Genomic DNA, 72,089 nt, shown 5'->3' on the forward strand with positions numbered 1-72,089 from the left:
CTACAGTCAGGCTGATAGAATGTTGGAATGCAATGAGGGGACCTGTAGGTTATAAAACATGATAAATGTCGAAGGCGAGGCCCAGCCTGCCACTGCACAAATATCCTCAATGGGTATCCCACTCGACCACGCCCACGAGGAGGCCATACTCCTCGTAGAGTGAGCTCTGACGCCTAAGGGGCATTGAAGGCCCTTGGCTTCATAAGCCAGCGCTATAGCATCTACTATCCAGCGCGATATTCTTTGCTTTGAAACTGCGAGACCTTTAGTGCGGCCAGACCCGGCGCCAGACACAAATTCACGGACGGGCATTAAATTTTTTTCAGGGGGACACAAGTTAACTGAGATAAACCTAATTCCCTAATTGCATAAAAACATTAAATGATATGACCGATTATGAATTGAATATGTATGATACAATGATAATGATCGATAGTAGCCTGTTACATAATGTACTGACGCTATTCAAATTCATAACTGACGCTAAAGATTTGTGCTGTTTAGGCTCGTGCAGCCTCTCGATGAAACAAATAGGCCTAACTGCAGCTCACACAAAGAAACTCAGTTAGCATTCTGCGGTAAAAAATTCAAAATGTGTAAGTTAGTTTTTATATTTATAACGTGAAGCAACACCATACAACCATGAAGTGCTGAATACCATCATGATTGAAAATGTAACACTGATTTCGACAGTTCAATAAACAAGTAATTCATATTAAGTCACTTACATTTTAGATGCAATATTGACTTTTTGTTCTATTTTAAAACAAAGATCCCAGCAGAAGCAGAATGCATCTCACAGTCAACCGCCTGCCACCTGTGGCCGTGACGTCCCTTGCTTGAGGCTATGGCTTTGGCAAGTAACGTTAGACCAACTAGTATCGCTGGAATGGCTAGCTTCTGCAGTGTTGGGAGTTGGATCGACCTCTTGTGAACTGCTACACCCTGGGTCTTCTCCCCTTACCTCGCTGCTCTCTTCTGCCAACTTTGGTGGTATTTGATTAAGAAACACTGTATATCCATGGTAACTGTCACACGAAATAGCTCAGCATAGTTGTTTAAAAAAAAAATAACAGCTATCGTTATTAAGCGCTACTATGCTTAGTATAGAAACAAACATTCCCGCGCTCAACATCGACAAAAAAATCTAATCCATTTAAAAATATTATTTTTAAAATCAGACCAAACACATTTTTATTTTTATTCAGGAGTTTATTCATCATGTATATATACAAAACGACAACTTACCAACTTGTAACGAAAGTTACAGTAGCCTATTGATAAAAAAATATAAATAAAAGTGCAAACAAGCAAGGACTGGTGGTTGGTCGACTCCCGTAGACGGTGGGCCGAGGGCCCGTATCTGCTTTACTTTTCGAAATGGATGATCCCCATGGAGGGAGAACCTGAATTTGTAAAGTTGGGACGGTTGTTTTATTCTCAACGATATGAAAAAATACTACTGTTATTGTGTCACGAAATGTAGTTTTAATAGTTTTTCAGTCGACAGTATAGTTGTCTAAAGCTCAAATCTATGGTTTATTCATAAAGATAGAGCCTATTTGACGTTTTCGGAGTGAGAGATCCAGGCGCTCAGCACTCATGTACCCCACCTGGAACAGCCTTACCTCGGCTAGTGCTTCTGACGTTTGTCGCTGGCTCTGATGTCTAGTGGTTAAACATGAGATATAATTCGTCTTGTGTATATCTAACGGGCGATCTTTGGTCTCATTAATCTATAATTTGTTAATTGGCAAATCGTTTTGGCTGAGGGCAAAGTGAAGTTTCATAACTTTATATTTAGGCTATTTTAACGTTGTATCCTGCAGTAGATGTCTATGGTTTTTATGATGTTGTGTTTCCAAGCAATACCATGGATCAAATGTGTGAAATCAGAACGGTATATTTATTAAAGATTACAACGAAATGACAGGACATCGTATGACAAAAGATGGTTACATAAAATAAAAACAGTGAAAATGCATAACGTTACCTCTACATTCACATTTTGTGTCAAACTGAATATGTAGTATAAGTGGGCAAAATGAGTTAACAAGTTCAATCTTTCCTGGGCTAAAATCACTTCTCGAAAAGATGTGCACAGACAGCAACTTCATATCAGCGCGCCAGTGTGTTGACAAACGCGTCACCAACACCGACACTTTCCCACGCACGCTATTGGATGAAGGCAACAAATACGTCATGCATGTCGGACCCCACACGTAGCCGCCTGCTCTATTCGCCGGGAAAATAACCTGGAGAAAGTTACCGATATTATAGTAATGTGCAAAGTATGTGATTGGCAACCATTTTTATTTGCTTTGTTGAGAAGTGTAGTGGTTATATATAAAAAACTGGGTTATCCATCCCCACAGATCGTCTGAAAACACGAAATCTCCCCTCGGCCCACCATCTACCGCGGGACTACTAACATTTACGACTAGATTTGATGGTCGAGTGCGGGCGCGGGCGGTAATGGGTTTCGGGAGAATAAAACGATTCGTGGGACTCCCTATCTAAATAAAACATCCAAAAACAAATACATTGTTATTCATCTATTGCACAAAAGCAATAAGAACATCTAAACAAAATAACGATTTACAGTCGCAAGCATAAGTAGATGTTCTCATTATAACGTGTTTTTGTAGCGTTGTGCAATGTAGCCAATCACAGACATATGTGTTGATTTCTAAAACGCAATGGCCAATCAGATGCATTTCAGATAAAATCCACTCACCGCTCAAAACGTTGGCGTTTTTGTTCAGTGCTGAATTCTGCATGCTGCATAATAAAAGCGCTTTGTGAGATCGCGATTAAATGAGATGTGAGACGTGACGTAGAGTTGATGAAGGGAGACAGGATCGTCCAGGGCGGGCACTAGTGACTCACAGGGCGGGCCAGGCCCCCCAATGCCCACCCATGGCGCCGGGACTGAGTGCGGCCGCCAAAGCATACGAATAATTGTTCCGTCTGTCAGAACGAGGCAGAATGTTCCAAGTATACTCTGAGCGCCCTGACCGGGCAGAGTAAATTAGCGTCGCTTTCGTCTGCTGGAGACGATAGCGCTGCCAGAGATATCACCTGTACTCTGAAGGGTGTGGAGAGCACTTTAGGAATATACCCGTGCTTTGGCCTAAGGACAACTCTGCAGTCGTTAGGTCCAAATTCCAAGCAAGCAGCTTGATGACAGCGCTGCAGGTCGCCCACTCTCTTGACTGAGGCGAGTGCCAGCAAGAGCGCAGTTTTGAGCGAGAGCTGTTTAAGGTGCACGGTTCGGAGAGGTTCGAACGGGGCACTCTTGAGTGCGTCCAGGACTGTGGCCTGGTCCCAGATCGGTACCGAGGGGGGGGCGAGGAGGGTTCATCATCCAAGCGCCTCTTAGGAAATGAATGATTAGGTCGTTTTTCCCTAATGAGCGTTTTTATCAGGATTTTGTGACGCTGCTATGGCAGCCACATAGACTTTGAGCGTGGAGGGTGTGCGGCCCGCCTCCAGCAGCTCTTGCAAAAAGGCAAGTACACTTGGTATCTCGCACGATTTGGGGTTCAAGCTCTTGGTATCACACCAGTCACTGAACACTTTCCACTTTTGGGCATATAAGCGCCTCGTAGAGGGCGCTCGCGCCTCAGTAATGGTTCTCAACACTCCGCTGGGGAGGTTCTCTGGAACCCGTTGAGGGGCCATGCATGAAGGGCCCACAGATCGGGCGGGATGAAGAATCATCCCGTTGGCCTGCCTGAGGAGGTCCAGCCTCAACGGAATCGGCCATGGGGCAGATTGCATCATCTGCATTAGTTCTGGAAACCACGTCTGGTTCTTCCAGAGTGGGGCTACCAGGAGCACTGCACATTTCACCTCCCTGATCCGACTGATGACCTGAGGTAGCATCGCGATCGGGGGAAAAGCATACAAGGGGCGGCTCGGCCAGACTTGGGCGAGCGCGTCCGTGCTCTTTGAGAAGAAAAGAGGGCAGTGCGCATTTTCCCTGGAGGCGAAGAGGTCGACCTCTGCCTCGCCAAAGGTTTGCCATAACCACTGAACCGTCAGGGGGTGGAGAGACCATTCTTCTGGGAGAACATTGTCTCTGGACAGCATGTCCGCTCCCTGGTTCAGGACGCCTGGCACATGCGCTGCTCTCAGCGAGCGCAGGTTGTGCTGTGACCATAAGATGAGCTCCCTGGCCATAGAGTGCAGGGAGCTCGACCTGAGTCCACCCTGGAGATTTATACACGATACTACCGTCATGTTGTCCGTTCGGACCAGGACGTGTTCGTTTTTCAGGTACGGAAGCAGGGCTCTGAGAGCCAAGGCGACCGCTTTCATTTCCAGACAGTTTATATGTAGGCGCTTTTCCGGGTTTGACCAAAAACCGGAGACAGGCCTGCCCTCGTAAAGGGCCCCCCATCCTATTTTGGAGGCATCTGTCGTGATCATTTTTCTCCATGTGTTCACACCCAGACTCACGCCGGTTTGATACCAGTCGACGGCCTTCCAGGGCGTCAGGGCTTTTATACAGCCGTGATTCGCTCTGATTAAAAAGTGGCCCGAGCGCCACGCGTGAGTGGGGAAACGGCTCTTGAGCCAGCGTTGGAGAGGACGCATGTGCAACAATCCTAGCTGGAGTACAGCTGATGCCGAGGCCATGAGACCGAGCATCCTTTGAAATCGTTTGGCGGAGCGCATCCGCTCTGAATGATGTTGCAAGGCGCCGAATAGCGGCAGCGCTCTGATGAGACGCGCGCCGTCATCTGCACTGAGTCTAGCACTATTCCCAGAAAAGAGATATTCTGGCTGGGGGATAGCACGCTCTTTGCAAAATTGATTCTCAGACCCAGGCATTCTAGATGGCTGATAATCCAAGATCTGTGCATCGTTAACTGACTCTCTGATTGTGCTAGGATTAGCCAATCGTCAAGGTAATTCAGTATTCGCACTCCCCGCTGTCTCAGGGGGGAAAGTGCTGCGTCTATACATTTCGTGAATGTACGGGGGGCCAATGATAGGCCGAATGGTAGTACTGTGTACTGGTATGACTGTCCCTGAAGCGAATCTCAGAAATGGCCTGTGATGAGGCTATCGAATGTGAAAGTAAGCGTCTTTCAAATCCACTGATAGAAACCAATCCCGGGCGAACTTGCGCGAGGATATGTTTGGTCGTTAACATTCTGAACAGCGAATCATTAAAGCTTTGTTCAGATGTCTGAGATCTAGGATGGGGCAGAGGCCACCGTCCTTTTCGGGACGAGAAAGTAGTGGCTGTAAAAACCCGCCTCGCTCATAGAGGGAGGAACAGTTTCTATAGCGCCCTTCCCTATCAGTTTGAGCACCTCGGTGCGTAGAACATGTGAAACATCTTTCCTCACTTTCGTCTCGACCACTGCTGAAAAGCGGGGTGATCTGCGAGTGAATTGAAGCGAGTAACCGTGTTTTATTATGTTCAAAACCCATTTCGGCATGTCGGGGATCTTTTCCCAGGCTTTTGCTCGCACAGATATGGGCTGAATGCTGGCTGGAGGGGGTGTCGCAGTGACGTATGGGCCCTGCCGGTGAATTGCCTTGTGCTAACACTGAGCTTACAGCTCTCAGAGGCGCAGCTTTGTTGAGTGCCGAGTGCAGGGGTGCGTGTGAGATTACAGGCACGCGCGCTATCTCCGTAATGCTCGCAGCATGAGCTGGAGAAATGTTTGAAACTGTATGGGCAGCGCTTATGGGTGGGGGTGCATATACCGTAGTAGGCACGCGCGCCATTTTCATAAAGCCTCCCGCTCGCGGCGGGGGGTTTTTGGGCATGCATACAGTGTTTGTGTGTAGGGGTGCATGCATGACAGCAGGCACGTGCGCTACCTTTATAGTATTTCCCGCTTTTACTGGGGAAGTGTTTATAACTGTGGGAACAGTGCTTGTGTGTAGTGGTGCATACATGACAATAGGCACACGATCCACATTTATGGGGTGTCCAGCTTGAGCTGGGGAAGTATTCGGCACTGTTTGGACAGTATAGATATGTGGGAATGCGCACTTTAGTGTGGACACGTGACCCCTTAGTGACACAGGCAGAAAATGACTCTTTTTGTGATTTCTGTGTGTTGCCGTTAAAACGGCGTTTGATTGCAGGTGAGTGAGTTCTGTGACCGGCCCATTGACTGCTGTACAGACATTTCCAGCCGCCTGTAAGGGGACTGGGTAATGCCTTGCAGGAACCACTCGTCCAGCCGGCTGCGGGCGGGTTCTTCCGGAAAAGACCAGTCGAGCCCGAGGTCTTCCACGGCTTTGAACAGGATGCGGACGATCTCTGAGTCCATGCTGGTGCCCGTGCTCGTGTCCGATAATGTCGACGGCGCGGGGTCGAAGGCCGAGCCTGGCCAGTCGTCGGATGCAGCGTCAATGGAAAGGCTGTCATCCTTTTCACCGTCGTCCCCTGAAGCGCCGAACGAGGCGAGACCCACCGCTCGGAGGGGTGCTGGTCTGCCTGCGTGAATTGAACTGGCGGCAGGGATTCCTCAGGTGGTGGTGAAGCACGCGGGGACTGGCCCGGCGTGACGTCACTGAAGTCCGCGTGCTCTGGCGGCCTCCGTGAGCTGCGCTTTTTCTTGCGCGGCCGAACAGAGGGGATGGCAGCACGGTGGTAGCAGGCTCGTTCGCGGCGAAGGCGGCAAAGCGAGCGCGCAGCTCGGTGAGGCCCAGGGAGTCACATTCGGGGCATCCGCCTCGAGTGAGAGCAGCTTCTGCGTGGTCAGGTCCCAGGCAGCGAGCACAGAAAATGTGACGGTCCCCGTCAGGAAGAGGGTCTCTGCACGAAGCGCAGGTCGAAGGCATTTGAAACAACGCCTCGAATTTGCTCTTTTACTAAATGACAAAACAGCGTCGCAGAGGCGAACACTTGCAAAGTAGCTTAGTAAAAGGATATCAAGGTGACGCACGCCGGATGGCGTAGCAGAAGGCGGCTGAAGGCGCCGGCGTCCTCGTAGCAGTCCTGCTGTAGGCTTGTCGACGGCGGGCGAAAAGACTCCAATAATCCGGAGGATCCAGCGAAGAGAAGGTCTTTGCTGAAGGAGATTAAATCTAAAGAACTCTCATGACGGGGCGCCTAATATTTAGCCTTAGCCACGCCAATCTTGGCGGGCTCTGAGCACGCGGGCGTGAAGCGCGCTCATTGGTCGCGTGTTCAGAGTGGCCCCGTTATTGGTTCGAGCAAGTTGCCGCAGCGCAGCCAATGACCGAGCTGCCTCGCTCATTGCTGTTTGCTGTGCAGCTGCAATGCGTTTTACATAAAGACTTCAATATTTCTCGAGAAACTGAGTTTTCCCATAGCGTAAGCTACTTACGCAATAAGAGAGACCTCTCGAGAGGGAACTTCATCCTTATTAGAAAAAGAGCAGTTATTTAAACCAAGCTGCTAAAACGGCTCATTTGGAATTTGTGGAACTTGTGACGCCACAAGGACTAAATACATCTCCATGGCCCCTTGGCCCCCCACACTGGTGCTCAGTCAGTCACACAGTTGAAGTGGAGATAAATGGGGCCTGTCATGGGTGATTCATCCTAAGTAGACTTAGACAGGACACCTTCATGTGCCTGTCTGAATTTAAATATAATTTTTCTACATAAACATGCACAGACAAACGCCTTCGACCGCTTGATACATATCTCAGGCTGCTTTTAAAAGACGCGGTGTCAAGTTACAACTCATTCAGCTACTGCCTCGTGTTCTTTCGCTCATCTGCGCTATTTTTAGTAGTTGGTGTATGAACACATGATGGAATGATACTGAAAACAGGATATGGATGTGTCTTCAGTGTATTTTAGAGTGGATGGTATGTTTGGCACATAATATGATTCAAGCTTTGCAAAGGGACTGTTACTGAAGGACGGGGCAGTTAAAAACTGTAAACTGTTTGATTCATGAATATTTGTCATGACTGAGTGATATTTTATGGTGCTGACATGCTGTCTACACCGTGTCCATTGATATGACGCGACGCAAAGGCTTGAGGCTGTCTACACCAGGCGCATCGACACAAACTTTCTAAACTGTTTAATTGTGTTGTTGGCAGTAGTAGCGCCAGCACGTGCAGCGCAAAATGGAACGGGACAACTGTCGGTGCAACACGCCGCCCCGCATCAGACGCTTCCATGGTAGACAGCATCATTAAAATGTATAAGGTGTTTTTTGATTCCGTTAACAAAGATGAGATGGAAAAATATGTATAATTAAACTATTCTTCTTAAAAAATATGCTGTTGTTGGTGATGGGACGGGAAATATGATGGGAAATAAACAACACTGCAAGATATTATCAAGGCACTAACAATATTAAAAAAATATATCTTGTTTGAATAAAACCTTCAATTGATCCAGTTTTAGGATCGTCTGAGCTGCGGGAGCTGAACACTGGTAAAATAAAGCACTTAGTGTGTTAATCACCTATTTTTCAAACATATCCTATATGCAAGGCCGTAGCTAGTGGGGTGAAAGGTGGAAACAATTCTAGGGGCCCAAAAGTCCAGGGGGGCCACAACAAATTCGAAACAATTATTTTAATAGGTAAGGGGCCCAGTGCAATATATTGTCAGGGGGCCCAGAACTACTACCTTGCCTATTTGACATTAATCATCTGTACTAACAACATAAACATGTTACCAGATACATCTGTACAGACAAGAAGCAAATGCAGAGCTGAACCCGAGCATGTTGTACACTCTATGTGTATTTCGTGTTGTGAATAGACTGGGGAAATTGCTAAATTAATGTTATCCCTGATTGAGGGAATGAGACGTTGTGTCGATGAGTTGACATTAGGGGTCAACCTTGGGAGCCCAGACATCTCTGAACTTTGAGAAAAGGCCAATGGAATTTGCATGCCACTCCCCCGGACATACGGGTATAAAAGGAGAGCCGGTTTCGTAAAAAGAGGTTTCGTAATGAGGAGCCGAGCTGAAGACCTGGCCATTTCAGCGGTTGGATCAGTGTTGTGGCAAGAGGGACAAAATGTCTCGTTCCCTCCATCAGGGAATGGAGGTTACATCAGTAACCATGACATTCCCTATCTGTCACTCACTCGACGTCGTGTTGATGAGTTTACACTAGGGGTCCCAATGGAAAACACCACAAGAGCTGAACCGAGTTACGGAGACTGGCGGTGCGAGACGGGCAGAAATCTGTGTGCCTCTTAGCCGCCGTGTAACTAACCCCCAACACACTGGCTGTGCACACACAACATGTCCCGTGAGTGAGCTAGGATTAGCCAGTCGTCGATATAGTTGAAGATGCAGATGCCCACTTCCCTTAATGGGGCAAGGGCTGGCTCTGCGACTTTCGTGAAGGCACAAGGAGACAAGGACAGGCCGAAGGGGAGGACTTTGTACTGGTATGCCTGACCCTCGAAGGCAAACTGGAGAAAGGGTCTGTGCCGAGGAACAATTGAGACATGGAAGTACGCGTCCTTCAGGCCTACCACTGCAAACCAATCCTGATGCTGGATGCTCGCTAAAATATGTCTCTGTGTGAGCATCTTAAACGGGAGTCTGTGCAAGGCCCCGGTTCAGAACTCGCAGGTCCAAGATTGGCCGCATCCCACCACTTTTTTTGGGTACGATGAAGTTGGGCTGTAAAACCCCTCCCTCATCTCGGCTGGAGGGACAGGCTCTATCGTGGCCTTTCTGTAGAAGGGAGGCGATCTCCGCGCGAAAGGCAGCTGCGTTCTCGCCTCTCAACGCAGTGAAGTTGACGCTGTTGAACCTGGGCGGGCGCCTGGCAAACTGAATCACATAGTCAAGTCGGATGGTCCTGATCAACCAGCGTGTCGGGTTGGGGAGCACGAGCCACGCCACCAAGCTCTGTGCGAGAGGGACCAAAGGAACTACAGTGTCGGACGTACCAGCGGGCGGGGCCTCGCGATGGGGCGGAGCCTGAGGTGCTGAGTTTAGAGAACAGCCTGGGATGGGGGAGGACAATCTTCGTCCTCGTAGGCCATGATACCATCACCTCAGGGCGGGTTTGTGCCACGGCTGGGCACGCGGAAGTGGGAGGCCCGGTTCCAGGGCGCGTACCTGCCAAAGAGAACCGGTGGCTGGCTGTCGGGATAACGAAAGTCAAATGAAACCAAGGATTCTCCACACAAACCTCCAGTGGGGGGAGAGAGTGGTCTGTTTACCAGCTCCTGTAGTGCAGTTTCCTGTGCTTCGAGGCTTTCTTGGGGTTCTTGGCAGCTGGCCGTGAGGCGGATGGCATCGGGGGCCTGCGGGTAGCTCCCCGCCGAGGCCGGCCCTGAGTGGTGGGCTGTGGCGGAGCAGGTGTTGCCGCTGCAGGGGGATACCCAGGGCGACTAGCAGATAGAGTGCGGGGTCTGTGGCTCCGATGGGGAAGGATATGTTGTATGGCCTCCGTCTGCTTTCTTACCATTGAAAACTGTCAAGCGAAGTCTCCAATGGTGTCGCCAAAAAGCCCAACATGGGAGATGGGGGCTTCAAGGAAACGAACCTTGTCGGCCTCTTGCAACTCGACCAGGTTGAGCCAAAGGTGGCGTTCCTGGACCAGTATGGTGGACATCGCCTGCCCAAGAGTGCACACCATGACCTTCGTCGCTCGGAGGGTGAAGTTGTTCGCCGAGCACAGCTCCTGTATTAATCCCGGGTCAGGAATACCCTTGCGCATTTCTCTAAGTGCCTTGGCTTGGTGCACCCGCAGGAGCACCATGGCGTGCAAGGTGGAAGCGGCGTGTCGAGGCATGCGAGAGTGACGGGGAATGGGAGGTCCGTGGGGGAATACCCAGCTAAGAAGCTCCCATTGATGTCCCCATATCGCCCCCAGTGCTAACCAACGAAGACTGTAGAAGAACCCAGTCTTGGAGCCGTTGGGGTGGCTTGCACTCTTACGAAGGCCTCAATGTAGACATGGTCATGTCCTCGAAATGAGAGGGGAGAACCGCTGTAATGCGCCGTAGATCCAGCAGCTTTAGCAAGAGGGAGAGATGAATGGAAAAGCAGAAAGGATTCAGCTCAGTGAATGCATCTACTTGGCCCCGAAGAAGAAATCTGAGTGTGTGTTTGCAAGCGGCACTCCTTTTATACCTGTATGTCCGGGGGGAGTGGCAAGCAAATTCCACACGCCATATTTCATTGGCCTTTTCTCAAAGATCAGAGATGTCTGGATGTCTGAGTGAGTGATAGATAGGGAACTCTTGATTTTGTAGTCTTGTGTCATGGTTATTTTAATAGTATTGATTATAGCAGCGTGTTAAAAACCATATAGTGAATTAATTTTTAATGCATACGCTGTAAATAATTTCTGTCATTTTAACGGTAAAAGACTGTAAAAATGCTACAGAAATAAGACTTTAATTGATAAATTAGTATTAACTGTAAAATATACTGTAAAATATTGTAATATATTTAAAAAGACAATACAGTAGTTTTTACAATAAAATGTTGTAAAAATTACATTTTTAGTTGTAAAAAGTATGATGTTCCTGAATAATTATTGGCAAAAATGTACATTATGTTTAACAAGAGAGTACATATACTTTTTACAGTAAATGATTGTTAAAATTACAGTAAAAAACAATAATCGGGTGTTCCCAGTGGTTAAATTGGCTTTTGTAGGGAGGCGGAGCCCTTATTTACCGTGAATGGTCATCATTCAAAATCCCGCCGTAAAATGACTTAGGGTTTTTACACCAATGGGGCTCTTTTTCCAGTATTAATGTGTAAGGTAGGGTTGAGTAGTTATTCAAACAAAGACAAATACTTTACAATTCACTTATTTTATTATAATTTTTTATCTTGAATGTTAACAGCAGGCAACGGATTTCACCCTCGTAAAATGTATGAAAGGAACATGTTTGAAAATATTGCAAGCCAGAGACGAATATGTAAATGTATTTTTTATTTGTACAATTTAGAAACGTTGAAGCACCTTCGCACCTGTATGCAAATGTAACTCTTGCAGTAATTATTTATCATATTCATGCAGCCTGTGTTATTCTGTTGAGTGTTGAAAAACCATCGAGGAGAAACGCATCATGACACTTTTAGCATGTAAACGGGTAAAGAAGAAAAAAAAAAAGTAAACTCGCCCGCTTTGCAAAGAAACATTAAACGTTCTATAAAGTTTTTTTATTATTATTAGTAAAACTGAATAACAAATTAACAGGGAAGTAGAGTTGGAAAAAAAATTATAATCTCCGCCTTTATTGAGTTTTGTAATGCCTGATAGAAAAGTATCTATCTTTGAGAGCAATAAAATACTTTAGGCAATTGCAGAATAGTCCCATTAGTCACAGATACACTTCAGAAAATTGAGTACACAACTATTTCTGGGCTTAAAAGTTACAAAAACCAAATCAATGCAGAACATTGTATCTCAAAAGCATTACAATGCCCCCCCCCCATGCACTACTTAAAACCCGATGTGGCCCCTTTACCAAAATAGTTAAAAATATTAATAATTACACACATCACCTTTACAAATTTGTTTCAGGATTTTACAGTAAAAGGAACTGTTATATTTTGACAAAATATTTCAGTTTCAAATGAAATAATCTAAAGGTAACATTTATTAGACATCAACAGTGGCACTTTAAAGTTTCAAGATGTGTTTCAGCTAGTATTTATTTTTCATAAATACATTCATTTATTATTATTATTACTATTATTTAAGACTAGCACACTGACCTAACCATGGTAATGAGGAGCCTTTCCTTCTGTGTAATATGTGTATAAATATTAGGTAACAAATGGGATAATAATGGGCTCATATAAGTACAGACAGGAGCAGTCTGGCGTCACTGTCGTGCACCTACAGTATATGCAAACTGTTAAAAATCAATATTACTTTAAATGCTCACGCAGCTGATGTTATTCTTCATTTAGTAGTTCATTTAACATGTAAACTAACATGCTTTAGTTATATAACATGTTCTAGCTACATGCTATTTTTATATTCGATCGCTCTAGCCGTTAGCGGGATTCCATGGTAACGTCGCTGTCTTGTGACAGTTTTCCCTTGATGGTTGTGGGCGGGGTGCTGAACCAGCGATTAATGCATTTATGACGTCTGATAATTCCATGTAGCCTGGGTGTCTCTGTGTAGTCTTGCTAATTATTCAGTCTCATATGCCATGTATTTGCCAGGAGTCAGGAGATGAAAAATAATTTAAGTGGAATAACAATATTTGGTGCTGAAGGAGACGGAGCTGAGCTCCGGCAGGGTGTGTTGTGGACCTGAGGAGGCGGAGCTGCGCTCCGGTGCGCTCCGGCCCAATTTAACCTCTGGGTGTTCCCACAATTCCCTGCATGACCAATTATATTTAATTATATTTTATGGGAATAGTTATGTTTATTCTTATTTTTAATATCAGTAACGTACATTAAAGGGTGTTCTGTATTATAGGTAATGTTTTCTGCATTATTTAAATTTCACACGTGTTACACTGATGGTGTTTAGTGTTTGTGTGAGTGCAACTGAACACTTTCTCTACATGTTTATTGGTCATTGCTCCTGGACGAGCCACTATTAGTTAACTTCATGTCATCATGTTCCCTTCTGTAATTTTTATGGTGATTAATAATACATTATAAAGTAAGTAACAGATTTCTACACTTTCAAAGAAAGTACTGTAAATTGAACAGTTTTTTTTTTTTTTTTTTTTTTTTTACAGTGCCATTGCGGTCATGTAAATTACAACAGTTTTAAATTGTAAAATGTACAGGTTGTTCTGTAAAGTTGTTTACATTTTTACAGTATTTTTTAAATAATTATTCTGGCAACTACAGCTGCCAGTTTTATTATTATCATTATTTATTTATTTTTGGTATGTATGTATTTTATTTTGCATTGAAAGCCGACATGCCAAAGCGCGCTGCTTTTATCACCACTCTACAGTGTCTGGTGTATAAATCCAACTGTAAGATAATCAATTAATTATTAACATGCGCACTTTGTGTTGTGAGGACATCATTTCCCTGCACAAGTAGAGCAAGTTGACAGGGGATGATGCTTTTCATCATTAATACGCTGAGATGTGAGCAAAAAAGCGCAGGCGAAAGCATTTTAACAGATTGCGCATGCGCGAGATGTTGTCTAGAGATGTATTCCATCTAGACACGACCCGTCGCTCACCACGCCCACATCTAGTCGACTAGGCCGCTGTCGCTCATGTCGCTTAAAGTCGCCAGCTCTCATTGAAAATAAATAAGATTAGGTCGCTGAAGCTGCTGCATGCGTGCATTAATATACACAAATTCAAGGTTAAATAATAATAAAATGTGTGTACGGGGCTTATGCATTGATGTGATAATATTGTAGGTTAAAGTGATAGAAGGGCTTTGGCTTCGGGTCCGCCATGATTGTCATGACCTGCGTCACTTCCGTTCTAGTCTAGTGTGGCGCGAGTCGCGAGAATACACACAGACATATTTACGAACACACAATTGCTGTGTTGCATATCAGATAGCTGAAAACCAGCATAGCCGTTTGTGAAAGCGCGAGTTTAACTTTGTGTATAGGGCTGTGATTTTATGTATTTGAGGAACCATGCCGCGGAGAAAGGTGAGAGAATATGTGAGAATTCGGTCAGTGGCTCAACTGTCTCAGCGCGCGCTAGCTGCTAATCCAGTGGTATTCTCTATATTGTTAAAATAATTAGTGTGTCCTAACAAAAATAATACAACATATTGATCAACGGGGCTTTTCATTTAGTCTTTTAGCTAAACTGATCGAAAATAGTCGACCAGTCTCCGAACTGCAATGTTTAAGCTAGTTAGCGGTTTGTCTTTAGGTGGGAATGTTGAATAGAAATCAGCAGCGCGTGATATGAAAACACAAGGGCTGCATGACAGTGAAATGCATATTTTTTGCCTTCGCCATTTATTCTATTGTGCAAATGGACCTGATAGGACCCACAGATGTAAACAAACGTTGCTGCTGTGTTTCTGAATAGGGAATCTACAGTTCCAGCCATAGAAATGAGCATGTGTATATGTAGTATAGCGCACACTTTACGTATATACAGTGTATACAATGTGAAAGTATGCTTGTATATTTATAATGTTCATTAATGCTTTGGCAGTGTAAAGATTTTACCGTGTCAGTGAAGTTTTGTACATTCGAAATCTAAATTGTATATTTGCTGCTTAGTAACATGTGCATTGTAATATAATTGTGCTTATAACTTTATTTCTAGAGAACAGCAGGTAGTAGTTCAGATGGGACTGCTGATTCTGATGATTCTGGAGAACACGAGAAGACCGACAGTTCCCACAGTGAAGCCAACCAGCGCAATAACACCCGCATGACCCGAGCGTCACTGCGCCTGAGCCAGAGCTCTCAAGGTATAAACAAACACATCTGAGGCATTGATTTGGTTCTCAGACAGTATGTTAAGGGGTTAGCAGAGCAATATGTTAACTCTGATCACAAGTCAAACATTTCCACTATGTGTTATGTTTTTAATCATTTCTAATGTTCACAGAGCTAAAAAATTTTGCTGTATATGGAGTTTTGAGGGTTTTTTTCTCTGCATATGTCTATTATTATAATATCGTCTAATTGTAATTGATTCGCCCCTGAAAGGCACCTTAAAATAGCACAAACTACTGTCTATTCAATTAGTGGTGTCGACTACTAACATTAATGTTTTTCCTGGTGGTGATTTTAATGGGAGATGCATTTCTCAAATTAATTAAGGGACAACGGTGACATTAAAAAATTGCAGACAAAAATTTCCGTCGTCGAATAGTCATTTCATGTAAATTGATTTAAACTCTAACGATGATGCGCGAGAGCAGCACTGCAGTTCGCGCTTGACTGAGGAGAGGAAGAATTACACAGCTCACAGTTCAGATGCACTCTAAACTTTCCAAACAGCTTCAGGTGATGTAGAGTACAAAGTATGATGAGATCATAAAGCAAAAATACCAAATAAGTAAATGTAGAAGCATTCACATTGTGGAATAATCGGAGCAGGAGCTGCCTCTCCAATGTAGCAAAACTTGCGTGTCAAGCGTCTTTAAATGAAACACCTCAATTGTACATCTTTGCGTTATGGCTTTATTAAAGTTCAAATAATACGGAAGCAGGTCATGTAAATAACTACAGTCTCCGAAACTGGCATTTCTCTGTGTGGTCAGCACCTCTTTTATAAGTTGCACAAATGACCTGCTCTAACTGCATCCGGCTGATGCACTCTCTGTCACGGGGACGTTCATACCTCCAGCACGCATGCTTAATGCAGCTAGATTATAACGTGATGACTCGTGACTTGTTGAATCATAATAAATGTCACTGTTAATTTCTTCTCATGAAGAAAATTGGCAATGTGCATCTTTATTAATAAGAGAGAGGTTGTTTTTTTGAGATTTAAAGATGAATTGAAGTAAACATTAAAGAGAGAGAGGGTAGTCTTCACCCCATTATACATTGCAACAAAATATGTTTTTGTTTTGGCTTGTTTTACAATATAAATATCTAAAACTCCTTTAAAACAACGTTATTTTTCTTTAGCAGCTGTACTGCAGAAGAAAAAATTGTTATCTGAGAATATTGAATATAATATTACAAACACAAATATTTTTAAATATCTAAAAATTCTTAAAAAAAAGATTCATTCACCTGAGAAGCAGCATATAAGATATTTAGACTTGCTTTTAGTGAATAGATCTTGAATATAAGTATATTATGTCATTACTGCACTCGCAGAAGTATAACCTATTGACAAAATACACTTATATGCAAAATACTCTTCTATTTAAGATACAGTATCTCACAAATGTGAGTACACCCCTCACATTTTTGTAAATATTTGATTATAACTTTTCATATGACAACACTGAAGAAATGACACTTTGCTACAATGTAAAGTAGTGAGTGTACAGCTTGTATAACAGTGTAAATTTGCTGTCCTCTCAGAATAACTCACACAGCCATGAATGTCTAATCCGCTGGCAACAAAAGTGAGTACACCCTTAAGTGAAAATTACCAAATTGGGCCAAAAGTGTCAATATTTTGTTTGGCCACCATTATTTTCCAGCACCTCTTGGGCATGGAGTTCACCAGAGCTTCACAGGTTGCCACTGGAGTCCTCTTCCACTCCTCCACGATGACATCACGGAGCTGGTGGATGTTAGAGACCTTGTGCTCCTCCACCTTCTGTTTGAGGATGCTCAATAGGATTTAGGTCAGGAGACATGTTTGGCCAGTCCATGACCTTCACCCTCAGCTTCTTTAGCAAGGCAGTGGTCGTTTGGGGTCGTTATCATGCTGGAATACTGCCCTGCTCCCCAGTCTCCGAAGGGAGGGGATCATGCTCTGCTTCAGTATGTCACAGTACATGTTGGCATTCATGGTTCCCTCAGTGAACTGTAGCTCCCCAGTGCCGGCAGCACTCATGCAGCCCCAGACCAGGACACTCCCACCACCATGCTTGACTGTAGGCAAGACACACTTGTCTTTGTACTCCTCACCTTGTTTCCGCCACACCCTTGACACCATCTGAACCGAATAAGTTTATCTTGGTCTCATCAGACCACAGGACATGGTTCCATTAATCCATGTCCTTAGTCTGCTTGTCTTCAGCAAACTGTTTGCGGGCTTTCTTGTGCATCATCTTTAGAAGAGGCTTCCTTCTGGGATGACAGCCATGCAGACCAATTTGATGCAGTGTGCAGCATATGGTCTGAGCACTGACAGGCTGACCCCCCACCCCTTCAACCACTGCAAAAATGCTGGCAGCACTCATACGTCTATTTCCCAAAGATAACCTCTGGATATGACGCTGAGCACATGCACTCAACTTCTTTGGTCGACCATGGCGATGCCTGTTCTGAGTGGAACCTGCCCTGTTAAGCCGCTGTATGGTCTTGGCCACCGGGCTGCAGCTCAGTGTCAGGGTCTTGGCCATCTTCTTATAGCCTAGGCCATCTTTATGTAGAGCAACAATTCTTTTTTTTCAGATCCTCAGAGAGTACTTTGCCATGAGGTGCCATGTTGAACTTCCAGTGACCAGTATGAGGGAGTGTGAGCGATGACACCAAATTTAACACACCTGCTCCCCATTCACATCTGAGACCTTGTAACACTTATGAGTCACATAACACCGGGGAGGGAAAATGGCTAATTGGGCACAATTTGGACTTTTTCACATAGGGGTGTACTCACTTTTGTTGCCAGCGGTTTAGACATTAATGGCTGTGTGTTGAGTTATTTTGAGGGGACAGCAAATTTACAATGTTATACAAGCAGTACACTCACTACTTTACATTGTAGCAAAGTGTCATTTCTTCAGTGTTGTCACATGAAAAGATATAATCAAATATTTACAAAAATGTAAGGGGTGTACTCACTTTTGTGAGAAGTCTAAATATCTTATATGTTGCTTCTCAAGTAAATGTAACTTGTTTTAAGGATTTTTAGATATTTGTAAATGGAAAACAAGGCAAAACACTTGAAAAAAATAGGACTTTTTGCAGTTTTTACTGCATTAAACTTAATAAAACATATTTTTCTTGATTTCGTGAATATCATTTAGATGTATTTTTAAAAGATGATTTTTTTTCCTCTTAATTGTTAGTAAGCACGTTTAAGACAACCTTTTATGTCGGGGAACAAGCTGAATAATCTGTTTAGAGCTAATGATTAATCGTTGCAATAATCAGCAAATAGTTGAAAATCGTTCTAATAATCTGTAAATTAATTATCAAAATAATCGTTAGTTGCAGCCCTAGTGAATAATATTCAAAGGATTCATTGAGCGCCATAATGCCGATTCCATGTAAACGCCTTACCCAGTGTTCCTACCGGCTAATCCAATGTGCACACGTGTTTAGAGCATGCCTCTTGAAGGTTTAACGGCAAAAGTAGAGAATAATGCGATTATTTCAAATGTCATGTAAACACAGATTTCTTGCCTTATCATTTTTTTTAAATAAGCTGATTTTAGAGAGTACTCGGCATATTGGTGTGCATGTAAACTGGCTCATTGATTACTCTAAGCTTCTTTTCACAGTTAAGTTACTTCCATCTAGTGGTCATGAAATGAAGCGCACCAGTAAGCTGCTGTGGCTGACAACGTTTTGAAGCAATAAATGTAGTTGTCAATGCTATGATGTTGTTTTCGTGTTTTATTGACTAGTGTTTATAAATAAATAAGTGAACAATCAAGCCTCAAGGACTTCATATATGAGTTAAGCAATTACTGGTGTAATAAATTACGTGTGAGTAAATAAACATGTATGCGTTAATTAATAAAAAATAATGTAATTAAACATGTAGATTGGATAATACATTTTTGGCTGGGCTGTAGCATTTCATTAAAAGGGAGTAAAATGTGCTCATGTGACTGTATTTGTTGCAAACTTGTACTGAGATTTGAGCATTTATTGAAGCAGTCACATTGTTTTCAGCAAAATTAAGCTTTGGATGTCACTGATCACATGGTTTTTCCAATATGAATCAAGCTCGGAGTTTTACTTTTACTTACTTTTTGTCAAAAGTCTGGCTATGCCAAGACTAAGGGACTGTCAACCTTGATGTCTTTTTTTTTTTTTTTTTTTTTTTTAATGCCGGTTGTTTTCAATAAAAACAATGGGGTGTTGTGGTTCAGTTAAAGATCAGGGCTGATTAATAGACCCTTTTAATTTCTGAAGAGGTACAAAGGAGATCATAGTAGGGCTGCAACTAATGATTATTTTGAGTTTCGATTAATCTTCGATTATTTCTTTGATTAATTGGATGAATAACAAACTTTCCTGTATTTTATTAAAAAAAAAAATTTTTTTAAGAAACAAAAATGATAAAGGGTGTAAGGGTTTGGTTTAATGTACTGAATGATTCTATAGTCTCACGAACCTTTGAAGAAAAACTGAATAGTTATGTTTGATTTGTATTATTATTATTACTTTTAGGGTGCAAAACAGTTCCTTTCCTTGTAAAACTTAAAAAGTACTGCTTATTAAAGAGTAAAATGCTTCATCAGGGATGGAGTGGGCAAAAAATCAGCCCAGCAGAGGGCAATGGTGACAACAGAATAGAATAGAAATATTAATAGTTCTGCCCAGCTGAGAAATGCATAATTATTTTAGATACATATGCTTGTACACTGTCACTGATTACATTTGAAGTATTTTAAATTAATATTGTACATTTTAAAACCATATTGTCACTGATTACATGCTTCTAAAGTTTTCTTTTCATAAATACATTTTAAGGGTAGTGCATGCTTATCCAGTAAAATTATATTTGCCATTGAATACATTTACTGATGAAATTAGACATTACATTTGGCACTATCAGGACTATCAAATATCAGGAGCCTTAGCATTATTATACATTATATACAGTTTAACATTGTACAACCATTGCAAACGCAATGCAAATTCAATCATCTGTAAATATAGTGCAAATTCAGTCTGTTGCGCTAAAAAGTCTCATCCTGGTGCTTATTGTATTACATGCGGTTACATGATGAATAATGATCTAAAACACATTTAAAAAAACAACTCCATTGCGATTGGTTTGATGCGGATGCATGCAGCCGTAGTGCACCAGTAGGCCATGATTAAGAAGGGCCATTGGGGGCAATTTGGCCTGGACACAGGGGTACACCCCTACTCTTTACGAGAAGTGCCCTGGGATTTTTTATTTTTTTTTTTTAAAGTTTCAGCAGTAGTACGGTGCCTTTTTAACATTATATTGTTCCCGTCTCTATACTGGGGCATTAGGACCCACACAGACCTCAGGATGAGCACCCCCTGCTGGCCTCCCTAATACCTCTTCCAGCAGCAACCTTAGTTTTCCCAGGAGGTCTCCCATCCAGGTACTGACCAGGCTCAATTCTGCTTAGCTTCAGTGGGCAACCAGTCTTGAGCTACAGATAGATATGGCTGCTGACAAATACATTATAAATCAAAGAAAATAGCAGTGAAATGTAAGTTTTGCACAGTAGAGAAACAACTCTTTAACACATTAAGCAGCACACACCTCTTTCAACACACCTGGCACAGCAACCGCTCAACATTAATCTGTATGCTTATGATCTTATTTCAAGCGTTTGTAAAGTCTTCTTGTTGCTCTCTGCTGGGTTGTTTTTTTCGCTTCAATTTGACTCTTTAATTTTTCAAACGAGTTTCTTCATGCAACACATTTTCACTGGGCTGTAAAGTGACATCACTGGCGGAGGACTGATCCAACTAATCGATAATTAAATTAGTTGATAATTATCGAGTTGATCAGTTAGTTGTTTCAGCCCTAGATCATAGCAAATATAATTTTGAGCTCTCATTTTCCCAGAAAAATTTGGCTATTTCCACATTTTTCCAAAAGAGGAAAAAACAGAGAGATAGACCGTCAGAAGAAAGTGTTACGATTCTTCTCAAAGATCGCAACAAAGATCGCAAACGCCACACAATCACTGCATAAACCATAAGATTTATTTACGTAAAGTAATTAACATGTAGTGTCAAAGAATCAGTATAAATGTTAGTTAGTGTGTCAGCATGTATTTGTACGTGGCAAGCTCAAATGATGTCAGTTCAACCAAACATAACCAAAACATAATCAAAAAGTCTAAATCAAAAGATCGTCATCCGGGGAAGTACATCACATCAACTCTCCGAAGCGATTGTGCTCTTCCGTGTCCCATATGACCTGTGAGCTCTCTGGAAGTTCCCAGAGCTACAGCAACACCCGCGGGCCATCGACCTCTCCTCTCTGTTTGACCCAGTGTCTTTTAAAACACCATAATCTGGTTCAGGTGTAAAGCCACGCCCCCCAGCAATCAGCCTATAACTCAGGGACAAAACACACGAGCACTCACTGCACAAACACTCATTGAACCGTCACAAAAGGAAGATGCCAAAGTTTATGTCACTCCCGCAACAGCTGTATTTAAACCCTATCACAGCAGTAATGTTGCAACGGTATGAGATTTTCATGGTATGATAACCGTCTCAGAAAATATCATGGTTTCACGGTATCACAATATTACACAATTACTATTATCAGTGAAAACAGAAGGGTTATTTTATTTATCTATTTATTTTTGAGTAAATACTTTATTATAATTGAAACTTGAAATCATTTATTTTATTGAAGTATGTGTAAAAAAAAAAGTCTCCCTTTTGAAAATAAAATAAATAGAAAAAAATAAGAAAGCTAACCGAATTACACGCGCCAGAGAGAAGAGCAGATCATTAGCGCGAGCTCGTTACACTCGCAAAAGTGCAGATGAGAAGTCTTTAGCTGTTTGCGAGATTATCATTACATCTGCCACGGCAGTCCTAAATAGTCGATCACTAGGGCGCCCGCCGAAATATCTTCAATGGGAGAACCATGGCATTGTTCTTTTCCTGCTGTCCACGACCCAGTCTGAATAGACCAGTTGAGAAACACTGCTTTAACTCGCACACACACTCATGTCAGACCCCCTCGCCTCGCTTCTCTCTGACATCTGCTTCATGTGTGTGTGTGGTGCAAGTTGACGAGTCTGACAGGCAGACAAGGAGGAAAGGAGATGCGCTCGCGCGATGTGAGATTCTCCGTCCGGTTGTATTTTTTCTCAATACCGTAGATAAGCAAATGTACATGGGATGATAACCGTCGATTTTCAAACCGTGGTATACCGTGAAACCAGTATACTGCTGCAGCCCTACACAGCACTATTGAATAATTTTTTTTTTTATTTTGAGTTTATTTTATTATTTTGAGTGTGTAATATTCATATTAATTCCAGGGTAATATAACACAAATATAGTGCTATGTGTGCACTTAAAAACAATTCACAAATTGACAATAACGATTTTTAGAAGAATTTCTCAGCTCTTTAGGTTCATTCAATGCAAGATAATGGTGGCCAAACTTTGAAGGTCCAAAAACCATGTATATGCAGCATAAAAGTAACCCATGCGACTCCAGTGGTTAAATCAATATCTTCAGAAGCGATGTAAGTGTGGACGAGAAACAGATCAATATTTAAATCTCCACTTTCACTTCCACATTCTTTTGTTTTTGGAACACATTGTTTTTGTTTTGAATTCTTCATGCATATGGCAACTTCCAAAGATTTTTGGAAAAACATTTAATCTCTGTAGTTCCATAAAATGCAAGTTAATGGGTGCCAAATTTTGGAAACTCCTAAAAGCACATAAAGTCATCTTAACTTTATAACATTATCTCCAATTTCATAACATTAACTCCAGTTAATGAATGAATGATCTTCTGAAGCGAAAAGCTTGGTGTAAGAAATAGATCAATATTTAAAACTTTTTTAATAAAAATTCACAGGGGTAGCGGTCTGGCAGCCTTTGCGTGAAGTAAGCATGTTGGCAAGTTCACGCGAGAACTGAGGTGTGAAATATGAGAAAATAGCACCATTGCACCTAGCTGTTTCTTTTTATTGATTGTTTTTCTCTTTGACCCCTTAAATGGTGATTCATTTATTCTGTTCCTCATCTAGATGCCCCACCAGATGTGAAACAAGCAACAGAAAGAGATGAGTCTCCCCCCAGGACACCCACGGGAAATGCCCCCTCATCTGAATCGGACATTGACGTATCCAGCCCCAATGCATCACATGATGAGAGTGTGACTAAGGACCAGAAAGACTCTGGCAGTGATCCCTCTATTCGGCCAAAACGACGTCGTTTCCATGAGAGCTACAACTTCAATATGAAGTGCCCCACACCTGGGTGCAATTCTCTTGGTAATTGCTCTTCAAATTAATTTAATTTGCAGCTGATTAATAATATAATTTGGTGATAATGGTTTCAAACAATATTTCCCAACCTTATTTGCCTTAAGTAACCCACAACCACATTAGTCAAGAACCCCTTGATCGACATAAAACCAAAGATGTGTACCAAAGACTAAATATTATTTAACATTGTCATTAATATTGATTATTATTAATCAATTAGTATTAGTTTAATCAACTGACATCCCTTTATCAATACCAGTGTTTCCCATTAATTACCTAGACAGTTTCATAATGAACTGAAAATATCTTTAAACTCTAAACATTGTGTTTTGCACCGTGAGCATCTCTCACTCCCAGTAAAAAAATCATCGACAAAACATTTTATTGTCAAATAGTCGTTTGAGAGCTAATGATTAATCATTGCAATAATCGCCAAATAAGCGTTCTAGTAATCTAGTATCAAAATAATTGTTATTTGCAGCCCTATCTTCGAAACAGAACTGGTGTAACTGAGTCAGGTTTGTAGGCCTCATTGCTCGTACATGCTTTTTCAGTTTTCCCTCAAATTTAGGTCAGGACATTGTGATGGTCACTTTAATACCTTGACTTGAGGCACTGAGTTTGAAGGTATTCCTTAAAATACATCCACAGGTACACCTCCAACTGACACCTATCAGTAGCTAATTACCTAAAGGATTGACATCATTTTCTGGAATTTTCCAAGTTTCTTAAAGGCACAGTTAGCTTTAGTGTATGTTCACTTCTGACCCACTGGTATATGCGATAGTCAATTAAAAGTGAAACAATCTTTCTGTAAACAATTATTGGAAAAATTACTTGTCACGAACAAAGTTGATGTCCTAAACAACTTGCCAAATCTATAGTTTGCTAAAATTAAATCTGTGGAGTGGTTAAACAATTTGTTTTAATTCATCCTAAGTGTATGTAAACTTCTGACTTCAACTGTATGTTACAGGGGTGAACTTCATGACCAGATTGTTTTAAATTCCGGACAGTAATGTTGCTCATATCACACAAATTAAAGATTGTCTTGTCGAGCATGTTTATGTCCTTTTAAACATACAATGATCAAGAGTGCCAGAAGAGCTTGTTTTGATATACAGCAAAGAGAAAAAGAAAGATTGCCTATTACAATTATAATTTTCAACAACATAGTTCTCACACATCACTCTTCTCACAGTTCAGAACCACTGACCACCAGAGACAATATTCACCTGAAAGGCAAATGTAACGTAGTCAGGCAGTCTACATCCCTTATTTTTTAAACAGACACTGCACCCTAACCTTTGAACTATAAAACAGACAGAGCAGAACACAACAAGGACATGATTGCCAGATCACCACTTCATAGCCTCAGACTAGCCAGAAATATATTACCTAGTATCTATACCATAGATTTTTAATAAATAAATTAACTTACATTTACTTGAGCACTATATTCATTTTTGAGCTTAATAACGCATTACTTACATGAACTTGAAAGAGTAGCATCAGATAGTGTAACTGAAGAAAGGAGCTTCTGATTGGCTTACCAGTACTCATTTTGGTAAGCATGCTTATTTGTCCATTTGTAGTAGTGTGCGTGATTCAATTTGAATGACTGTACATTGTTGAATGAACAGTGGAATCAGAGAAAACATAACATAAAGTGCTTATACCTCAGGGTGGCGCCAAAGCGAATAAATGAATAACTATCTGTGCTGCTCAACTGAGATGAAGGATGATGAATTAGAACAAAAAGAGTAGTTTATAATAACAAGTATATAAAAATTTCTACTGTTAGGTAAGCACTGCTTATTATTACGCTGCTATAATAATACTAACAGATACAACAGGGCCGGGGTGACCAATTCCGGTCCTGAAGAGCCACTGTCCTGCAGAGTTTAGCTCCAACCCTAATCAAACAAACCTTCCCTTAATTTTTTTAAGTTATCCTAGAGAGATACATTAGTTTGTTCAGGCATGTTAGATTAGGTTTGGAGTTAAAATCTTCAGGTCAGTGGCTCTCCAGGACTGGAGGTGGCCACCCCTGCAAATAGGTGCTAGCTTAGGGATGTACCGATATGGAATTTTTTGGCCGATATCGATAATTCACAGATCATTGTGAAGCTTCTCATTTGAAAAATATGTGTCATTTAAAAGCTTGGAATTTGGACTCGCTGCTATTTAAGGTTTGGCAGATGTAACATGAACCAGAAAAGTGCCTATATTACAGATGTTTGCAGATTTAAATGAGAAATAAATGAAAATACACTTGCGTAAATTGTATGGTGACAATTTGTATAAGTGTTTAGATTAATCCTGATGTGATTTTTTTTTTATTTTTTTTTCCCGTTTTTTATTTTTAATACATTTGCAAAGATTTCAAACAAACTTCTTTCACGTTGTCATTATGGGGTATTGTTTGTAGAATTTTGAGGAAAATAATTAATTTAATCCATAAAAGAATAAGGCTGTAACATAACAAAATGTGGAAAAAGTGAAGGCTGTGAATACTTTCCGGATGCACTGTATGTGTGCTTAATGCACGTCTCATTCACAAACGCTTGTTACTGTGCTCATCTGTGACCGTTCCACTGTATAATTCATGAAATGTGAACTGAACGATCGTAATGGGAATAGGTAACTTCCTACAGATCGAATAGTCATGAGTCATAACATTAGAAAATTCTCAACTCGTAAAATAAAACAAGCACATTGGTTTTCACTCACAAACTAGTGTTTTTAGCCATCTCTGTGAATTTTCTCAAGATCTATGAACCGTGTAAAGTTGTTTTGGGGCTTGTTTTAATCGCAATACTGTGCTGCAAGTAATTATGTGAAATTTTCCACATTCTGTTTGTTTAATTAAGTAATAAGCAAAAATGATTGCCCCCAAAGTAACATACATGTTTTTGCTTTGTTTTAATTTATTACCTCATGAAACATAAATGCAATATTATGGTTCATGTCATTACTTACAACAGATGATCCCGAATTAAAACCAGACCCAAAACAATGTAACAAGATTCAGAGATTTTGATCAAATCCACACAGAGCATAATAAGCTTGGCTCTCACTCACACAGACATCGCTTGTGGCTGCCCGAGTCCCTGCCTGAAGGAAATAAGCCGCAGGCAGTTCGAGATTCTCAGCCGCAGTGAAAAGATCTTGTAGCCAAACTTTGCATACAGTAAAATGAGTGAATAACTCATACTTTACCACTTTCAACAGGACATTTAACTGGGAAGCATGAGCGTCATTTCTCAATATCTGGCTGTCCTCTCTACCATAACCTCTCAGCAGATGAGTGCAAGGTGTGTTAATCTTATTTATTTTTCACTGTTATCCTAAGAGCTATTCACGTAAGGATTGAAATAATCATCCAGCATAGGCATGCTAGGTTTATCTTTCTGCATTTTTCTGCACAGCTTATTCTCTGTTGTTTATCTTTAACTGCTTGTCATTTAAATAAGGTGAAAGCCATTGAGCGAGAAAAACAAGAGGAAGAGCGCAGTCAAGGGCAGAATGAGGAGAACAGACACGCTACTCGACATCAGGTGCTCATTTCACTAAACAAACATAACTGTTAATGTCTCTAAGCACATTCATGCTTTGTTTTTTTTGTTTTTTTACAAGAAAAACAGGCTTGTGATCAATGCCTTTTTCAGGCATCGATAATCTGAAGATGATCCCGATGATTATTGGTTTATCTGGATTTTTTTTAGATTTAAATAAAGCTGCTTGTTGCACAATATTCTTTGTCTCTTCAGACATATTTCTTAACATAACTTAAAGTGTGAGCGGCAGGATAAATTAAAGGGGGTTGCACACCGGACACGTCTGGCAGATGGACATGACACATTATACAATTCGAAATAATTCTTTATTTTGTACAAATGTGTACACACACCACCAACGCTCTGTGTCAACATTCTGCAGCACCACAGAGCACAACTCGCATAGTTTTCCATTAAATTTGACCCAAATCATTATCAAAGGACAAAGATTATTTACTCTAGCCATCACTGGGTGATCTATTGTGAACATGAATCTTTCATAGAGTCTACACAGTGTTTTTTCAGTTCTAAGTACGTTGTTTTGTGGTTCGACAGCTTGAATGAATAACCTATTCAAGGCTAAATACAGAGGGTGTGTTCCATTCCGAAGGGCTCATCCCTATGCCCTAATCCCTTGAGAGAGTTTGCCCTCCAGAGTGAGAGCTTCATGTTTAAATTTTGTCTTTTTTTTTTTTTAATTAACCAAAACAATTTTCCAGTGTACAAGTGTTTTGTGATCAATTAATAAATAAATAAAAATCCACTTTGTGTATTTATTTTATTTCAACTCCTTTATTGGAATAAATAGATCAAGTGAATTTACAGTAAAGTAACACAAGCAAAAGCCAGTTTCAAACAGAAAGCCATTGGGGTTAAATGTTTAAAAAAAAGTTAATTTTAATAATGAAAAGACTTTATAAATCACAGATTTTGTTTACAAAATCAGAATTAAAACATTTTAATTCTTGTGGAATATTCTTTATCTCCTGCTCCGCTTCAGCTCATCTTATGTGTGCGTGTGTACTTCAGTAAATGGTATATCGCTCTCTTGTGGTCTTCCAGCACCATTACATTAGATTTTTTTTTTCTCCCCAATTTGGCATGCCCAATTCCCAATACGCTAATCCTCATTGTGGTGTAGATAAACTCAATCCGGGTGGCTGAGGACGAATCTCAGTTGCCTCTGCTTCAGAGACCGTCAATCCACGCATCTTATCACGTGGCTTGTAACTGTGGAGACCTAGCACATGCTATTTCACGCTATTCTCCGCGGAATCCACGCACAGCTCACCACGCACCCCACCAAGAGCAAGAACCACATCATAGCGACCACGAGAGGGTTAACCCAACATGACTCTACCCACCCTAGCAACTGGGCCAATTGGTTGCTTAGGAAACCTGACTGGAGTCACTCAGCACTCCCTGGAGTCAAATTTGTGACTCCAGGTGTATTACATTAGACTCTTAAACAGAGGCCAACTGAGTGTGTTGGAAAGCATTCAAATTGGGCTTCTAATTTAAATGTCGTCTAATTTTGAATATATCAATGCCTCAAAATATATATTGATATAACAACATGCCGATCAATAATTGATATATTTATATTTTATGACATCCCTAGTAAAGACCCTATGTCAGCAACATGATGCCTTTACAGTAATAGGTGTTTGTTTGCCAGCCATTCAATTCTGTGGCAGCTACAGTAGAGCTTGTTTTATGACTGACTGGTAATGCATGAAGAACTTTATCTGGAAGAGACTCACCATCCCAGTATACCTATTAGTTCAAGTGGAACCTAGTACTAATTTGCATTGCTTCTCCATAGGCTCCTACGCCAAGACAGGTTCGATATAAGGAGAAGGTCATAGAGATGAGGAAGAGAAGGGATTCTGGCCTGACGAAAGACCAAAAAGAAAAGTACATGGTGAGTGTATCCTCAAAATCTTTTTTTTGTGTTTTGATACATTAACTATATATTAAATAGACACTGTATTTAAACAATGAAATGAAAACAATGGTTTGATGAACAGTCTATTGCCATTTAATGTGTTATTCAATGTTGATTTTTTTAGTCCTTCAGGAATTTGTGTCATCCACAATATGATCAACAGCCAGATATACTTTTCCTTTGTCAGCATTTATTTTTCTTTGTTGTATCAGGAGCACAGACAGATGCATGGAACCACTCGAGAACCCCTCCTGGAGAACATCACCAGTGAATATGATCTAGAGCTCTTCAGAAAAGCACAGGCCCGTGCATCAGAGGATCTGGTATGAACAGACTTGCCTCTTTCTTCTCTCTTCTGACATTGCAGAGCACATGCTGATGGACATATTTTACTTAAGCAAACATTTGTCAAACAAGAGTCACACACTTATTCAATATTCTTATTTTATTTATTTTTTATTCTTATTTTTATTTTCATGGGTTTATACAGATTTGAACCATGCTTAATTTTAACTGTTAGCTTTAATGGTCAGAAATATTCTTGAATTTTGAATATGTCCATTGAAAATGCTCTACAATCCCCTGTAAAAAGAACAAAAATGATTTCACAATTGAATTTAAAACAGTCCATTCGTTACGTTCATTGATTCCCTTGAGTATTGTTAGCCCAAATGTATCTGATCTGCTTTGATGTCAAGCACTGGCCATTGATGATTTAGGTACCTTTAAAGTGTTGGAAAAATGTATTGAATTAGTTAAATTCATTTTTTTAGTCCTTGTTTTTTTTTACAGCTTCTATGTTGTGTTATCTAACTTGTTTAGTCATGTAAATTTGATGTCTAAAATTGTATTTTGTTGTTTGTAGGAGAAACTTCGGCTACAGGGTCAGATCACAGAGGGCAGTAATATGATAAAGACCATTTTGTTTGGTCGCTATGAGCTGGACACTTGGTACCACTCTCCCTACCCTGAAGAGTATGCCCGGCTGGGACGTCTGTACGTCTGTGAGTTTTGCCTCAAGTACATGAAGAGCCAGACCATCCTACGCAGACACATGGTATGAAATCAAACTTCATGTTAGAGGTGTAACGATAGCGTAATCACATCTTAAAATATAATACTTATAAAGTATAACAATATCAAGTAGTATCACAATACCACTTCTGTGGTTTCTTATTTTCAATTTGACAATATTACAATACAACTGTTGCAATGGCAGTATTTTGGGGCTGTGGTATCAGATACTACTGTGTTAATGGTATGGTGTGCTGTGTTAATCTGGTCAACAAAATCACTGATGATAAACGTTCCTTGATGAAGTTTTGTTTTAATTTCGTTAACAATAACGAATACAAGTTGAAAAACATGCATCATGAAAATAATGAAACTATTTTATTAAAGATTGACAAATATGATGACAAAAAATAATACTGCAAGATATTAACAGTGCAAGATATAAACAGAAGGAACATCTAGAGAAACATCTGTTTATAGAAGAAAATATTAGATATGTATTCATCTAATCCAATTCATTAAATTGAGGATTTCCCCTCTTGAGCTGTGTGAGTCAAACACAGTTGAAACTGGTTAATTTCTTCACTCAAATAAATCCTATTTAAACATTAAATTAATCACTATATCCACAACATATATGTAATGTACAACTTGCATCTGCACAGACAATGAAGTGTGTGAACATGAACTAAGTTACACGCTAATCACAATATGCATAACTTGTTTTAACATGTAAAAAACATGCTACATGCAATGCAATTGTTTATGGAAACAAATACGATATATTCTCATTGTGTGTGTGGTCTGTGCAGGCCAAATGTGTGTGGAAACACCCCCCTGGTGATGAGGTCTACAGAAAATGTGCCATATCTGTGTTTGAGGTTGATGGGAAAAAGAACAAGGTTGGTTATGGTTGTCCCTGTTTACATGAACACCAGTTTCTGGTAGTATTTGTTGCTTTGTGAAAAGGAAATCTTCCTCTCTTATATGAAATATGTTCCTTTTATCCCTTCCCTCAAAGATCTATTGCCAGAACCTGTGTTTGCTGGCCAAGCTGTTCCTGGACCATAAAACACTGTACTATGATGTGGAGCCTTTCCTGTTTTATGTCATGACTGAAGCTGATAACACAGGCTGCCACCTAGTGGGCTATTTCTCAAAGGTAATGTGATCCTGGAGGCTGTTGGTCAGTGTACAGTAAGTACCTGAAATGTGCATTACCTTACTTTTATTTATTTTCTTGTGTACTAGACAGTTAGGTTGGAATTGGCTGATTTCTGTCCTGAATGCAGTAATAATGGTGGTCAGCCAATTCAAATTGCTGATCAATGGGAATGTTTGGAATGACGACACCTTTAACTTATACATGTATACACTGGGGGCCAAAAGTTTGGAATAATGTACAGATTGTGCTGTTTCGGAAGGAAATTGGTACTTTAATTCACCAAAGTGGCATTCAACTGATCATAAAGTGTAGTCAGGACATTTACTGATGTAAAAACAAAGCTATTTGGTTCGTTAGATGAAACTTAACATTGTCTTTGTGTTTGTTTTTGAGTTGGCACTGTATGCAATAGACTGGCATGTCTTACGGTCAATATTAGGTCAAAAATAGCAAAAAAGAAACATCTTTCTGTAGAAACTCATTAGTCCATCGTTGTTTTGAGGAATGAAGGTTATACAATGCTTGACATTGCCAGAAAACTGGAGATTTCAGACAAAGGTGGACACTACAGTCTTCAAAGACAAAGGACAACTGGCTCTTACAAGGACAGAAAGAGATGTGGAAGGCCAGATGTACAACTAAACAAGAGGATAAGAACATCAGAGTCTCTAGTTTGAGAAATAGATGCCTCACATGTCCTCCGCTTACAGCTTCATTGAATTCTACCTGCTCAACACCAGTTTCATTTAAAACAGTAAAGAGATGACTCAGGGGTGCAGGCCTTATGGGAAGAATGGCAAAGAAAAAGCCACTTTTTAAACAGAAGAACAAAAAGAAAAGGTTAGAGTGGGCAAAGAAACATAGACATTAAAGAACAGATAATTGGAAAAGAGTGTTATGGATCTTAAACTCATTGAGCTTTTGTGGGATCAGCTAGATTGTAAGGTGTGTGAGAAATGCCCGACTAGACAGTGTGGGGTGAAATGTCATCTGAGTATCTGGACAAACTGACAGCTAGAATGCCAAAGATCTGCAAAGCTGTCATTGCTGCACGTGGAGGATTTAATTTTTATGAAACAATTTGAAGTAGTTTAAGAAGTTCTTTAAAAAAGTTCAAATTGTAATAGTAAATGTTTACGTTACTAATGTCCTGACTATACATTGTGATCAGTTGAATGCCACTTTGGTGAATAAAAGTACCAATTTCTTCCATAAGAACAAAATCTACATTATTCCAAACTTCAGAGGGATGATATGATTTATCATGTTATGGCTAAGCACACTGGCTGAACTGCTTTTGACTTTCATTTGTACAGGAAAAGAACTCCTTCCTGAATTACAATGTGTCTTGCATCCTGACTATGCCACAGTACATGAGGCAGGGCTACGGCAAGATGCTAATTGATTTCAGTGAGTAAATACCTTTTTCTTATGTTATTAGATTAGGTTGTCATTTGTCGGTGTGTTCAAACTTAAAGATGGTAGCAAACATTTCTGTTGTCTTCAAAAAGTAATGTTAGAAGAGTTAAGGTAAAATGTAAAGAATTAAAAAGTTTTATCTAACATGTTTCTGTCTCCTCTCATGCTCTCTAATTAGCAAGACATTGAAGCATTTCAAAATGGAAATGTAATGGCTCTACAAGCAGGTGTTGTTTTTGTCTTAACATCCATAATGTCTTTTAATTTTGTTTGGTTTCAGGTTACCTGCTGTCTAAGGTTGAAGAGAAGGTGGGCTCTCCTGAGCGTCCCCTCTCAGATTTGGGCCTCATCAGTTATCGCAGCTACTGGAAGGAAGTTCTGTTGCGCTACATGTACAATTTCAATGGCAAAGAAATCTCCATCAAAGGTAAGAGCAGCAGAATTTTGCAGATCAGCCCAGCCCCAGAAGGGAACATTGTGGATGTACACTTACATTCCTGTTTTTCTCTTTAAAAGTGGATTTAATGTGCTTCCTGTGTGTTTATTTTCTATTCAGAGATCAGTCAAGAGACAGCAGTGAACCCAATGGATATTGTCAGTACTCTACAGTCACTTCAGATGCTTAAGTACTGGAAGGGGAAGCATCTGGTCTTAAAGAGACAGGTACCAGACAAATCACCTTGGTGCTATTTTTTACCTTTTAAAAAAAGGTACTTTTTCAGGACTTTTATAGAATTGCTACTAACAACTATAATTTATTAATCTATTATTTCTTCAATTTAATCAGTATTTCCTGTACATAAGTTGAAACTACAGTTGTGTACCATATTTTCTGGAAATAAAGTCGCACCTGGTCGAAATGCGAGAAAAAACCCACATATAGGAGTTACAAAGTTTTGTTTATGGTTATTTAGTTTGGTTATTTATTATTAATAGATTTACCAAAGCTTGCAAAGATTACAGCATTTAATGTACTGTTTTAAGCAGATTATGTGAAGCGACTATTTATAATGAGCTACCACTTTGTTGCATGCTATACCACAGGTCTGTTGAATGCTTGATTATGAACGGTTGACATGTTCTAAGGTGTGCAATTATTTTCCAGTAAACACAGATTTGAAGTCTTGACCACATAAAAGTTCCATGTCACTTCTCAAAATTATTTCAAAGAGCCATACATGCTACCTCAGCAAAATAAAACAAAGACACTGGTTTTAGAACACCAGATAAGAATGACAATATCTATGATATCCTGATCAATACAACAGTTTATGTATTATCCAAGATAACATTGTTGATAAGATAACATTTATTATGTGCAAGTGGTTCATTGTATTTCGCCCAAATCAGCCTCTCATAGTGGAAAGCACACTCACGCTTGCCCTCCTCCCCTCTTTCGCTCTCACGTAAACTCTTACATATGGACACATACTTAAAAGCTAAGTCAGCGCAGGGTTGTAAACAGTTGGTAACAGCTGAAAAGTATACATCAATTTGTATACGCAATTTGAAGCAATGTTATTGCTGACGAGAGACACATCAAACAGGTAATTCCACAAGCAATATCTCTGTTTCTCTTTTTCTCACACATAAACTCACACGCACACACCACGTCACCTTGTTACTCCAATGCTGAAAAGTAGTGCATCCTCCGTTGCTAGGAAACGCCGCCATAGCTTGCATGAAATGTAGGACTATAAATAATTTATATTAAACTTACAGTGCATTCGGAAAATATTCACAGCGCTTCACTTTTTCCGCATTTTGTTATGTTACAGCCTTATTCCAAAATGGATTAAATTCATTATTTTCCTCAAAATTCTACAAACAATACCCCATAATGACAACGTGAAAGAAGTTTGTTTGAAATCTTAATAAAAAATGAAAAAAATCACATGTACATAAGTATTCACAACCTTTGCCATGACACTCAAAATTGAGCTCAGGTGCATCCTGTTTCCACTGATCATCCTTGAGATGTTACTACAACTTTATTGAAGTCCACCTGTGGTAAATTCAGTTGATTGGACATGATTTGGAAAGGCACGCACCTGTCTATATAAGGTCGAGGGTTGCAACGGTATGAGATTTTCACGGTATGATAACACAGTCTCAGAAAATATCACGGTATACGGTATTACACAATTACTGTTATCAGTGAAAACAGAAGGGATCTTTTATTTATTTATTTATTTATTTATTTTTGAGCAAACACTTTATTATAGTTGAAACTTGAAACCATTTATTTTATTGAAGTATGTGTAAAAAAAGTCTCCCTTTTGAAAATAAAATAAATACAAAAAAATAAGAAAGCTAACAGAATTATAAACATGATAAAAAATATCATGTAACTATAACATGTTATATAACTAAAGCATGTTAGTTTACATGTTGAGTTAACTACTAAATGAAAAATAACATCAGCTGTGTGAGCTTTTGAAGTAATGTCCTATGATTATTAACAGTACATATACTGTAGGTGCATGAGAGTTCAGCCAGACTGCTCCTGTCTGCACCTTTAACTCAGAGGTTCTCAACTGGTTTTGCTTCAGGACAGATTTTACATTGGAAATCAAGTGTCGACTTGCCATAGATTAAACATAACCTGTATTTAATGTATCCTGGGTCGCATTTCCTTTTATGTTGTATAGTTTTGTTCATGGTTTTCCAGTGCAAGGACATGCATCAAGTGACATTATTTTTGTTGTTGATGTCAACAACAAAATTTACAGGAAGTTTCTCTCCCCTTTTTAAAAATTGTAGAGCATATTTACTTCTCTGAGCCCATTATTATCCCATTTGTTACCTAATGTTAAATATTTATACACATATTACACAGAAAGAAAGGCTCCTCATTACCATGGTCAGTGTGCTAGGCACGTGAGATTCTCCGTCCGGTTGCATTTATTTATTTATTTTCGTTTTGCATTTTGCAAATGTACATGGTATGATAACCGTCAATTTTCAAACCGTGGTATACCGTGAAACCGGTATAACGCTGCAACCCTAATAAGGTCCCACAGTTAACAGTAAATGTCAGAGCACAAACCAAGCCATGAAGTCCAAGGAATTGTCTGTAGACCTCCGAGACAGGATTGTATCGAGGCACAGATTTGGGGAAGGGTACAGAAAAATGTCTGCAGCATTGAAGTTCCCAATGAGCACAGTGTCCTCCATCCGTAAATGGAAGAAGTTTGGAACCACCAGGACTCTTCCTAGGGCTGGCCGCCCGGCCAAACTGAGCGATCGGAGGAGAAGGGCTTTAGTCAGCGACGTTACCAAGAACCCGATGGTCGCTCTAACAGAGCTCCAGCATTTCTCTGTGGAGAGAGGAGAACCTTCCAGAAGAACAACCATCTCTTCAGCACTCCACCAATCAGGCCTGTATGGTAGAGTGGCCAGACGGAAGCCACTCCTCAGTAAAAGGCACATGACAGCCTGTCTGGAGTTTGCCAAAAGGCACCTGAAGTATTCTCAGACTATGAGAAACTAAATTTTCTGGTCTGATGAAACAAATATTGAACTCTTTGGCCTGAATAGCAAGCATCATGTCTGGATGAAACCAGGCACCGCTCATCACCTGGCCAATACCTCCCCTACAGTGAAGCATGGTGGTGGCAGCATCATGCTGTGGGGATGTTTTTCAGAGGCAGGAACTGGGAGACTAGGCAGGATCGAGGGAAAGATGAATGCGGAAATGTACAGATACATCCTTGATGAAAACCTGCTCAAGAGCGCTCTGGACCTCAGACTGGTGCGAAGGTTCATCTTCCAACAGTTAACGACCCCAAGCACACAGCCAAGATAACAAATGAGTGGCTACAGGACAGCTCTGTGAATGTCCTTGAGTGGCCCAGCCAGAACCCAGACTTGAACTCGATTGAACATCTCTGGAGAGATCTGAAAATGGCTGATGCTCCCCATCCAACCTGATGAAGCTTGAGAGGTCCTGTAAAGAAGAATGGGAGAAACTGCCCAAAAATAGGTGTGCCAAGCTTGTAGCATCATACTCAAAAAGACTTGAGGCTGTAATTGGTGCCAAAGGTGCTTCAACAAAATATTGTGCAAAGGCTTTTTTTTTTTAGTTTTTTAAAATTTGCAAAGATTTCAAACAAACTTCTTTCACATTGTTATTATGGGGTATTGTTTGTAGAATTTAAGAAAATAATGAATTGAATCAATTTTGGAATAAGGCTGTAACATAACAAAATGTGGAAAAAGTGAAGCACTGTGAATAATTTCCGGATGCACTGTAGGTCAATGTATTTACCAAAATTTAAATGCTTTCATGACTTTCAATTTATAATATTTACTAGTGCTGACCGATTTGGACAAAATATCCAATTGCGAATATTTCGAAAAATATTGCAATTAAAAACTGTGATTTATAATTCTTAACATAAAATAAAAAGTGATTTATTTTGACCAAAATTAAGTCATGGGCAATCATGCTGTACTGCCAATAGAAATACAGTCCAAGAAAGGGTGTTCACACTTCAGTTCCCTTAAAAAGAACCAGATTAAATAAAATATTATGTGAAACATACATCACCTTTTACTTTGTAAGTTGCTGAATTTGCAAACTGGTTTTAAATATGACTGATGTCTTGTGTTCAACAATCCTGAAACAGGATAATTGTTATTGTGGTCTTTTTATTATTTTTTATTTTCACTGTTATAAAGCCACAAAGCACCCAATCTCCAAAAAGTTTAGAAGTTTTAATATTTATTTAACTCTTTCCCCGCCAAACACGGAATTTTCCGGGTATCCGTGTTTTAGGTGGTATACGGTAAGGAAGACCCACGCGCATGTTTTGAAAGAGTACGCAACTCTTTGATCAAAGAAACAGACAGCGATCGTCTCAAACGTGAAGTGGAACACCATACTAATACTAAAGCACTTGTTTGATAAAAATGCCTTTTTCTCAGCTTTTTGTCCGAAATGTTGTTTTTGACAAAACCTACCTCTGTTCAAGTGGCAATAAAAAAAGAACAAATGAAGATAAAATAAAATCGTTTTTTTTTTGCCTAAAAGCAGAGGCTCATATCTTTATTTTGATATATAGCATCTTCATATATTCATGGAAGAAAATATTCTGCGGGCCATTAAAGTTTAGCGAAAATCGTCAAAAACCCTGGCGGTGGCTGGCAACTTTTTTTTAAAACGTTGGCGGGGAAAGAGTTAATTATAAGAATTATAAGCTTTTGGATACACTTTATCAAACCCACATGATAAAAGCTAATAAATAACTAAAGTTCAACTTTGACAATTATTGACCAAGGGAGTCCTAGATGTAGTAGATGATAATAGGTAACATTGGATAATATACAATAATTTACACACCATTTATACAGCCATTTTGCTGAAATATGACAGGCTGCTGGCGGCCATGTTTGATATATTGTAGAATATGTATGCATTTGGCCCCTACAAGAAGCATACAGATTTTGAGCATTTTTTTTAGTTGTAGCGCTCCCTTTAGGCAAATGTTTTAACAATTTTGTATTCAGTCTCAAAATGTGCTGTTGTACATGTTACAATTTTCGTAAAATTTTGCATTTTTCGTTTGGTAGATATTGGTCAATACGCACAAAATGGATGACGCCTGACTAATTTGTTGGCTTATGTCTTTGCAAGGCTTGGACGAATCAAAATTAATTTGATTCTCTTTTGTCAGTAGGGTTCATAGTAGACACACATTTCTTTTGAGAATCAGATATACGGCCTAGGAGGATTTTGAAAAAGTAGCTTTTTTAGAAACCTAGAATAGTGAAATATTTTATAAAATGCCATAAAATGAATATATATTTAGTAGGTTTTGGTGCAAGGAATTAGAGGAAAAAATTATTTTGAGATTATTCAACTCGGTTGCGGAGTTATTGGTGAAAACATAAATGTCCTTGTTATAATGCCACCTTGTGGCCGATTTTCATAAAACTTGGTACACAACCTCATTCTAACACGGTCTACAAATATCCCAAGATTTGTAATGATCAGCCATTCAGATTTGATGTTATTAGCTGATGAAATTTGATTGGCTGCTGGTGGCCATGTTTTTTTATTTGCCCGACTAACATTGTAGGATATGTTAGCCTGTCGCCCCTACAAAATGCATACCAATTTTCAACTTCATTGATCATACGGTTGCAGATATTTTTTTTTAAGTTGTAGCGCCCCTATTGGCAAAAATTTTTTAAACTTTGCATGCATCCTCAGAATGTCCTGTTGTCTATGTTTATCAAGTTTCGTAACGTTTGGCCTTTTCGTTTGTAGATATTGGTCAATACGTACATAATGGACGACGCCTGAACAATTCGTTGGCTTATATTTTTGCAACGCTTCAAGTTTTTGTCAGGAGGTTTCATAGTAGATACACGCCAATTTTAGTGTGAATCGGCGATATGCTGTAGTACTCTCGGGGACTACCTTCCTTTGGTTTGGTTTGGTTTGCACTGTCAGTTTTTGGGCAGAATAATAAAAATCCTTACAATTACAATAGGGTTTCAGCCCTTCGGGCTTGAACCCCTAATTAAAACGTTATTTCAGGAAGTTAACCGCAGGGTAAAAAATACATTGAACACCACAAGCGCTCTGTCAAAGGACTTGGCACTGCAACCTGGCCAAATTAAATTACATGCTTATTACAGTCTTTGAAGTGCTTAATATACATTTATATATTGTTTTATATAGAAATATGTTTTTCACTACTTTAAAGTGATGTTCTCCATGCCACAGCACACTCATCCAACTAATCAATGAAATTCATTGTCTACTTTTTTTTTTTTTTTAAGATTTTGACAATTTAGTTGTTCTAACCCTAGTTCATTTAGCTGTAGTTTAATTACATTGCCACTTTTTTTTAATGTCTGTGATTTTAATTGTTCTTGTTTCTGAATGGTGCAGGACCTAATTGACGAGTGGAAGGCCAAAGAGACCAAAAGGGGCAACAACAACAAGACAATAGACCCCAGCTCTTTGAAATGGACCCCTCCCAAAGGAACCTAATGGATTGTTTTTTTGTTGTTGTTTTTTTTTTTTTTTTTAAGTATTTTTATGACGTTAACTTCATCAACGTCTTATTCAGTTACCTTGGCTGGTAGTGTCATTTTTGTCTATGTTTTGCCCTTTGTAACAGATCTCCCACTTTTGTTTTATATAGTGCTATTTATTTTTGAATTCTTTGTATTTCTTAATGTTTCACTGGCCAAAGTATTTCTTTGCCCCAGCGTATATTATTTTTATCAGTAGAATGTATTCGAAAATATTGGGGGCCTTACAGAAAAAAAACTTTTAGATTTACATTGTTAAAGACACATGCTTTTTCTCTTCAATGATTGTACCTTTTTTTTTTTTTGGTTGAAAGGTTTGTGAAATCAGTGTGTCCGTTTAAACCAGAAGTAGGCAAGCACCTGTTCGTTTTGATAAATACTTTTTATTAAGTCACGTTTAATATCTGAGGCAAGACTTTTACTTGCATAAAAATGCTCCAAAACAATCTTCTCATAAGTATAACTTTATGCGGGCCTATAATGATTCTGTATTGATACACAGGAGTGATCTCTGTCTCCATAAAGTCTGTAACGCAGCATTGGAAACTTCGGTCTGTTAACCGTCACCAGTAGTACTGCAGTTTGTCCCATTCCTCTTGCAAATCTGCTGTGTGAAAAAGAACATATGGTTTCAGACTTGTAAACTGGTGTTTCATTTCATCAATTTGCATAAATACAGTTTTGAACTTTCAATGTTGCACCTGATTGTTTGTTCAAATCTATGGGTTTGTCCATTGCTATACTTGTCTCAGGAGTTGTTCTTATGACAGGACCTGTGGTTATAAAAATCAAAAGTACAAAAAAAAAAAAAAAAAAAGAGTACAAAACCATACTTTGTACAGTACAGGTAAAAACACTTAAGTTGCTTTAAAAAAAAAAATGTACTAAATGAATTACAGCACTTAAGACTTCAAACAGACCGCAACACATTGTATTGCATGTGTATGCTGAGCAAAGGTTATGTGCATCTGATTAAATGTAGCATAAAGCCTCACCTCCTAAAGATCTCTTCCCCATGAGTCCCACAAACATATCCCCTTTATGCCCTGTGAGAAAACGTTGTACCGTGGAAAAGGTGTGAAACGAATGAGACATTTGAGATTTTTTTTCATTATTATTATTATTATTATTATTATTTAAATATTACACAATTCAATGTGATAGAAACTTGTAATGAAACTGAAATGCATTAATCATAAAACAAGGCCACAATTAGTGTAACCCCTTATTACCACAACTCCGTGGGATTTGGCATGTTAGAAGCACATTTTTATACTAATTTAAATGTACTGTACACTTTCAGTGCGTGTTACTTCGATTCATTCTCGAAGGCTGGAGGATCTCTAGTACAAAAAGAAAATAAGTCACATTTTATTTAGTTTTTAATTATATGTGGGTCATAACATTAAAACCATTGGTGAAAATGGTTTTGTTTTTAAAATGTGGGCATTTTTTCTAAATGATTAATAATTTGAAAAAATCATTATGAATATGTCTTGTACAAAGGGGTTAATATCAACTAATCTTGCATTTGATTGGGAATAAAAATAATATTTCGTTTTATTAAAATTCCTAGTTTAAAATATTTTATTTATTTTTATATTTGACATTTTTCAAAATTAAACTTTAAATTTTTTTACATCAAATAATGTAACAAATATAACAATGACTTGCCATGGGAAGAAATGTGTACATACATGCACATAGTGTATTTCAAATTGCTTTATACTAAAATTTCACATTAGCTAAAAGTTCACCGTGTGTGTGTGTGAGCAATCTATGATTTAGTCTTACCGAAAGATTTCATCTTATCCGAGCGTTTTCCCATTAGCCCATAGAACTGATGAGATTTAGATCTCTTGAGTAGACCGGCCACTTGGCTGGCTAGTCTCTCCACTGGTTCATCCTGTTATAATAACAAACCATTCTGATAGTGGATGTGAAAAGGTTATTCAATATCATTTTGGTCTTAGAAGGTGAAACAAATGCCAACATTTCTCTTCTTTCTGTAACGGCATTAGAATAAAGATATAAAGAAATGCAGTTTAATTTATTGATCATAAAGGTGAATGTAAAGTGGAAAGAAGACTTACTCCCACAAGAACATTACTCACCCCCAAGTGATCTGAAATCCAGTGTTCTCGATTTGCAGTGAAAGACAGTCCCTGAACACTGTTAATAAGTGCAGAAATGGTGACCATCAGTGTTGTGAATTTCCAAATCTCCATATGGAACAAATATGTGTTGTTAAAATTAAAATCTTAAAATGAGTTCAGGAATAATACTACAAATGAAAAAATTATTTAAAAAAAAGGATTCTTGACCAGTAGTCGCTTCAGGTAGCAGGAGATTTCTTTTTCTGATATCGAGATCTTTGTGTGTTGTACCTCAAAGTGGTGGCTACATTTATAGACATACAGCTGCCAACCCCCTCCCAGCTCTGAGATACCAAAATGACACTCGTCACCACCATTCATTTCTAATAACATTATCACGAAAACTAGCACTTGTCTTAAGTGATCTTTGACTTTGTTGTAGATCTCCACAGATTTTTGATTAATCGACCCATCGCACAACAAAAAGGCTAAATCATTTGTGAAAGAACTTATTTTTGTATTTATTTGGCCACAGCGCATTGGTCTTTCATGGAAGATCACAGAAGCATTTTACTTTACAGCACAGATTCAATTAGGAGTAATTACTGGAGAGCACAAGGTAGACTAAACAAAGAGAGTGCTGAAACATATCTATAATTATGTATATGTCCATATGTTTGAAATTACAATGGCAAATATTTTACCTCTTTCCTTCCTTTGCCAAGCGTATAAATTGTGGAGTGGATATTACATGTTTGTAATTTCATTTCTGACATTTTAATCCTTTGTTTTCAGAGCTAAATAGGTTGACTATGGTGCCTGTGATTCTGTAACCGGGCATGGCAAACTTCTGTAGGGCAAGTTGACTACATCACAGAATATTTAAGTAATTCTCCTGGAAATTATTTTTAATTTTAGGGCTGCTCTTCCTGCAAGCAAAAAAGCCTATTTCATCCAAATCAGTCTGGATTCACAAAATTATTAACCTCTTTTGAGGTTTGAGTCATATTTACCTATAAGCATCAGTTTAACTTGTTATACCACTTCGCTGTAGATGATCTGTTCAAAAGTGTTTCAGATTGCTCAAAGTGATAATGCTATGTATCATCCTTTGGTTCTTGTGTGTAAAGCTGAAGTTTGTAATTTTTTCGTTGTTCAGATACTTTCTCCAATCCCAGCTCAATATGGACAAACAACTGTAAATACACCATTTTACTGGCCAAACATACCAACAGTGGCTCAACCAATGGCATGAGTTTGGCGCAGGACTAACTGTTTGACATCCAATGGAAGATGGGGGTAGTGTTCGGGAAAACTGTTTGACAACTAGCCTTATTTTGGACAATTGGTGATGCTAGTGGTGCATAAATGATTCAATTCAGCTTTACAGGTTTTATGTTCATGTGTATGTGAAATATAACTGATATTTTTTGGTCAGTGTTGGTGATGTAAGTCTATTTTTTTTTGCTAACCACTATAGGGAAATAACCCCTTTAAGATCACAGACTTGTGCTAAGTGAAGGGTTCAAATGTCAGGGTTTCCTCTCTATGGACTGTGAAAGACTTTTAGCATTGCTGCTTTTTATGATGCTATAGTGGGTGTAGTAGAGGATGGTAGCAAAATATACTTTTTTTTTTGTCTGTTTAATGTAAGCCAATGAAAACTAAGCAATAAATAGTAGTGAATGTGAAATTATGAAATGGTCCACATATTAACTGGTCCATTCTATGGCATATTTCAATAGATTCATATTAAATATGTGGAAATACATTAATAACTCTATCCTGCTTGAGTACAGACTGATATATTAGCATAAAATATGGGTGTTAAATCGCTTGCATAGATGTCTTAGGATCCAGCCGGAAAGCATTTATTGTGTTTTCTTTAAAGCAGTTAAAAATCACTTAAGTACTTCAAAAGCTCAATGCATTGTTTACGTTCATCTGACAATTATATCTGATAAAAAGTTTTCTGTTTCCAAATGACTAATGTATCAGTCAGTGCAAAAACACCTCTCACTGAAACCAGATGACATGCACAGGATTTGTGCTCTTTGATCTCACCACAGGTGCTTAACTGAGCAAGAAACCAATTTTCGATAATTTCACCTGAATGCCACTCACGCGCTTCCAAGCCCACAGAGGTCTAATGTTGAGTGCTGAATCAAAAAGAATCATTTGCATATGACAACTGCTTCATTCAATGGGGTCCTACAATGCTGACACATATTACCATGTTATACTCAACTGTTTGGCCATATTAGGAATAGATTGGTGAGATAGGATAAATTATTGGTACTACATACAGTATGTTGTTTTTGAACATTTGGATAATGATCAGTTTGACTTCTTTTTAGAAGTACAATCTAAGTACACTAAGCGTGCACTTTTCTGAAAGGTTATTGTTATCCAACAAAAGCTATTTTAAATAATTAATGGAGAACTTTTAAAATGTTTTATTACCAGTGTTGGGTTTAATCTGATTACAAAGTACTTTATTACTGTAATCTAATTAAATTTTTAGTCAAAAAGATGTGTATCATACAACATTTTAAATGAATGTAATCAGATGACTGCTACAGACTTCCAATTAAGTTACTTGGGTCATGGGTCTGGCATACCGGGCATTTTCTCATTGGGCCGACACACCTTTGGGCCGATCAGGGGCGGAATGTCCATCAGGAGAACCGAGCGGGCCAGTGGTTCGGCCACGAAACATGCTGAATTTGCTGCGATAAGCAACAATGAGCCGCCACGTTATGTAGAACGGACCACAAAATGGCGCTGCGATATGCAGAAAAGGACAGCGAACCCCTAGTTCTGCCAGTTGTCATGTAAAATCCTGGGCCGATTTCTCTTCCCAGTCCAGCCCTGGTTACACATATTTAAAAAATACTATTATGTATGTAGAATACATTTAAGACATGAATTACGTTCATATATATGTCCGTAAAGGAGAAATGCAATTAGTTTAGCAGAAAAACTAAATGTTTTCTGTGAAAAGTGCTTTAGAATGTGACAGAAGTAAAGCAATAAGTAATTTGGTTTCTTTTTATGAAGCATGTGTAATCTGATTACAATTTGAGTGAAGTAATTTGTAGTGGGTTACCTTTTGAGTAATTTACCCATCACTGGTTATTACATTGTGATTTTGTACAGAAACTTGATAAATGGCATTATATGCAAAACCCATATATGGAATGTATGTTCATATGGTTTTCTCTGACATAAAAAAGGTCACACTAGTGCAAAATGCAAGATATATTTCATAATACTATAAGAATGAATATATATACCATACTTGTATATCTACCCTAATACTAGTGGAATTTGAATATGTAAAATATGCTCATATTAATGAACAAAATTTTATTCATGGCCATATATCAGATTTCTAAATGTGATACTTCTCGTAAAATTCATAAAAGTCAAAAAGTATCATTCTATGTTTTTTGAGATGGCAAAAAGGGTTCTCAAAGATCCCAAAGAGAGCATTTGGTTTAATCAGTTACATGATAGTCAAGGTGAAGTTATTACGTTTAACATACAAGAGATACAGAGAAATATGCTTTGTCTTAAAATAATCCTTGCAATACATACATGATTAGAAGACTCTGTGAGATTCAGCTTTTCCTGCTTTTCAGGAGAGCTGTGCTTCTGAGGAATCGTGACTGAGAATCGTCTGTTCTGTATGTGTCTTGATTCCATCCACATTGACCCAATGACATTCCCTGTAGGTATTTGGACATCCTTTGTGCATCATCCGATTGTTGCTTTTAATAGATATCACACCACTTCCCTTGCCTTTGTTGCTGTAGTTCAACTTGTCCTGTAATTTCTGAGACATCTAATTGAATCTTAAGTCTGTAAAAATCGAACTGGAGATATTTTTCTGCTGGTACAGTTTGTCCAGGCTTGCTCTAGAAGAGCGGAACAGCATTTGCTGGAATGGGTTTTGAAATCTTAAAATGTTCCATGTTCAATTCCTATGTGAGACTGAAAGCAAAAAAGAAACGTATCAGCACAGTTTGATCTTAATATCTCCCATGAAGATATATTCTTTGCAGAAGTATATCAAAGTTCTCTGAAATATCTTTTGTTTATGAGCCATTTGTAGGGTTTTCAGGCAAACAATCATAGATAAGAACAATCACAGATACTGAATCTGCACTACTTAGAATTACCAATGACCTCTTTCTATCTGGCTGTTTTATCACATACTCCTTTCTTAACTAATAGAGTTATTTGACAGAGGTCCGGGATTCTCCTGACATGACAATCATTCCTTCATTGGCCCCTCCCATCCAAAACAGAGCCATGCGACATCCTACTATTTCGCTGGAAGCATTCGACCTCCTCATCAGATTAGCCATTTTATCACAATCAATATGTTATTCAACGGAAGCTGCCAGAGCAGCTCACTATTTTCATACATCGTAAAATGCCAGCTGCCACTTTAACGCAGTAGGAGGTTTTTCTACCCTGCCTTTCTTACTTTCTAACTATTACTCGCCGAAGAAGATGAAATTGCTTCGAGGCTGAATCTGCAAGACCGGCCACTGCTTCACCGTATACCAGTACTACCATTTCATAAGGCCATAACTGTCCCCATTCATTCCCACATGCCTGATTGTTTTATTTCCGTTCTAGTGCACATGTGGTTCCTCTTTATTTTATTGTGGTGCCCCAGCTGTTTCCCCTCTCACTCTCTCGCAACTCCTGAGAACTTCTCATGCACCGGAACTCGAGGAGCCCCGTGTGAAAGCTGGAGGAGCTGAACACGCGGCGCCAGCCGGAGCCTGGGCTCTGATTCTCCAGGGATCCTCCAGAGTACTTCCTCCTCACAAACTATCCCCACGTGATGCATTATATCGTACGGCAGGTGGCAGTCATACTCCTAAGGAGTGAAAGGCCACAAATGAATCCTTCAATATTGATAGCAAGTCTGTTTCTCCTGCATTTCAGTATGCAATGCAGAGCCAAAGCTCTTTTATTTCTTAGATCATTTTATGAAGTTTTTTTTTTTTTCACATTGTTTATTAAGATGTATTTCCCAGCACATTTCTGCTGCATTTCCATATGCAGTGTAGAGCTGCAACTCTCTTTATTCCGAAATAATTTCTGCTGTTGGTTACATTATTGTTTCTTAGTAATATTTATTTTCTCTTCTCTCTAGACTCATGTCCCCAAAACGTTGACTGCATGCTTTCCCCTCTAATAAGCATTAGCATTCTGAGGTTACCCCCTCTACCAGTGCAAGTGCAAGTGCCACCCACACTCCAGTGGCCATGGATCTAACTTTTCACAGATTTCATAGGGTTATGAAATGTATATAAGTTTCACCTAAATATGAATATTTTGTTGTTTCTACAGAAATGCCTGAAATTGCACCATCCGCAAGGGTTTCACCAATATTACTTCCAGCATGTCTCTACGAGAGCCCATCTAAAATTCCTTTCACAGGATTGTTCACAGGTTTTCCTCTCGCTTTCGCTATCTAGGTATCATTCCAAGACTTCACCGTTACCTTCCAAGATGCCGAAGACGGCAAAAAATTAAGTTGCTAGAAAGCACAACTGTGGTGCTCTTACCATTGGCTCATCGTCTTTCGGGCCATACGGCACAAATGCACTGTCCAAGCACCGCATTCATGGACCTGTTTTCCTCTAATCAAAAGTCTATGGGTGTAGCTCATAAATATATATATATTGCAAATCACAATTCGGCAAGGTTATCTACACAGCGCCACCTGCCATTCGAATGCAGTGTGTACCTATGCAAATTGGGCCACAGGTTCTCCCTTTCGAATGCAGTATGAGCTCTCCCATTTGAGTACAGTTGTGGTGCAGTAATCTTAAGAGCATTTTAACATTTCCCGTTAACCTTTGAACTGGCATGTCCTTCACTCATGAATAAAACGAGCCCAACACATAATAAATAGATCTTGATATAACCTTCAAAATAACTTTTGTTTTCTTACAGGCATGCATAAATGTAATGAAACCATGTGTGCCTCATTTGATACTGCCACTGCAGTGCCCCACCAGATAATGTGCCCACTCTCAATACTGATGCAGCATCAACCGCATACTCTCGATAATGCCACAGCAGTACCCCTTCCACATTTTGATACTGCCGCAGTAGTGCCCCACCATGACAAAATAAATAAAGTTGTATTCTTAACTAACCTTTTGTTTTCCTTAAATCTGCATATAAACGTAACTGACATGTTTTCCATATCTAAACTTTTGCTTCACTTCCAGATGTGTATAAAGGTAATAAATGTACGTATTCCTAAATAACCATTTGCTCCCACTACAGGTAATTACAAACTAACCTTTGCTTCCCTTACAGGTGTTGATAAATGTAATAAAGTCATTTGTGCCCTACTTGATACAGCAGCAACAGTTCCTTGCCCATGCCAAATGTAATTAAAATATGCATTCCTATCTAACCATTTGCTTCCCCTTCAGGCATGTACAAACACAATTGTCATGTTAAACTTAACTAACCTTTGGCAGGTGTGCATTTCTATTTTCTCCACAGGCACTTTCAATTCCTAAGGTCCATATATTTATAGATGTGCATCTACAGCAATGGAAACACAGCAGCGCTCCAACAGGAGCCCCTTTCTCATGCCCCCAAATACTCAGTCCACTGCGGTAACTGTACTATAAACTCCAATCCCACAGGAGGCCCACTTACTCTACAGGCGCAGCAGCGTTTTACCATGCTTCCACTGAAGATCTTTCTCTTCGCTTCTCAGCAGCTGCAATGAGCATTACAGAAGATGGTGGTCACCACCTCCTCTGCTTTTTAAGCACCATAGTTCCCTAGTAGACAATTGAGTGAGGCTACCTCCGCAAGCCAGCCGATCTGACAGTATTGTATGGCTTAATAATGGTTCTACTACAGCATATTATACATTTCCATTCATTTAATTTCTAAACCAATCAAAGGCATTTAACCAGATACCACCAAAGCAGGGGCGGAGCCAGAAGTTTTTCAAAAGGGTGGCCAGGTAGGGATCAGTTGGACTGTGGGGGCGGTGTTTGGGGGGGTTGGATACAATGACACCCGGGACGGAGAGGTTTGGCGACCTTGAGATGATTTCACATCTAAAGAACTAAATTGTGCCAAAAAATGACCAAAAAAATTACTAAAACAGCAATTGCGAGTAGGGTGGCGAATGGGGTGGCCAGGCTTCACCCCCTAGCTCTACCACTGCACCAAAGGCTATCTGAGTGGCGTCCTTTTTTCCATAAATCAATATTCGGTAAGTCCACCCCAGCAATCAATAACCCCCAAATTTCTCTGCTCATTAAACGTTCATGAACCAGAATGCCTCTAACCATCGATATCTTAACAAAATACTTGACCACCCTCCACCTTGGTTACCATTCAGTAAAAACAGCTTGCACGCGCGACATGGACTATGTTTATCCTAGCCTTTTTTGTCTTTCTGCGTTGCACAGAAATCACTTTCAATACACAATACAACATTCATCCCACCAAATTATAGACAACGAAACAATCAGACTCATCATTAAACAAAGCAAACACATCAAGTTAAAAGGGGCTTTTGATTTACATATTCAACTTGTCCACCCCGATCTAAACTTACCAATCTCTTGCGTAATTTCTCACTTATATATATTCACAAATTAAGTCCCCTCTTGATCTGCTATTCGTCGATGATAATAACCATGCATCTTCAAGATTCTGGTTCAAAAAGCACATCAAATCAGTCCTCCTCCAATCTGGCATTCCAGCAAAACAACAAATTCAGCCTCTCGGTTGCTGGTCCTCAGATGCATATCACAGCTCCATCAGATCCAATCGTTTCCACATCAGGAAAGCTCATCAATCACTAATCAGCTAATCCCCCTATCAGTATCACCTGTGTCTATCACTCATGTCACCACCCGCCATCATCTCGATAAATCCTGCATGCGCACATGTATGTGTACATGTACGTATGTGTATGTATGTATGTGCACGGGTTCACTTACTTATGTGTACGTGCCTGTATGTGTGTGTATATGCGTATGTATGCATGTACTGTGTATATATATATATATATATATATATATATATATATATATATATGTATATGCACTTATGTGTGTGTGTTTGTGTGTGTGTATGTATAAATATATATAAATATTAAAACCAGAGTCCTGCCATTTGAATCACAGTAAGAGCCCTCCCTTTCGAAGCCCTGAGTGGGCTTTTCCACACGGATGCAGAGTGGATCCGCATTCGGATGCATGCTGGGCTTAAACGTTTGAATGCCGTGAGCCAAACAACTCTCTCTTTAGAGCAGTCTCTTGTTCGAGTCACTGCGTGATCTCTCCCATTCAAATGCAGCACAAGCCAACTCCCGTTCTTACATTCCCCATTCAAATGCAGTGAGCCTATCCACTTCTATGCTTAGTGGAGATCTCCCGTTCAAATCGCAGTGTAGCCCCTTTCGATCAAATCTCGCGCAAGCTCATCCACGTTTTCGTATTACGGGCTCTCCCGTTCTAGGCGATGGATGGGCTTTTCCGTTTCGGATGCAGAGTGGACCCCCATTCAAATGCTTGTTGGGCTTACCCGTTCAAATGCCGGAAGCTAAACCGCTCTCTTTTTAGAGCAGTTTCCCTTTTGAATTGCAGCATGAGCCATTCATTTCGAACGCAGCATGAGCCGCAGCTTTCACCTTAACGCCTTTTTTGAGGGTAATCTGGACTCGAGTCGAGTCTCAAGCTCCGAGCCCTCCAGTATACGAACAGCAAGCCAAATACATTTACCTCTCTTATATGCAAGATTACATGAACATATGGGCTACTGAAATGAAGTTAATTATCAGAGGTTAGGGAGGAGCATGTTCATTTTAATCTGACAAATCACGGGCCGTGTGCCGCTGCTTACCTTCTTCCTGTGACAATTCTCCTCACATCCCTCCTCCACCCCATCTCCACATGTTCTCTAGATTCATCTTTTATCTAAAGAAGTAAAGTCTTAGGGGGTGATGAAGTGTGGGGAATCAGGACTCGAGTCGAGTCTCGAGCTACGAGCCCTCCAGTATAGGGACAGCAAGCAAATATGTTTAGTCTTCTATACAAGATTGCATTAACATACGAACTATTCGGGCACTGCTCTTTCATGGTTAAAATATTTTTTTCACTGATAGACAGTATTTCATCTCTATTTGTAAGTTTAAATATTCCATTAATCATCTCACTCAAGGTGTCCCACAGGGCTCTGTTTTTGGTCCTCTTCTTTTTAATATCTACAGTATATGTTACCCCTTGGTCATATTTATCCACATTCATGGTCTCCGCTATCAGTTGTTATGCTGTTCAACTTCAAATCTACAAATCTGCTTGTTCCACCACAGCCTTTCCCCTCTTCTTATTAAATGCTTGTATAAATGATATCAAAACCTGGCTAAACATGAATTTTCTCAAATTCAATACTGACAATTATTTTGATAATAAACTGACTGTTATTTTGATGAATATCCCTACTAAAATCAGAATTAAGTCTCATTATTGATGAGGCTCACTTCACCCCCTCACAAAATATCAGAAACCTTGGTGTCACATTTGACCACTCACTCACATTTCAGTCTCATATAAGCTCCCTCACCAAGATGTCATTTTATCACCTTCCTAATATTGTATGTCTCCGACCATCTCTCAGGCCTGAAGACACTGAAACTCTTGTTCATGCCTTCATAACCTTGCACCACGACTATTGTAACTTTTAATTGGATTGCCTTCTAAAACCATCTCCAGATTGCAACGCATTCAAAATTCTTCTGCCAGGGTTATCACTTATACCAAGAAATTTGATCACATCACCCCCCGTGCTCTATAAGCTATAAAAGGGCAGTGTCTGAGCAATGAAATGGTTAATCTTAAAAATATTATTAGGTTGGATCGTGCTTGTTAGTTTTTTGAAAATGTTTGCATGATGCAACATTCACACCATTAGTATAAATCCAAGACATCTGCCATATCAGCCACAACATTAAAACCACCTGCCTAATATCGTGTCGGCCCCCCTCATTGTGCCAAAACAGATCTGACCCGTTGAGGCATGGACTCTACAGTACAAGACCTCTGAAGTTGTCCTGTGATATCTGTCACCAAGACGTTAGCAGCAGATCCTTTATGTCCTGTAAGTTGAAAGGTGAGGCCTCCATGGATCGGACTTGTTGTTCCAACACATCCCATAGATGCACAATCGGATTGAAATCTGGGGAATTTGGAGGCCAAGTCAACACCTTGAACTCTTTGTCATTTTCCTCAAACCATTCCTGAACAATTTTTACAGTGTGGCAGGCTGCATTATCCTGCTAAAAGAGGCCATTGCTATCAGGGAATACCGTTGCCATGAAGGGGTGCATGTGGTGCAACAATGTTTAGGTAGGTGGTACGTGTCAAAGTAACATCCACGTGAATGCCAGGACCCAAGGTTTCCTAGCAGAACATTGGTCAGAGCATCACACTGCCTCTACCAGTCTGCTTTTCTCCATGGTGCATCCTGCTGCCATCTCTCCCCAGGTAAATGAGGCATACGCACCCGGTCGTCCACATGATCTAAAGAAAACATGATTGCTCAGACCAGGCCACCTTCTTCCATTTCTCTATGGTCCAGTTCTGACATTCACATGGCCTTTGTAGGCTTTGGCGGTGGACAGGTGTCAGCGTGGCACTCTGACCAGTTTGTGGCTATGCAGCCCGATACGCAGAAAGCTGTGATGCACTGTGTGTTCTGACACCTTTCTATCTTGGCCAGAATTAAGTTTTTTCAGCAATTTGTACTACTGTAGCTCTTCTGTTGGATCGGACCAGACAGGCTAGTTTTTATTTCATTGTAACTCAGCAATATTTATTTGCAGTGGTTAAAGGTTTGACGTCAGTTTTGGATGTAACTATTAAATGAGATGCCTTTACGGAGAGGGAATATTTTCAGCAAATAATATCTTAAGTTTCACTCTGTTCCTCTATGCAGAACTATGCAACCTGGTCTCATTGGTAAAATGTGCCTATACTGTAAATACATTTTTACTATACTTATTAAATGTATCTCATGATACAGTTCCCAGGTACAAAACACTAGAAATATTATACATTTTAACACTTCTATTACAGACCCACCTACATATATACAACTATTCCAATATAATTAGAACGTTGGACTTTAGACTCTGAAGTCCATAGTGACTTATGGTTGACTCCCCAATTTTCAGCCATATATTAGGTATTGACAGCAAGTTGCAGTTGGATGATCTGAGTTATCTATTCTAGGTGGAGTGTATTTTGAGTCATAGAAGTGACTAGAAATGACGTGGTTGCTTCAGTTCAGTTTGTTTTATTAAAATCTTCATCTAAAATTCACCGTAAAAACCTCATCTGATTGCAACATCAGTTCGCTCGGGTTTGGTGCCCCCTGATGGGTATTTCACTGGAAAAGTGCAGCCAAATGTGTTTTGAAGCACATCATTTCAGCTTTGCAAAAATGTTGCAATGCTCACGTAAATTTCATGAGACCAGGCTGAAACTATTGTATGGTCTGGGATACATTTATAGTCCTTTTTTTCATTTTTTGGAATTAGTTATTGTAACTGTTCTTTTATCAGCCTGTTGTGGCTCCTGTTAAAGTCAGGGAAAAAAAAGTCAAATCACAGCCCTGGTTGAACAGTACTACCCGCGCTCTTAGGCAGGAGTGTAGGAGGGCTGAACGCAAATGGCTCAAAGATAAATTACAAGTCTCTTATGAGATTTTGAAGAACCATTTGAACGAATTTCAAAGAGCTGTTAAATTGGCTAGATCAAATTATTTTTCTGATATCATCTCCAGAAACTGTAATAATTCTAGAGTACTTTTCTCGACTATAAATGCTGTTCTTCATCCGACTACTACTCCTCCATTCACTCCTTCTGCTAAGATGTGTGAAGAGTTCTTAAACTTTTTATTGGTAAAGTTGATGGAATTAGATCTCAGATTTCATCTGTTCTCAATGTTTGTTTTACTCGTGTTGACCCTACTGAATCAATTAACCTGTTTTATGCCTTTTCCTTGCAGCAGCTTAATGATATAACTGCTCATATGAAGCCCACCAGGTCCCCTGGTGATGTGCTCCCTTCTTCCCTGTTTAAGAAGGTACTTGATTCCATTGGCCCAAGTATTCTGTCTATTATGAATACTAGTTTGTCATCTGGTGTTGTTCCGGTTAGTTTTAAGCATGCGGTTATTCAGCCCCTTCTAAAAAGAAACGGCTTAGACCCTTTTGACATGAGTAGTTTTCGATCCGATTTCAAAATTGCCTTTTATTTCGAAGATACTGGAAAAAATTGTGCATGCACAGCTTAATGACTTTTTAATGAGGAATAACATCGCCGATAGATTCCAGTCAGGTTTTAGAGCTGGTCATAGTACAGAATCTGCTCTTTTGAGGGTCTCTAATGATATCCTACGAGGTGTTGATTCTGGAAACCGTGTTGTTCTGCTTTTGTTAGATCTTACAGCGGCATTTGATACAGTTGATCATAACATTCTCATTGGTCGCCTTAGGAATCAGGTTGGTATTCAGGGCTTAGCCCTGAAATGGTTCTCTTCCTATTTGAAGGATAGGACTTTTTCAGTCAGTTTAGGGGATTATTTTTCTTCTGTTGCCCCTCTTGTGTGTGGGGTTCCACAGGGCTCTATACTGGGACCAATTTTATTTTCCCTTTATATGCTCCCTCTAGGCTCGATTTTTGAGAAATTTGGGATTCAGTATCACCTGTATGCGGATGATTCTCAAATTTACTTACCACTGAAACATGGCCATAGATGTGCCATTCAGTCTCTTCGTGCATGTTTGGCCGAGTTAAGTGTTGGCTTGCGAATAACTTTCTCCAATTAAATGAGGATAAGACCGAGATGATTTTATTTGGAAATAAGGGCTGTGTGGATGATGACTGCCTGGGGTTGTTTCCTGGGAAAAAATTGTCTAGCGTGAGGAACCTTGGTGTCATTTTTGACTCTGATCTTAAATTTGACCGGCAAATCAATGCTGTCGTTAAGAATAGTTTTTTCCATCTTAGATCAGTTTCTAAATTGAAATCTATCCTTTCTTTTGACGATATGGAGAAGGTTGTTCATGCCTTTGTGTCATCCCATTTGGATTATTGTAATGTATTGTATCTGGGTGTGAGTCAGGCTTCTCTCTTCCGCTTGCAGCTCGTTCAGAATTCAGCTGCCAGACTTTTAACGGGCACTAAGAAGAGAGAGCACATTACTCCGGTTTTAATTAAATTACATTGGTTACCCATACGATACAGAATCCAATACAAAGCTTTGTTGTATGTTTTTAAGTCTCTGCATGGCCTAGCACCTGAGTATGTTAGTGATTTAATCAGCCTCTGTCAATCAAGTAGATCTCTGCGCTCTAACGATCAATTGCTTCTCATGGTTCCGCGATCATGTTTAAGATGTAAAGGTGATCGGGCATTCTCTGTTGCAGCTCCTAGGCTCTGGAATGACCTTCCTCTGTCTGTAAAAACTTGTCCTTCATTGGGTGCTTTTCAGAGTGCGCTTAAAACTTACTTGTTCACTTTAGCTTTTGACAATGCTTTGTAAGTTTTTATGTAATATGTTTGCATTGTTTTTATGTCTTTGTTTTTACTTTTATACCTTCTGTACAGCACTTTGGTTCCACTTGTGGTTTTGAAAGTGCTCTATAAATAAAGTTGAGTTGAGTTGAGAGTTGAGTTACGTCTTTTCTATGGTTGAAATGTAGTTAGGGTTAGGGGTGGTGATAGGTGTTCAAAAATATCTAAATAATATTGTAATGTTACAACACTTATTGAGACTGTAAATGTATCTGCCTTTTACATCTTTTATATTGTTACAAAAATGTGGTTAGGTTTAGAGGTAGGGTTAAGGTGGGGGATCTTAAATATAGATATGATGGTATAATGTAACTACACTAATATATTTATAAAAATAATGAAACATGAAAACACATGATAATATATAAGAATGACAGTAGCACCTCCCTTATGAGACTGCCTTGAACTTACCTGCCACTTTTGGCATCTACTGGGCTCTTGCACAATTGTGAAGGTATTTGACATCATGGGAGTGAGAAGGGGTTGTGTTTTTATTATCACATGGTAACATAACACTGTAATCTGAAAATATATTTTTTACATGATTTATTGTAAATTCTGATTAGCTGGCCGCATTTTATTTGTTATTTGACAAAAGACGTGTGGAACACATTGATTCATTCAATAATCTGCGAGCAGCAGGGGTCCCCCCCAAACCTCCAGGACCCCATGACTTTGCATGGTGGTTTACAATGCCACTTCAGAAAATTGCAGATATACGACTTCATTTCAGTAACATTAATAAGACAGCAAAACTGTCAACTGAATAGAATGTATGTGTGAAGGTGTGTTATTGGAACAAAGAGAGGATGGACATGTTTACTGACAGTCTCTATACAGAAGACATGGAACCCTAAAGACAGGCCCATGGCTCACCCAATGTCTCAAAAACCAAAAACTTTTCCTGTGTTCTAATCATGCGCTGACAGATTCACCCGACAGACTGGCCAAATGCCAGTTTGTGTGTTTGTGTGTGTACACGAATAAAGTAGAGCGTTCAAGTGAGGACAATCATCAAGTCTGATAGACTCCAATTAATGACCATTTAGATTTCAAGTGTTGTTCTGTTATTACTGTGACTTTAATTGTAGCAATTTGAGCCTTTAATGTGATGTTGTGACAATTCTGTTGTTTTTACTAGCTATTGGAGTGTAGCAGTCCATGAACCCTAATGTAAATCTTTATGAAATGTGACAGGCTTTTAGAAATGATCACTTATACCCCATGAAGCCAGTTGCATAGTGCGTAAAGATTTTATTTATATAGCAAATTTTCAAACAGTGTTTACAAAGTGCTTTACAGAGCAAATAAAACATAAATGTCACATACATTGAATAAAATAAATTAATACAAATAATATAATTCTATAGAACCATAGTGACTAAACACAGAGTCCCAAATTTTCAGCCATATTTTAGGTATCACCAGCAAGTTGCAGTTGGATGAACTGAGTAATCTATTCTAGGTATTTTGAAATATAATTGCAACCGTATGCAAAGGTATGTAGGGGCAACACCATGAAGACATTTTAAAATTATTGTAACAGGTATAACTGCATATTATTTTCATACAGATAAAACAAGATGTTGGATTGGTTAATTACACCAGCTAATGGAAGCACATATAAATTAAAAAATAACTGGCCCAGGACTGTGTAACCCGGACACACACACACAAGATGAGACAGTCACAATGTCGGATGAAAACTGCTTTATTAAATAAAAGCAGTCCAGGCAAAAGTACAAACAAGGGGCAACTCCAGTGAAGAGTAGTCGTGGGAAGCGTAGGGTCAGAAGCCGGGGAATCAAAGAGATAACAAGGGGGGAAAATCCAATGAGGGAGGTGAACGATAGCGGGGAAAACAGTTAACAACTAGGGCGAGGAACAAGACGAGACTAGCGGGAACGAAGACAGGGGGACGAGAGGAATGGGGGGCTGGCAAGCTAAGAGGAAACGAATCAGTGGGGAGGTCAAAACTAGACGAGACTAGCAGGGGCAAAACTAGACAAGACTAGCGGGGGTCAAAACACGGGAATCTAAATACACAATAACCAACACCCGTGAAACGGAAGTGCTGGGTATTTATAGGGGAAGGTGCAGGTGTAACGAATGACAGGTGATTGGGACGAGTGCAGGTGAAACTAATGTGTGAAGATAGGAAGCGCGTGAGTGCAAGTGGGTCAGAGGGGGGAGAGAGTTTACGAGCGAGAGCTCGTAATAGCAGAACGAGCGTGTGAGCTCGTGAGGGAGGAAACAGAGCGTACGAGCTCAAGGGGGCGGAGCGAGGAAGCGGGAAGCGAGCACGCTCGTGGAGTGCATGTGTGCGTGCTCGTGGACGCGGATATGGGGCAGAGGAGCGGGGTTCGTGACAGTACTCCCCCCTCTGAATAGGACGGCTCCTGACGGCCGCGCTCGGCTGCGAGGAGCGCGAGGGGACAGAACGAGCGTGTGAGCTCGAGGGGACAGAACGAGCGTGTGAGCTCGAGGGGACAGAACGAGCGTGTGAGCACGAGGGCAGAAGGCACAAAAGGGAAATGAAACAGTCCATGGGGGTCAACCGGCAGTTCAAGGCAAGGTCAGGGGGAACATAGTGGACAGGCGGGTGGTCGGGAGGTCTAGGGGGCAGCCATAAGGCAGAGACTGGGTCAGGAGGTCTGGAAGGCGACTGGAGGACAGGGACTGGGTCCGGGGGTCTGGAAGGTGACCACCGGACAGGAATAGGGTCCGGAGGCCAGGGAAGAGGCCACAGGACAGGTAGAGGGTCAGGAAGTCCGGGCTGAGCCGTGAAAGGCGGAGCCATCAGAGGCGGCACCGTAGGTGGCTCTGGAGCTGGGGTCCTGGAAGGCTCCGGAGGTGGAGCCGACGGAGGCTTTATGGGCGAAGGCCTGGAAGGCTCTGGAGGTGGAGCCGAGGGAGGCTTTAGGGGCGAAGGCCTGGAAGGCTCTGGAGGTGGAGCCGAGGGAGGCTTTATGGGCGAAGGCCTGGAAGGCTCCGGAGGTGGAGCCGACGGAGGCTTTATGGGCGAAGGCCTGGAAGGCTCTGGAGGTGGAGCCGAGGGAGGCTTTAGGGGCGAAGGCCTGGAAGGCTCTGGAGGTGGAGCCGAAGGAGGCTTTAGGGGGAAGGCCTGGAAGGCTCTGGAAGTGGAGCCCTTGGAGGTGGCGCCGTAGGAGGCTCCAGAGGTGAAGCCCTGGAAGGCTCTGGAGGCAGAGCCGAGGGGGGCTTTAGGGGCGAAGGCCTGGAAGGCTCAGGAAGTGGAGCCCATGGAGGTGGCGCCGTAGGAGGCTCCAGAGGTGAAGCCCTGGAAGGCTCTGGAGGCAGAGCCGAGGGAGGTGACACCGTGGGAGGTGGCGCCGTAGAAGGCTCCAGGAGTGAAGCCCTGGTAGGCTCTGGAGGCAGAGCCGGGGGAGGTGGCGCCGTAGGAGGCTTGGGAGGCAGAGCCGCAGGAGGCTCGGGAGGCGAATCTCTAGAAGGCTCTGGAGTCTTAGGGAGCAGAGCCGTAGGAGGCTCAGGTGGCGGAGCCGTGGAAGGCTCGAGAGGCGGAGCCCTAGGAATCTCTGAAGTCTTTGGGAACAGAGCCATGAGAGGCTCGGGAGGTGGAGCCGTAGGAGGCTCTGGAGGGGGAGCCGTAGGGGGCTCGGGTGGCGGAGCCCTAGGAAGCTCTGGAGTCTTTGGGAGCAGAGCCATGAGAGGCTCGGGAGGTGGAGCCGTAGGAGGCTCTGGAGGGGGAGCCGTAGGGGGCTCGGGAGGCAGAGCCATAGGAGCCTCTAGTGGCCGAGCCCTGGAAGGCTCGAGAGGCTTGAGGGGGGGAGCCATGAAAGACTCGAGAGACGGAGCCCTGAGAGGCTTGAGAGGAGGAGGAGCCCCGAAAGACTCGAGAGGGGGAGGAGCCCTGAGAGACTCGAGAGGCGAAGCCGTGAGAGGCTTGAGGGGTGGAGCCATGAAAGACTCGAGAGGGGAAGCCCTGAGAGGCGGAGGAGCCCTGAGAGACTCGAGAGGCGAAGCCGTGAGAGGCTTGAGGGGTGGAGCCACGAAAGACTCGAGGGATGGAGCCCTGAAAGACTCGAGAGGCGAAGCCGTGAGAGGATTGAGGGGTGGAGCCATGAAAGACTCGAGGGATGGAGCCCTGAGAGACTCGAGGGGCGAAGCCGTGAGAGGCTTGAGGGGTGGAGCCATGAAAGACTCGAGAGGCGAAGCCGTGAGAGGCTTGAGGGGCGGAGCCATGAAAGACTCGAGGGATGGAGCCCTGAGAGACTCGAGGAGGCGAGCCGTGAGAGGCTTGAGGGGTGGAGCCATGAAAGACTCGAGGGATGGAGCCCTGAGAGACTCGAGAGGTGAAGCCGTGAGAGGCTTGGAAGGAGGGGGAGCCCTGAGGGACTTGAGGGGTAGAGCTCTGGGAGGCTCGTGAGGAGGAGCCCTAGGAGGCTCGTGAGGAGGAGATCTCGGAGGCTCGAGCGGAGGAGCCCTGGGAGGCTCGAGAGGAGGAGCCCTTAGAGACTCGTGAGGCGGAGCCCGGGAGGGCTCTGAGGGGCGAGCAGAGGCTGACAGAGCCGTGGTAGACTCTGAGAGTGGAGCAGAGGCCGGCAGAGCCGTGGAAGACTCTGAGGGCGGAGCAGAGGTCTGCAGAGCCGTGGAAGACTCTGAGGGCGGAGCAGAGGTCTGCAGAGCCGTGGAAGACTCTGAGGGCGGAGCAGAGGTCTGCAGAGCCGTGGAAGACTCTGAGGGCGGAGCAGAGGTCTGCAGAGCCGTGGAAGACTCTGAGGGCGGAGCAGAGGTCGGCAGAACCGTGGAAGACTCGGGGGGCAGAGCAGAACCCGGCAGAGCCGTGGAAGACTCGGGGGGCGGAGCAGAACCTGGCAGAGCCGTGGAAGACTCTGGGGGAACCTCTGCGGTCTTGAGCACAAGACGAGACTGGGGAGAAGGGGCCCTCTTCCTTCTCTGACGTTTTCGGCCAACAGGGGATGTGGCCATGGGGACGGTCGAGGCTACAGGCGCTGGCTCTGGGGCGGTCGAGGCTACAGGCGCTGGCTCGCTGACCGTGGCGGACATGGGCGCTGGCTCGTTGGCCGTGGCGGGCATGGGCGCTGGCTCGTTGGCCGTGGTGGGCATGGGCGCTGGCTTGTTGGCCGTGGCGGGCATGGGTGCTGGCTCGTTAGCCGTGGCGGGCATGGGCGCTGGCTCGTTAGCCGTGGCGGGCATGGGCGCTGGCTCTCTGGCCGTGGCAGGCATGGGCGTTGACTTGCTGACCGTGCCAGGCTTCGAGACTGGACGAGTGCAGGTGAAACTAATGTGTGAAGATAGGAAGCGCGTGAGTGCAAGTGGGTGAAACTAATGTGTGAAGATAGGAAGCGCGTGAGTGCAAGTGGGTCAGAGGGGGGAGAGAGTTTACGAGCGAGAGCTCGTAATAGCAGAACGAGCGTGTGAGCTCGCGAGGGAGGAAACAGGGCGTACGAGCTCAAGGGGGCGGAGCGAGGAAGCGGGAAGCGAGCACGCTCGCGGAGTGCATGTGTGCGTGCTCGTGGACGCGGAGATGGGGCAGAGGAGCGGGGTTCGTGACAGACTGAGCCTTGGGGGTCACCACAAGATATCATATGAAACCTGGAGGTGTTTGTACCCAAAAAACCATATTAGTCCCTGTCCTAACTAATAAATCCATATACACACTCTTGGTTATGTATGGAATATCATACAAAGATACTACTCAAACAATTTTTGCTGTACTGTGTATAGTTTGTATATTGTACACTGAATATAAATGTACTTTTACTGCATAAAATCAGCCTGAGCTCATGAAAATAATGTGACTGTGGCAACATTTTGTAATGAAATGATGTGGTTCGTTACACGTTTTTTAGCAGTTCTGAAGTGAAATGTCCACACTGTGGTGCTAAAAGCAAGTTTAATATTCTCCCAAACAGATAAGGAATTTAATGTTAATGCTAGATCTGGTTTTAAATCAATAAAACCTTCCTCCCTAGTCCCTACCCTAAACATCAAATCTAAACCTAACTGATAGTGTCATAAAAAGCAAATGTTAGGTAAAAAACACAAGTGTTGAAGCAAACACATTATTTTGTGTTGCTTCTATGGCACTTTAGGCTCTTTTACAACCTTCATGCTCTGCTGGACTCATATCAAGGTCCTCCGCATTGCAAGTACAACCCCACAACTTGATTGTTTTTTTATAATCTTTTAAATACAGTTAGATATGTTATGCATATGTTGAAATGTATCCCTTTTCAACTCTTTCAAGACCAAAATCCTATCAATATGTCGTGCCCACATTAACATGCTAAACCTTTCCGAGAGTTGTCATGTGATTCTACATTCTAAAAAATGCTGGGTTATTTTTTCAACCCAAATGCTGGGTTGGGCCTGTTGGATCATTTTATTGGGTTATTTTCTCAGTGTTGGTAAGTTTTTGTGTAACCCAGGTGCTGGATTGGTCTTTGTTACCCAAACAGCTTGGTTAATTTACCCACTGCAAGGTTGGAGTAATATTAAACCATTGCTGGGTTGAAAATTGGGTTGATTTTAACCCAGCATTTTTAGTGTATGAAACCAGCTTTCATAAAATACCTGGATGACCAACTACATTTGCCAAAATGTGCAGTATACCACAGAACCGGCTGCAAGTAATTCTGTATCACATAATGCAAAGCGTTCAACTTCACCTTCCATTTTCAGTGTGATGTACAAAATGGAAGTAATTACAGAAAAAAAAAAGTTTTATACACAATTAATCAGTCTGCCAAATGTTGTCATCATACTCATATTGAATACAATTATTTCTAAAATGATAACTGCACACCATTATGTCATGTGACCACAGTGTAGTGTACTAATGTGTATTATGAAATAATGCTTTCTATTTCTATAAAAAAAGAAAACGCAGTATACAGTTTGTACTGTGACATATTCAGTGAGAAGTAAGTTAGTAGCTGGTGTACATAGGTTATTATTTCCAATTTGATTCAAATATATTTGCATATAAAAACTGTTGAAATAAATTTTCATCTCTTTGTTTGATTTGTCCAGATGCTATTGTTCCAATTTTTATAGTAACTTCCCTAGAAATCAAACACCACACATATGGTGTGTATGAAAGCAGGTTTGTAAACCTTTTCATGGAGACATTTCCTGTCTGACAAGTTGACTTGGTCCTTGAACCATCAGGCTTCCTGAAGTCTCCTCCCATGGAGTCACCTAACCATATTGAATGATTTCAGTACAGCATAAACCAATACCTCTATCTCAGGTGTGATCGTACCAGGGTGAGGCAAATATCTCTCCATATTCTATTAATTAGTCACAAAATTAGTCAATGTTTTGATTTGTTGTTCAATAATAGCACCATCAATAGAAACAGAATTTGAATATCCTCAAAAATTCCATTACATTTAAGAAATACAATTTCATCTTATGGATCATGGTGGAAGAACACTTTATTTCCCAGAATGTATGTATGTGTGTATATATATATATATATCTCCGGTCCTCAAATCTGATTGTACGAGAGACATTCCATAAGCACTGATGGTCTGACACCATCAACACTTGTTCACTGTGTGTGTGTGTATCACTCTGCTTGTGTTTCTTGTTATTCTAAACTAAAGTGTAAGTGCAGTGCTTATGTGTTAAGAGCTAATGTAGGCTATGTATGTGTCTCTTTTTACATCTATTGTTTTTACATTTCATATATTAACCAGCAGGTGGTGGAAAAATATAATTTTTGTGTGTAATATGAGCAGTTGGTGACATGAAGTTAGTCATTGTTTACACAGAACAGCGCTCCATGATCGCTCATATTACTAATACATTACTAAAGCTAGGAAACAGCTTTAAACGGCTGTAAACAAACAACTTCAGCATTAAGGCTCATCACAGCTGAGAGACACAACAGACTGATTTATTACAGAACTCAAGTTGCTTACCTCATAGTTTCCACATTGGATACATACTGTATAAAATGGTGTAGGACATTTCTATAGGGAATGACTCGTGTGCACTGCCTACCGCAAAATAGAGAGGAATACCCCCCCTTTGACTGCTATTTTACCACTGAGAAAGCTGACAGCATCTCTGCTTGGGTGTGGCAACAGGTGATCACACACGCTCTGTCTCTCTCTCTCTCTCTCTCTACACACACACACACACACACACACACACACACACACACACACACACACACATCCATCCATCCATCCATCCTTGTTTATCCAATAACTTGTTAGAAACAGCACATACTATTTCTGAAGTGATATTTTTGAATTACTAACGGAGGCTTGGACACATCATTTGTTTTGAACCAGCAACGGCAGATTCTGATCCGCGAAAAGTAGTTCCATGCACAAATGCATTTTTATGAACATACTCAGTTTTTCCTAATTTTTAAAAATGTACTTGTTCATTGAACTGTTATAAGCTATATCACATTCGCAATCGTGCAATATGGCCCTAAATCAGCTCTGCTGTAATTACCCGCGGCCGAATCACAGCAGTGCTGATGTAGGGCCATATCGCACTCTTGCTCGTGTGATATTGTTTAAATATATATATATATATATATATATATATATATATATATATATATATATATATATATATATGGCATTCTGGGAAATAAAGTATTCATCCACTATGATCCATAAGAATTATTATTTTCTGAAAACAAGACATTTCTTTTTTGCTATTTGGCAAAAAGAATAGATTCTGATGTACATGTATTTTGACATAATTGAACCTAATTTAGAGAAATATGTCTTATCAGTTGAGAAATTATATATTCAACATATAAAATAAATAGGCATAATTTGTCAAAAAAGAAAATTGTAGTTTTTTTGTAGCAAAATGTCTATCTATCTATCTATCTGTCTATCTGTCTATCTGTCTATCTATCTGTCTATCTGTCTGTCTGTCTGTCTGTCTGTCTGTCCCTTTAAAAATAGTGAAGGCTAACTCTGAGACAAGTTCTAATTCCGCCATTGGAGGGCACTCATGTTCCATTTATGCAGCACAAACCACCTCCTGAAAGATCCTTGCATGCCCTTTTTGTCTTGGCAAGTCATGCTATGTTTACTAACATCAACCTGATTCTAATCTCACATGATCATTTCCATTCTATCTGCAGGTACCCAATAATCACCAAACAAAAAGTGCTTGAAATGGATTGTGCATTTAAAAGGAAAAATGTATTGCATACGTTTACTAAAGTATGAATGCTTGTGCAATTCCAAGTGCCAGGCACCAACCCAACCTTATGAAATAATGGATGTTCATGTTTGGAAAATGTCTATGATTCCTGTAGCTGTAAGATGATGCCCTCTTGTAGAAATATACAACAAGGCTTTCATAAACCAAATGAGCAGACAAAGGCATCTTGATATTATAAAATTGTCTCCAAAAGTTCATTAAATCTGGCCACGGACAAAAAATAATTTTGGGGACATCTGTGGATATCTGCATTTGGAAAACAATTATTTATAAATAAAATATATACTTTTTTAAGGATATTTTTTATAAAAATGCTAAGTTTGCTTTTAAGGGTATATTAGGGTTTGTCTATACATCTAAATTTAGTTTATATAAAAACAATAGAACTATATGGTATGTCCTCATTTAGATAACTAAGTGCATGTTTATTTATGGCTGTGGTTGTTGTTTGTGTTTTTACGTACACCATAGTGTCAGCATATTTTTCTCCAATCATATTTACAATTGTTCCACACAAGCACAAATAATATTTGCTAACGATACTAAAATGTGATGAGCATTTTAACATGCAGTCTTAAGTTATGCTCTATAATGTACCACAAGTTTACTTACATTAAAGGTGTTCCTCACAATGTCATTTCATACCACAAAATGATGAGTTTGTGTTTCACCCCCTAAAAACAAACTTCCTTAGATGATGTTAGATAAGGTGATAGCACCAAAATCTTCTCACACGCAGCGCCATGCTATATAACATTTTGGGTTGCTATCATGGCGCAGACAGACTCCTGAAATAAAGTCTTAGTCACAATAGCGGGACGGGTGTATAATCCAGACTCACACAGAGCTATAAATTGTCAACATGTACTATTGAATTTCTGATCCCAAAGGCCCGATTCTCATGTTGATGCTCAACTTTATTTTCTCTTTCAGGGCCCATGGCACTTTCTGTGGCCTACCCAAAAGAGTAGAAGGGCCTTTGAGGATTTACTCCCACAATTTCTTTACTCTCTCACACTTTTCACCAGGGATAGCTCAGCTATGCTCTTCAGTCCTATGAGACAGCTGTCATTTTTCATTTATTTTCTTTGTCATCATGTTTATATGTGTGAGAATGCAACTTATTGCAGCAAAACACACAAATATACAATGCCTGAGAACCATTTGACGAATACTGACGAATATTGATCAACTGATCAATATATACTGTACAGTATATAATATCTTTATGTATAAAAGGAAATCATAAAATACATATGTTGATCATAAATGTGTTTTTAATTAAAAGTCATGAAAATATAAAGGCAAGGTTTTACGTTGGGAGGGGTGGTTGTTATAAACGCTTATAACACTCCAGTAACACCCAAGTTTCAGAATTATAACATGCTGATATAATCAATTGTTTGTTCATTATACCTAATGCATAAACTAATGTTAACAAATAGAACTGTGTTGTAAAGTGTTTATTTGTCACTATATACAATGTTTTTGTACTTTTTATTATTTAATTTCTAAAATAGTAACGTGTAAGTAGGCCTGACATATAACGGCCCATTTTCTGGAAAGATGAATGTTGACTTTTTAATGATCGACATCTTGAAACATCATACAATGTTGAACATTTTGTGAAAAACATTGACCTATTTTAGATATTTCAATAATAATTCACTGGCACATATGTGTCACAATATATGCCAACTATTTTATTGGGTGCTTGCATAATTTTATGCATTGAGTGGCTGCCAATATAAACAAACATCAGTCATGGACACACTGAACTTTTCTCACAGACATTGTGTGTTGATGTGGGTCCCTTATAAACAATCACCCATATTCACTGATAAACACTCTCGCGATATCTCATTATATGCGTAAGAGTGACATATTTTGTCAACAACATTACCGTCATCACTCACTATTACTTGCCACTCTCAACTACCTCATACTATCAAAATGAATATTGGAGTTTTGTGACATTTTACACCATGTATGTTGACTGAGTCCACTTAGATGCTAATTTGCTCATAACACTTGACATAGTTATCCTTAAGCACAAATACACATTTGAAATATACAGTCTTTCTCTTCCAGGAAAACTGACCAAAAATATTCATCTGGACAAAATATTTGCACATCCACAGCCAAATGCTCTGTAGAAGTAGAATGTCTCTTTGTCGAATGGAGTGCAACAGTCTTGTTCAGGAAGTAAAAATCCCATTAATTTTCTCCATAGGTGAATTGATTTTTAAAGAGAAAGTATAACACATTATAGACAGACCTTCAGTGATATCCAAGGTTGTCAATCGATGGTACAGCTGAAGGCAGACGTTTACATACACCTTAGCCAAATACATTTAATCTCAGTTTTCCACAATTCCTCACATTTAATTGTAGAAAACCTTCACTGTCTTGGGTCAGATAGGATCACTACTTTATTTTAAGAATGTGAAAAGTCAGAATAATAGTAGAGATAAAGATTTATTTCAGCTTTTATTTCTTTCATCACATTCCCAGTGGGTAAGAAGTTTACATACAATTTGTTAGTAATTGGTAGCATTGTCTTTAAATTGTTTAACTTGAGTCAAACATAATGGGTAGCCTTCTACAAGCTTTTAACAATAAGCTGCTGGATCTTTGGCCCATTCCGAGTCAGTAGTTTGTAGGCCTCCTTGCTCGCACAAGCTTTTTCAGTTCTGCCCACAATTAATCAGATTGAGGTCAGGGCTTTGTGATGGCCACTGAAATTCCTTGACTTTGTCGTCCGTAAGCCATTTTGCCACAACTTTGATTGCTATGATTGGGGTCATTGTCCATTTGGAAGACCCATTTGTAACCAAGCTTTAAATTCATGGCTGATGTTGCTTAAATATATCCACATAATTTTCCTTCATCATGATGCCATCTATTTTGTGATGTGCACCAGTCCCTCCTGCAGAAAATCACCCCCACAGCATGATGCTGCCACCCACATGCTTCGCGTTTGGGTTGGTGTTCTTTGGCTCGCAAGCCTCACCCTTTTCCTCCAAACATAACGATGGACATATCTGGTTTCATCAAACCAGAAGAAATTTCTCCAAAAAGTAAGATCTTTGTCCCCATGGCGGTTTTGGAGCAGTGGCTTCTTTCTTGCTGAGCAGACTTTCAGGTTATGTTGATGCAGGACTTTTTCTTGTTGTAGATATAGATACTTGTCTACCTGTTTCCTCCAGCATCTTCACAAGGTCCTTTGCTGTTGTTCTGGGATTGATTTGTACTTTTCACACCAAACTACTTTCATTTCCAGAAGACAGAATGCATCTCCTTCCTAAGCGGTATGATGGCTTCGTGGTCCCATGGTGTTTATACTTGTGTACTATTGTTTGTACAGAAGAACGTGGAACGTGTTTGGAAATTGCTCCCAAGGATGAACCAGACTTGTGGAGGTCCACAATATTTTTTCTGAGTTCTTGGCTGATTTTTTTTTCTTCCCATGATGTCAAGCAAAGAGGCGCTGAGTTTGAAGGTTAAGGTTTCAATTAAAAAGTAAACAAAATCTGTCTGTATACAATTGTTGGAAAAATTACTCATGTCATGCACAAAGTAGATGTCCTAAACGACTTGCCAAAACTATAGTTTGCTAATATTAAAAAATGAGTTTTAATGACTTCAACCTAAGTGTATGTAAATTTCTGGCTTCAACTGTATATGATTATTACAACTTTATTATTTCAAAATGAGTAATAGTAGAATTCCTGATTTAGAACTAAACTACTCATGATTCAGCAAAGAAAGATCCACCAATCAGAGAACAGTGGCTGACAAAGTGCAACAAAAGAGCTATGCATCGACCAGGTTCAAGGGTTTTATGAAATTCCAGTAGAAAAAAGTAATGGAAAAAACTATTCATAAACCAAGATGGCTGAAAAAGTGGGTGGGCACTGTTGCATTCTGCACAAACTGCTGTGGAATAGTAAGCAAATTGTGATCTATGGCTGTGACGGAAACTAATGCCTTTTAAAAAAAGGTGGAGGAGCACTTTGACTCCTTTGGCCCATCCCAACTTCTTGTTTCAATATGGAAAACGTAAACACAGGGGAAAAAATAGTTTTCATAGGGTTTTCAACTGGCACTGATTTTAAATGGTCAGGATCGCAGGACTGTATTGTGTTGTCCTGTTAGACAGCAATTTTAGTAAAAGTTTCCATCCAGCTATTTGAATTAACATCTGCATGCATGAACAGAGTTACGTGTACTTTTAGTCCGATCTTGTGTCAGCATTGAGAACACCCTGCAATGCTCCACTTTGCACGGTCAAATTTGCTTACTTGTCTTCCATCCAATAGCTTGCTCGTTCGGTGAACCACAGAGGTGCAAAAGCCAAGAGGATAATTGCTAGATCTGGGAGTGTTGTACAACTGGACCTGCACATGCTAGTCCCACTGAAATTCCTATGAGGAAAATGGCAAGCCATTCACAATGTGCACATTGTGTCATTCGTGTTTTAATATATTATAATTTGACTCATCCTTCATGTCTATCTAACCTGCTCTGTAATTATCAGATTAGCATGCTTTAATGTGTTTTTTACGGTTGCTACCACACAGCAGCCGTTAAAGTAAGCTTGGATAATTGTCACAAATGTATATTTGAGGATTTTGCCCTTTCCTTTTGAATATGGGTAGACTTAAAGTGCAGTGGAATCTGATTACACAAATTTAAAAAGTAATGCCTTGCACTACTTATTACGGAGGCCCTAAGAGGACAGGGTGGGATTTATTTTTAAGTAAGTTTGGCATGCCCCCACAATAAGTGTTGTGCTACCTTGCAATAGTATGCGTTCCCTTGGAATACGTTTTGCATGCCATCACAATTGTTTGCATTCCTTGCAATACTTTTTGAGTGACCTCGCAATAACTGTACTATGGCTTTACTACATTAACCATTTAACCATAATATTTGTATTGAAACCATAGTGAAAATACATGAAAACAAAAACTATGGTTATACAAATCATACTTTTGAGGTTATTATGGTTTCACTATTCAACTACCATAATTTAACTGACTTAATAGTAATATTGTAGACTGTAGTAACCATCGTTTTTGGCAGAAATCATGGTTTTTATATTAATATTGTAATATTGAAGAAACCACGAATGTTGTAGAAGGGGAATCTTTTTTTTTTTTTTGGTTAAAAAAAACCATTGTTTTAATATAGTATACTGTATCCATGTAGTAACAATGGTTTTACTATAGATGGAATTATAAATATTGTAATAAAACCATAATAACCACAAAATTCTTATTTTATTATCATACTTTTCATTTTCCTGTATTATTACTATGGTGTTACTCTGAATATCAAGGTTAAAATATGGTTACTATAGAAAACCATGGTATATTTATTGCAAGGGAATGCAATGTGTTGTGAGGGCATGCAAAACTATTTCAGAATAAAATTCTCACACTGTCCTCTAAAGGGCTCCATAACTTTCTGACAAACAAAATATTAGATTACAGTAACTAACTACTTTGGAATCAGAATACACCCAAAACTGATGATGAGCTACACCTGTGGTTACTCTGCCAGGACACTTGTGAGAAAATAAATGGAACTAACTTCATACATCCACCAAAAATGTACCTTGGTAAATTTCATTTAAAAATAGACCTAGCTAGTTCTGAGAAAAGGGTTTAGCATTATTTGTTTGCAGATGTCACTTTTCACATTTTGTTATCTGATGCAATGAAATTCATTATATACTCACTTTCCTAAGAATACCATGATCCTAAAAGTTCCTGACGTGGTCATTGTTGCCAACTTAGCGACTTTGTCGCTATTTTTAGTGACTTTTCAGACCCCTTTAGCTACATTTTTTCAAAAAAGCGACTAGCGACAAATCTAGCGACTTTTTGGACAAACCTTAGCAACTTTCCAAATATCGCCAGTACTGCAAGCGTGAGGTCTTACTTCCCCGCTGCGTCTGCTCTGTTCAGTGAGCGGCTGCGGCTGAGAGGAGCAGCACATTCCGTTGACTGCACGCCAGCGGACATAGACATGAATGAGCTGCGCATGTGCACGCTGTGTTAGCAGGAACCAATCAGTGATCACATATCAGCTGCCTTCTCCTTTGTTTTAATTCAAAACATTTAATTTGACCGTTTTTTTTCCCCTCAAACTCTTATACACATACAAAATCGCATATACACACAATATAAATTCAACTTTATTAAACATATGAACATAATATAAATATAAAAGGCGAATATATACACAAGCAAATATAAATACAAATACACACAGCTAGAACATTACAAACATTTTAAATAGCAAACATGTCACACTCTAAGGTATATTTACAAAAGTACAGGAAAGAATGGGAGTTAATGCCTGAATTTAAGAGGTGGCTGAAGCTGGACATTCGGCTATATACTTATATAAAAACAGTATGAGCACGGTTTAGGGGAGATAACCGTTATTATAAACTGAATTAGGTTACAGTACCGACAAATTAGGCAGAATGCAAATACGACGCGATGACGTCATTAATATGCTAATGACGCATGACGTCATCTGGTGACATTTAGCTACTTTTCGAGCAGGCTTTAGCTACTTTCCATTGAAAATAGTTGGCAACACTGGACGTGGTCTTCTGCTGTTGTTGCCCATCTGTCTCAAGGTTTGAAATGTTGTGCATTCTGGGATGCTATTCTGCTCACTACAATTACACAAGAGGGGTTATCTGAGTTACCGTAGGCTTTCTGTCTGCTCAAACCAGTCTGGCCATTCTCCGTTGACCTCTCTCATCAAACAAGGCATTTCCTTCCGCAGAACTGCCCCCATTCGATTTTTTTTTTTTGTTTTGTTTTTGGCACCATTCTGAGTAAACTCTTGTGTGTGAAAATCCCAGGTGATCAGTAGTTACAGAAATACTGAAACCAGCCCGTCTGGCACCAACAATCATCCATTTGATTATCTAATCAGCCAATCATGTGGCAGCAGTGCAGTGCATATCATCATGCAAATATGGGTCAGGAGCTTCAGTTAGTTCACATCAACCATTAGAATGGGGAACAAATTTAATCTCAGTGATTTTGACCGTGGCATGATTCTTGGTGCCAGACGGACTGGTTTGAATATTTCCGTAACTGCTGATTTCCTGGGAATTTTACACCCAACAGTCTCTAGAATTTACTCAGAATGGTTCCAAAAACAAAAAACTTCCAGTGAGCGGCAGTTCTGTGGACGGAAATGCTTTGTTATTGAGAGAGAGAGAATGACCAGAGTGGTTAGAGCGGACAAAGTCTAT

The 72,089-nt window shown here is 40.3% G+C and overlaps 1 protein-coding gene across 1 annotated transcript; it reads left to right on the top strand.

The window, feature by feature from the left end:
• The first annotated feature begins 14,357 nt into the window (after positions 1-14,357).
• Positions 14,358-40,536, top strand: LOC127627195 (histone acetyltransferase KAT7-like). Its single transcript, XM_052103478.1, has 14 exons — positions 14,358-14,547; positions 15,182-15,329; positions 23,448-23,693; positions 26,922-27,004; positions 27,164-27,247; positions 29,073-29,171; positions 29,408-29,518; positions 30,061-30,252; positions 31,022-31,111; positions 31,231-31,371; positions 32,691-32,784; positions 33,074-33,220; positions 33,350-33,456; positions 39,698-40,536. The coding sequence occupies exons 1-14, from the start codon at positions 14,533-14,535 to the stop codon at positions 39,797-39,799; spliced, it is 1,659 nt and encodes a 552-aa protein (XP_051959438.1). The 5' UTR covers positions 14,358-14,532; the 3' UTR covers positions 39,800-40,536.
• Positions 40,537-72,089: the final 31,553 nt, after the last annotated feature.

The sequence above is a fragment of the Xyrauchen texanus genome, chromosome 33, assembly GCF_025860055.1.
Source record: "Xyrauchen texanus isolate HMW12.3.18 chromosome 33, RBS_HiC_50CHRs, whole genome shotgun sequence".
Classification (NCBI taxonomy): Eukaryota; Metazoa; Chordata; class Actinopteri; order Cypriniformes; family Catostomidae; genus Xyrauchen; species Xyrauchen texanus.

What these genes read in the sequence shown, in the direction of transcription:
- LOC127627195 (XM_052103478.1), top strand. An exon ending in TCTCAGCAGATGAGTGCAAG is followed by an intron (nt 27,005 to 27,163) that starts GTGTGTTAATCT and finishes CATTTAAATAAG; the next exon opens with GTGAAAGCCATTGAGCGAGA. An exon ending in TAGTGGGCTATTTCTCAAAG is followed by an intron (nt 31,372 to 32,690) that starts GTAATGTGATCC and finishes TCATTTGTACAG; the next exon opens with GAAAAGAACTCCTTCCTGAA.